Raw genomic sequence first — 72,089 nt, forward strand, 5'->3', positions numbered from 1 at the left:
CTTTTATACCATCATGCTGGGAGTCCAGTCCTCAGCATACTCGCATCTCCGGTAATTAAAACGAGTTACTCCATTCACATAAATATTAATAACAACATAAAGTACCCTACAAAATAAATGTGGATTTTGTAAATAAATCCAGTGGATTACTGATAATGATGTTTAACCTGTGGATGTTTTACTACTCAGTGCTGCAACACTGCCTTTACTATTTAGATTAATGTAAAATAGTTAAGCTACTTATAGAATCTAGCAATATACAACACCATTAGAAAGAAAACAGAGAAAATGAGGGTATTATCTCTTTTTACTTCTAGAAGATACACTATGTAATCAAAAATCAAGATGGGCCGAGAGCGTATGTCATTTTTCTAAACTGCAGAAAGGCTTGAGTTTATTTTATTTTATTTTTATTTATTTTTTTGAGACAAGGTTTCTCTGTCCCAGGACTAGCTCTTGTAGACCAGGATTAAAGGTGTGCGCCACCACCGCCCGGCTAAGGCTTGCGTTTTTACTAGCATCACACACATTGAAGAGTAAATAGGTAAATATTGTATCAAGTATTTGTTGTAGTTGACTGCAACAATTTGAATGATTTCTTTGGGGATATTAGATGGAGTGAAATGATTATAAATTTAAGGAGGAAAACTTAGCAACAGGAATTTGTTTACATCAGGACTACGTAAAAGTGTCCAACAATTATTTAACCCTAACATTTTGTGAATGAGAGTAAATGAGAATATGGCCATTATCAGGAAAGAATGATTTGACTTTTTATTTGAATCATCACTGTGTGACAAAAATTTATTATGAACATTTGGCATTGACTTTTGTGGGGAAATGAGCTAAATAGTTTTTATCTGCCTATCTTTACTCACAACACTAAGGCCGTCCTCATACATTCATTGCTTGAGTTTAGGATGAAGATGTGTGTGTTTATGTGTGTCGTGTGTGTGTGTGTGTGTGTGTGTGTGTGTGTGTGTGTGTGTGTGCATGTGCGAGCATGCACGCGTGTGGGTAAGGGGGTATTCATACAGAACAAAAGATACCTTATTAAATCCAGGAACCAGTACCTTTTAAAGCGGGGGAAAGGAGAAGGAAAGCAGATGAAATTGGAACCTAGCACTTTAAACAGCCTCTTTGCAAGTTCTAATTCATTCTGCAGTGCACTCACCGTTCTATCACAAAGCAGAGCTGAGAAAACAAACACACTAAGATTAATGAAACAGTGAGTGCAGTGTACAGGAAATGAATCCAAAATAAGTATTTTCCTTCATTACCATCCATTATCTGGAAAGGGTCATGATTTTTTTTTCTCAGATAAAAGGTACAAAGTAATAAAGAATAAAGTATTTCTTCAATACAGCAATATTTCTATGAATCAGATTCTCTATCTACCTATCATATATCTCTCTCTTTGTATCTTCTATCTCTTTCTCTATCATCTATCTATCTATCTATCTATCTATCTATCTATCTATCTATCTATCTATCAATCTATCTATCATCTATCTATCTTTCTTTCTATTTATCTATCATCTATCTATTTGTGTATCTATCTGTCTGTCTATCATCTATCTCTCTATCTTATATTTATTGATCTATCTATCTCTCTATCATCTATCTATCTATCTATCATCTATCTATCATCTATCTATCATCTATCTATCTATCTTTCTATTTATCTATCTATCATCTATCTATTTGTGTATCTATCTGTCTGTCTATCATCTATCTCTCTATCTTATATTTATTGATCTATCTATCTTTCTATCTATCATCTTTGTATCTCCCAATTTGAAGCACATTTCGCACATTCATTACTGAATTTCCTTCAGTTAGCAACAAACGAGGTGGTAGCTAAATAAAAACCATGTTGAAAAAGGAAAGAGATAGGGGAAGATTCTTCTCTTAGGCTTCATGAATTAGGTAAGTTTATATTGGTACTTTTCTGGGACAACTTATATTTATACTTGTTTCCTTCTTGTGTACTCAAAAATAAGAATTTCTAGTGTAAGAAAGCAAATATGCATCAGAAAATCCGACTTACTCAAATCCAGATCTAATCACATCATATTTAAAGAACTTAAAATATGGCCCTACTGTTCAGAATTTTTTTCAGGGAAAACGAATTATATTTTTCACTTAAAAGTCAAAACTGCCAATTTGATGGCCTTTATTGTTTAAATACCTTTGTATTTCCCCTATTTGGGGGAAGTCTAACAGAAGCCTTCCAAAGGATATGCAAGGTCTCTGTCACTGAATGATATCCCAGTCCCTTTAATTGAAAAAATTGCCCTCCACATTTTACCTTCCTTCACAATTTGCATACCTGAAGATGAGGAGACATCATTAAACTCTCCAGTAGGTCCTATTTACAGTTTTTAAACTGAATCCAAAAGAAAAGAAAATGTTAGATTCTGCTTTGGAGTATTTTGCTTTGGGCATCAAAATTTCAAAAAGATTCATAGGTATGATTGGTAAAGATGCTTACAAACACTTTTGTTGAAATGAATGGAAGCTGCCTTTAGAAGCTGTCAGACTGCCAATGAAAGAGGACCAATCACCCATGTTTACAGGCAGCCAGGGTCACATCCATTTAGCTCAGTTGTTGTGCTGTACTTTTCCCGTGGGCAAGCACTAAAGAGGTCTGTGTTCCTGTTGTTTTTTCTGCCTCCTTCTGAGGCTCCCCACCTGAGAACCTGTGGAAAAATTTCTTCATCTGCTCCTTGGTCACTGTTCGTGTCCCGTTTGCATATGGGGTAAGGGCTATTTTTCTTGATTATTATTTTCAAAATTTTAAATATAAAATTATTGTTTTGTAAAAAAAAATTTTATTTAACAGCGTGTCTTGTCTTTCTGTCAGTCTTATGCTGAATCTTATCTTCAATCTTGAAACATATTGCAGTTAGGACAGTGGCAAATTCTCTTGCATATTGCTAATAATTTTAATTCAGAGTTTAAGTCTCAAATTTAAAGATTTCACCTGACTTTAATTTCAATAAAATTGTGCTTTATTCAGATGACTGTGAAGATGAAGCTATTTTTACTCCAGTGCTTGTTTTGTGTGATGATTTGGGTCTGGGTGGCTGGGAAACAAAAGCGCAATTTCCATTTATAAATTTCTTTCATTCTCTCTCTCTCTCTCTCTCTCTCTCTCTCTCTCTCTCTCTCTCTCTCTCTCTCTCTCTCTCTCTCTCTCTCTCTTTCTCTGTTTTATTGAAGATAGATTCTTCTCTCATATATTATTTCCAGACCACAGTTAACCCTTCTTCCACTCTACCCAGGGGAGAGGGAATATATGGGGGCAGGGGCTGTGATTATTTCCCTACAATACTAGAGCCTAAGCTTATCTCTAGTACTGAAAAATAAATAATTCAATAAACAAACAAGAAGTAAATCATAAATAAGCAATGTTTTAAATTTAATTTTGAGACTTATTTCCCCTCTGCACAGTATTTGTAGGTAGCTATATATGGACGAGGAAAGTTATCTAACCATGAAGTAATTAAAAACACTATCTCAAAAATGTCCAGCAAGAGGTGGAAAGGCAATCACTGATTATTTTCAAAAGAAATAAAAATATTTCAAAAGGCCTACCCTTATAAATCCCATAAAGCTAATTCATAATGTTACCTCAATAAAGGAAGTTTATCAAACTTAAGTATATTACTCTGTAATTAAAAAACATTCAAAAATGTGAAAATTATACATACAAAATTTTTATAAAGGAATGCTCATATACTTGTCTTATGAAATGTTAAGAGAATCAGCAGTATAATGTCATTAGACATTCAGCTCTTTTGAAAGAATATCACACCCTAATATTAGTCCCTTGGTTCCAATTCAGAGAAGCCCAAGTGGGAAGATGAATTATTTGACTATAGCATGAGTCATTTGAACAAACCATATGTGCCTTAACTGTTCCTGTAAGAACGTGGATAAACTGTTTCCTGGAGTAATAGTAGACAACAAAGAACCATGGGAATAAAATATAGTTTGCCCTAAGTAATTCTATGGCTTTGGAGAAGGGACTTTACTTTTCAAAAAGTTATTGCCATCCTTTATAAAAAGGAAACTAAAACCAAATGACAATAACTAAAAAGCCTTAGAAGAAAAATGCAGAGCATGAAATTAGAATGCTAGCCAGTGGTAAAGCACTTACCTTGCATGGACAAAACTCTGGGTTTCCTCCTACATAAATCTTTTTAAAGAAATGATAAGAAGAAGAAATGCAAAACATGTTTGCTAGTCCACTCATTTTATCTAAATGTCAGTAGCCCCTTTGGAAGTGCTCTTGTTCTCACCTAACCTGTTACCAAGTGCTGCAGCTGGTGGCTATGGCTACATTTCAGAGTAGAGAATGCTATCTTTGTAATCTAACAAAATGAGCTAATTACTTACAAATTAAAATAGTCAGACATAGCTGTAGGTCTAGCCTTCAGCTCTACTTTAAAACGCCTTTAAAAAGGTGGCATAAAGTTAGTGGGATGAATTTTATGGTCCCATAATGATCTCTGAACACAGATTTTATTTTTTTTAAAAAGAGTATGCACAGATTTGATGTAGCAAGATAATGTTTATTCTCAGAATCAATGTAGCTGAAAGTTGTTTTTCAAATAATGGCTTTGAGCTGGAGTGAATGAGGAGTATGAAAAAACTGGTCCTTACCTCACTCTGTCATCTTATGGGTGAAGGAAAGAATATACCTGACTCGGATAAAGTATATGCTATTCACAACCAGCTAGACAGATCAACTTCCTTTCAAGTTGTTTCATTTGGATAACTCAGTGAACAACTCATACATGAAACATGCCTCTTCATATAATTTGATCCTGATTATGTATTAGTTTAGTGTACCTCTATGTTTTTCCTTCCTAACTCAAATAATGCAGTCATTGTAATTATGGTAGTAGAGGAAAAGACTCTACCAAAACATTAGAAATCCTGTTCTTGACACGACACATCCAAGATGCTCCATTCTACTTAGAGATGTTTCAGAAGTCACTAATAAGAGTCAAAAAGCTCCAAGTCACTGAATGTTTCAATTCTCTGATATTTTGTGGATAACAGAATATTGTTTTTCATATTTTACCAAATTTTCAATTCAGCTTCATATAAAATTTCAATTTGTCATATCCAGTCAAAGGAAAGACAAACAAGTTTGATTTATAGCTCTCCAAGATGTTGTTTTTTGCTCCTTTTGCTTAAGTGAGAATAATGTTATGAAGTAGCTTTAAATCAGTCATAAAAATTAGGTTTATAACATAATGTTCTGTCTAAGGTACAGCTCTATACTGTGAAATGTATAAAACAAATATAAAAATTGTGCTACCTACCATAGAAAAAGTACACATATCATAATTTTGTGAAAATTCCAAATCTCTTAGTCCTTATTTTACAGTATAACTTGTTTTGTGGTCTTTGAAGCAACTCAAATAGTACAGATATTATTGGGGTCAATGTCTCATGTAATATCAATATTTCAGTAAATCCTTTTGCTATAATTCTTGGTTTGTATTTTCCTATGTTGGTTTTAGTTCTTAGAAATGTCTAAACATTCATACATAATTACAACTTAGATAGTTTAGAAATAGACAGATAAATAATATATGACAAATAAATGATAGGTCAATAATAACCAGTTGATAGATAATATACAGAAGATAGATAGATGATAGACAGATAGATGAAAAGTACATTTGTGGTAAATTTTGTCCTTCATGCTGAGAATTTTATAGTTGAATTGTATCTTGCCTAGATTCATATATATATATATATATATATATATATATGCTTATATATGTATAGATAAAAGAACACATATATATATACATATATCTATAAAAGTTTGAATTTAAGATTATCCTGAATGTATAAATCCAGATACCTCTATATAAATTTCCTCATTATCATCATCAGAAGGGATTATAAAAACATGTTTCTATTGATATCAGAGAAGTACTTTACACTACAAGTTAGGAATAAGAATAATATCACAGTATAACACTGCTGGCATGATCTAGGTAATGGGTATAGACCAAGGTTTTCAAAGTCCTAATTTATTTTTCGCAAAATTATTTCAAATCTTCTAAAATGTGTGGTGGGGGAGCTGACCAATCCCTTTTTCTGAGGGGCGTGACCCCTCAAGGGCTCCAAATACCTTTAAAAGATCTGTCTTTGTTTGTTTTTACCCTCTTTGTTTCCCTGGGCTCCTCCTGCTGGAACCTTGGCTTTTGTAAGTTCCCTTTTCTTTCCTTTATTAAAGCTGAATATTATATATTAAAGCTAGTCTGGCTAATCATAATTGCCGATCAGCCACACCCCTTCATTTCCTTCAAAGGTGAAACCTACAAAAATTATTTGCCTCAACCATTTTTTATTTTCTACCAATGTGATATTTTGTTATAATACATATCTGAATTTAAGATGTTGTGTTGCAAGAAATTCAAATTTTGGGTTATTGGAAGGCAATTTGGTTACCATCATATTTCCAGATATCCAAAATGCTGTGGTTGGGGCTGGAGAGATGGCTCAGAGGTTAAGAGCATCGCCTGCTCTTCCAAAGGTCCTGAGTTCAATTCCCAGCAACCACATGGTGGTTCACAACCATCTGTAATGGGGTCTGGTGCCCTCTTCTGGCCTTCAGGCATGCACATACAGAAGATTGTATACATAATAAATAAATAAATATTTAAAAAAAGATTGTCCAAAACTCTGTGGTTTTCCTACATGTCCTCATTTTGAGAATCAGTTGGGCTGTGGATCATTATGTTCTGGGCAGAGGGAAAGGGATAATAGTGAATCACAGAATGATATTTTAGGCTTCTGGAAGAAATCGACATACAATTTCTGTGTGTACTTATGCAGTTATATGAAGTTTTCATTTGAAAACAAGGAAGTGAGATATGATACAATTTTATAATCTCAAAAATAAAAGAAGAATATTTAAAAGGGGAATATCATACCATAACCTACAACACTATATGTGTGAATAGCCACACATATAGATAATATGAACTGAAATATCTAATTTGTTTGGCTATGTAAACTTATTTAAATATGTCTACCCTAATATAGATATTTATATTATTTTAACATATGCATAGCACTTTTATATTTTATTTATTTATTTTTGACCTATATGTTTTTCTCCATTCCTCTCACTTCCTCCCCCTTTTCCTTCTACCCACTCCAATAATCCTCATGCTCCCAATTTACTCAGAAGAATTGTCTTTTTCCACTTTCCATGTAGATTGCATCCATGTATGTTTCTTTTGGGGTCCTCTCTGTTGTCTAGGTTCTCTGGGATTGGGAATTGTAGGCTGGTTTGTCTTTGCTTTAAGTCTAAAAGTCACCTATGAATGAGTACATATGATAGTTGTCTTTCTGGGTTAAAGTTACCTCACTCAATATGATGTTTTCTAGATACATCCATTTGCCTGCAAATTTCAAGATGTTATTATATTTTTCTGCTCTGTAGTACTCCATTGTATAAATGTACCATGTTTTCCTAATCCATTTTTTAGTCAAGGGGCATTTAGGTTGTTTCCAGGTTCTGGCTATGACAAATAAGGCTGATATGAACATAGTTGAGCACATGTTCTTGTGATTGATTATCCTTGATTGAGTATCCTTTGGGTACATACCCAAAAGTAATATTGCTGGATCTTTAGGTAGGTTGTTTTCTACTTTACTAAGAAATCTCCATTTTGATTTTCAGGTGACTATACCAATTTGCACTCCCACCAGCAATGGAAGAGAGTTCCTTTTACTCCACATCCTCTCCATCATAAGATTTCATCAGTGTTTTTGATCTTGGCCATTCTTTTTGTTTGTGGATTTTTTTGATTTGTTTAGTTTTTTGTTTTTTTTTTGTTTTCTCAAGACAGGGTTTCTCTGTTAACTCTTGTATACCAAGCTGGGCTTGAACTCAAAAAAATCATGCACCATGACAAAGTATGCTTCATCCCAGAGATTCAGGGATGGTTCAACATATAAAAATCTGTCAAAGTAATCTACCATATAAACAAACTGAAAAAAAAATCATCTCATTAGATCCCAAAAAAGCCTTCAACAAAATACAACATCTCTTCATGATAAAGGTCTTGGAGAAAACAGAAATACAAACAACATACCTGAACATAATAAAGGCAATATACAGCAAGCCAAAATCCAAGATTAAACTAAATGAAGAGAAACTCAAAGGGATTCCACTGAAATCAGAACAAGACAAGGTTATTCAATATCTCCATATTTATTCAATATAGTATTTGAGATTCTTGCTAGAGCAGTAAGACAACAAAAGGAAGTAAAATGGATACGAATCAGAAAATAAGTCAAACTCTCACTATTTGATGATATATGATAGTTTACATAAGTAACCCCAAAAATTCTATGATGAAACTTCTACAACTCATAACCACCTTCAGTAATGTAGCATGATACAATATTAATTCAAAAAATATTAGCCCTCCTTTATACAGATGACAAATGGACTGAGAAAGAAATCAGAGAAGCATCACCCTTCACAATAGCCACAAATAAGAAAAATATTATGGAGAAACTCTAACTAAACAAGTAGAAGATGTGTATGACAAGAACTTTAAATCTCTGAAGAAAGAAATTGAAGAAGATAACAGAAAAATGGAAAGATCTCCCATGCTCTTGGGTAGGTAAATTAACATAGTAAAAATGGCAGTCTTACCAAAAGCAATCTATAGTTTCAGTGCAATGCCCATCAAAATTGCAGCAAAATTTTTCACAGACCTTGAAAGAAAGCACCTATTATTTTATAAGAATGTATAATGAAATAAAGAATTTTTAGTCTGTCAGGGAACACTCATTTGTATATATGTAAATTATAATGAATTGTCTTATATGCTTATTATATTTTGCAGACTATATAAAATTACCCTTCAGGGCATCTAATTCTGGGAAAATGTCAAATAAGAAGATTCTTGCAGATCAATTCTTAGTGCAACTACTGCTAGTACAAATACTTTCTGTAACGTACTAAAAATTATTTGGAAAATTTTGCTGTCTTTGTTGCCACAATCAATAAGAAATAGAAGGTAATTTTAAACATGCATTTTATTGTTTACTTCTAAAGTTTAGTAAGATACTAGGCCTATTTTATTAATTAATGTCTCCTTTTAAAAGTTCTTTTACCTAAACTAATTTAAACTAAGAATTATGAGAAATATATACTATTGATTTCAAGCTCCTATTCTGAAGACTGAAGTCATAGTCTGTTTTTTTTTAGAAGTCTCAGTAGAAGGTAACTATAGTATATAGTATGTTTCTTTTTTACTGTAATATAGTAATAAAGAAGAGTCATTTTGAATTAAAATTTATTTAAAATCAATCTTAAAATCTGCTTCACAATTTGCCTTAGCTGGAATTTGAAGCATTATAATTATAATAATGTTCTCATCTGGTTAAAAATATCTGAAGATATAATATGTAAGGCTGATAGCAAAGGCGAGTATCTCACCACATTGACTTGATTGGGTTTTGTTCATTATTCACTTATAAACACCTAGTTTCTACCTTGTTCCACTTTAAGCTAAGCTTTTTAAAGTAACATATAAATCACTCCCTTCTAACAATTTTCTAGAGTCAGATGGGTATACAGAGAGTGGGAGGAGATGAAGGAGGTAAAACAGTGATCACAATAAAGTGTATGGAAAAATATAGTTGCAAGAGAAATAATTAAAATGAATTATTTCTCATATTTAAAATTCTTCAGCCACAGAAACATACTGACTCTTAACTCTGTCAATTTTTTTCTTTGAAAAATATCATACAAACAATCAGATTATCTTAGATCAAACTAATTTTTAAAGCCCCCCTCATCAACTCCACTACTTTTCCTCAGTTCCTTTTATCTTGTTCATATATTCTATATATCTTGTTCATATATTCTAGTTTGGTGTTCTGGGAGTGACTATCTTTTGGAACTATTCATTGTAGTCTCAGCAGTGTGTTCCTAACGGAAGACCATGACTCCCCCTTCTCCAGAATTGGGTACCTAATGGAAGACAACGAATCCCCTTCTCTAGAAATACTCAGTAGAATTAAGAGAGAGAGCCCTGACTGTCTGGTACAGTCCTAGCCTAGTGCAAGCCTGTGTAACTAACCAAACTTCTGTGAGCTAACGATTATTATGGCTGTGTTATGCCCAGAAACATTTCACAAACTTTCTCCTTATCTGCTGGTTATCTGTCTGTCACATTTTTTTCAGTCCCTTCTTCCATGATGATCACTAAACTTGTTGTACGACGGTTAAAGCACTCCTGGTAATATAACCAAAGGCCTCCATATCTTACTATAAAACACTGACATTTTTGTGTGCATTTCTGCCTTATTCTCAGTTATAAAATTGAATCAGCTTAGATGTTCACCAGCTGAAAGAAAAATAATGAAAATGTGGTATAGACATGGATTTTCTTCCTCAGTTATGAAAAAAAATGTAAAATCATGATTTTTTTGATAAATGGATTAAAGTAGAAAAATTATAAGGAGTGAGGGAATAAGGATGCTGAAAATGTAGTTCTGCATGTTCATTCTCATAGGGAGATCTTAGTTTTGAATCTTTAGATTTCAGCTGGAGTCTCATTCAAAATCCTGCAATTAGAAAGGAGCCTTTTTTTGTGGAGATACCAAAGAATGACTGTAACGTAGAAGATGGATAAAAGGACAGTAGAGGGGTGAAGGGGTGGAGAAACTTACCAGGAGGTGTTCGTAATAGAATTAGGGATACAAGCAGTTGAGGAAGGATTAACCAAAATGTATACGAGGAAAAAAAAAAAAACTATATCGAAACCTACTGTTTGGTAAGTCAATCAAAAAATGTTAAAAAAAATAAGAGTTGCAAGAAAGACACTGTTATCGATAGATAATGGTCTTCCTGGAAGCTGTGGCTATTTTTAAAAATTAGGTTTTCAGTAACAGATGTACCATATGTTAAATTCCTCTTTAAAAATTGCTGGTCTGGACCACTTCAGAAGTCATTCAGACAATACAGGGTCTTTCCATCCCTTGAGTTTATTATAGAACTAGACAAAAATAGACTTTGCTGAAGATACCCACACCCCAATTGCAAGATATAGAGAAAACAAGGCAGATCTGTGCTGATTCTGCCCTCGGGCTAACCTTGATAATGTCAGGAGGTCTTACAGAGTGGGCCACAGAAGCAAAAACACCACTTTTCTCATCAAGCTGGAACCTTATGATCAGCAATATCAGTCTACGATGTTAACTGTTTTCACTACTGCGTTACTGACACCTCTGTACTAGAGGTAACCAGCAGGTCTCTGATTACATTTGAAGCCCAATATTTAGCAGGAAATTCATGTGTGATACCTTAAACGATGTCATGGCTATGGAAATTTCAAGCCTAAGGAAAAATTGCTGTTTGTTTAGCTAAGCTGATATTTTACTAAATGACTATCTGAATATTGCATTTATATGCATTGGTAAATGCTATACTCCCCCATACTCCAAAACACTTTTTTTTTCTAAAATGAATAATGGCCAATTGTAAAGACATTAGTAATTGATAATATTAACAATTAGTTATAATTTTAGTGATCAGGTATCTTATTTTTTTTCACATGATGGTAAGGTATAAAAAGAAAAATTCGAACAGAATTTATAAAAGCTTCATTTATTTTGAGGTGCTGATGACATTAGCGTTTTCAAGGTTATTTTCCATGGAATTTAGGACTTAATACAAAGAGATCTAGTTTAAATAAAAACTACATTATGTCCTTGAGACATTTTAGTTTTTGATACAAACCATTTTTTGTCCGATGTTTTCTGAGACATGTGATAGATTAAAAAATATATAGGATTGTGGCTAAAACATAGACTGCTATTTTATCATTTGAAATTGACTTGAAAGTCTACAATTTTAATGAAAATTTCATGACGTTCTGAATTTTCATTCCTTTAAAATAGCCTTCATATTCTCAGAACTGCAAGGAAAGTACACTGAAACAGCAGTCCCTCAGAGTTTGTAGGTATGGCCAAGTCAGAGTTGTTTTGGTTGTCATGCTATATTTACAGAAAAGAAAATGTAGTTGTATCAAAGAGTTCCATAATAAAAAGCACTGGTAACTGGAACTGAAACCAGTAGGGAAAAAATATAAAAGATTGCACATGATTTTTGTCTGTACATGTGACTGCTCCCAAAATGTGCCTGTATCTTAAAGACTATCAGCTGATGGAGCTCCCACAACAAGAGAAAGAAAGAAAGAAAGAAAGAAAGAAAGAAAGAAAGAAAGAAAGAAAGAAAGAAAGAAAACAAAGAGCGTTAATAACTTGTTCTCCTGAAAAGAGCTATACTGGAAATGTGTTCTACTTCTACTTATGTTCTTCCAGGAGTTGAAGCAGTAAGATGATATTTCTTTAGATTTTCTCAAGTTTAGAAACACGAGACAAAATAATGGGTTTTCTTAATAAATTACATAGTCTTGGTTATTCTATTTTAGTTAGAGGAAATGGAGTGGCATAATTGCCTCATAACTCATTTTTTTGCAACTTTCTATTTTTACAGAGCAAACAGCAACCTCTATTGAGTTGTTTTAATGTGCATGGGTAACAACCTTAACAAAGTATTTTGCTCTCTCTAACATACCTGCTCATTAATATACTGCTTATACTACTTCATCAGCTTACTACTCCATCATCTATTCTATAATGGAATTAACTGATTGTAGTATAGAGAATGTGTGTGGGGGGGGGGGAGGGGAAGGCACATGTGTGTACACATGCACACATTTATTTAGGCTAATTTTAAGAAGTATGTACAACTGAAATTTACCAACTACCTTCTCATGATTTATAAGTGTTCCAGTGATAAAACAAAAACTCATGACCACAAAAAAAAATCTGTAAAGAAATTGTAAAGTGCATGAGAATGCAAAATAAAATCAAAATAATGAGAAACCTTAATGGTCATAATGTGTATTGAAAATAATACTATTTCTACATTTACTTCACAAGTATTAGAAAAATAAGGATGTTGTAACAACATATACATTGATATTTATAGATACTCTATTCTTCATTTTATAATATACAGAAGTCTGTTTAGATTACAAAAGCCATACATATGCACAGTTTTAAAAAATGAAAAAATGTACATAGATTTATTTGGGCATACATGAACTGGACCATGTGCAAATTTCTGATGTTTTTGCTTTTTATGCTCACTTTTTTACTCTCTTCCAAGTAGTCATGTATCAATGGCAGTTGCTATGTGACTTCATCACTTATGTGTGGAAATCTGTATTTGCTTGTTTCCTGTCTTTATATACCAAGAAATGTTATCTGTGTGAAGCATGAAAATTACCCAAATTTTACTGAGCTGTTTATATGAATTAATTACTTAAAAGAATATGTAGACAATGATTAAGTGAAGCATGCTGATATTATTGAGTGGTTTCTTCTAGTTAAAGACTACTTACAAATGAGTTTGTAGGAAAGTTTAGATAAAGTCAATATATCTTGAAGCAACATGATTATATGGAAATTCTAATTAAGTATAAACATAGTTAAGTTGGTACAATATGGTGATTTTTGTTCATCAATCAAGTCTCATATTTAAATATATGTAAAAATGAAAAAGGTGAGTAAAGGTTTAAGTAATATTTTATCAATGCTGCAGAAACACTGGAGTATAAAAAAGATAAGTAATAGTGAAAATGTTAAGAAAAACTCAATACAGTACTTTTAGTTTGGTAATGTCTATGAATATATAGTTTGAAAGAATAAAATTATAATGAAAATATAAACACTCATACACATTTACTAGCAACTACCTATAGAAATGAAATGGAAACTCAATATGTCATTGGGGCTTAAATATTAAAGTTTAGCAAAATTGGTCTATATTGTTTCTTTACTCTTATAAGAAAGCATAAATGCCTTTGAAAAATTCAGTATCAACTGCATTTAATCAAATATCAGGAAATACTTTACAAAGCATTGTAGAAATATCCTGCCTTTGAAGGTCACAAAGTCAAAAGCTGTAAATGATTAATACACCCCATAATAATATTTGTATTGGACAGCAGAAGAAGCTGGGAGCAGCACCATGCTAGCTTCAGGGACTTTTCTCTGAACTTCATCCAAATGCAATCTCTAGCTTGGGGGTTGAGAGTGTGCTTAATTACTCTGCTTGACCCTGTCATACAGAGTAAAGACATCAATCTACTCAACTCAGTTCTCATTTACAGGAAGTTACAGGTATTCTACACATTTTAAGCTAACAAAATGTCTACTACCATATCTTACAACAAACACTAACAAAAGTATATGATGTGGAAAACATGATAAGAACAATCCAGCATTTAAACCAACACGTTAAACTAGAAAATGTTACATTCTGACTCTAGAGAAGCAATGCACTGTAATATAAAGAAATATACAATGAAGAATCAGAAAATTTGAACTTGAATATAACATCTCTGTCACTGATTGTATAATTGGACAAACTATTGAAACCTTTCAAGTATTAGTTCTTAAAAAACAAAAACCAAAGACAAAAACAAGCAAACAAAATTCACAAACACTAGAAATAATCATAATTAAATCAAATTGGCATGTATCAACCAAGACATCTATAATATATTCAAATTTATTTTATGTCCAAGTATATATAAAAGATTGAGGCATTTTCTACCACATATATGTGGATAAATATTTTAAGATTTATAGTATTTTCTCCTTTTTATGAAGTTAATTTTTTCTAAAATTTTTTGCCTATATCAGGTGTCAAAGTGTATGCTATTCCCTGTTCTACTGGTACATATGCACACTTACTTTATATTGTTTCACTGGTAACCGTGAAAGAAAATTTCTGCCTTTATTGACAGATGAACCTAAGTAAATCAAGGTCAACAATAAGAAATTTATCCACAAAGAAGGATATTTTAGTTGGCTTTTGGGTTGTATTTCCCTGCCTAAAATTTACTTTCTACATAGATATTTCTTTGTACATAGGCAGCTTTTGGAGGTGCTAGCCTTAAGTATGGGTTAAAGTGATTATATTAGAGGTGAAGATCTTTAATTTAGGAAGACAAGAAAGTAGTGAACTTATATCTGTAGTGCCATTGATGCCTTCCACCTATCCTATCGTCTCTGGTCATCTAGAAGTGTTTATTTGATGGAGAAGTCAATAAAATGGAAATGGCCTGTTGTCTAAATAACCAGAGAAAGAAACCCTGTCTGCCAGTTCTAACAATTCTACTGGATTTATTTTCAGAGAAATAAATTTTATTTTTTAAATCACTGAAATTGTGGAGTTTATTAAGATATTACTTTAGCACATATACTACTATGTTGATTAGATAAGTCTAGCCTATGTAAACAGAATATTTATAACTGCCTATTGAAAAGCTTCTATACCCTGATAAGCCTCTCTGATGACACAACAAATTGAATTCAGACTAAATCAAACTAAATTAGAAAAGCCCTGGTTTAATGGATACAATGCTCCCGGATGTCACTCCAGGGCCTCAGAGAAGGGAAAATTGCATGTCTGTTTTCTGTGGGGGCAGCTTAAATACCTTGTGGGAGTGGGCTTGAGCATCTCTGGTAAAGGGTCATTGTTTGGAAGGCTAGATATAGCAGGGTTTGGAGAGAGATGGAGGAGTGGGCTTGGGATGGGCCTTCCACCAGAACATTCCAAACTCTTTGGCTATATAGATGCCAGATGATGGGGTGAAATTTCCATCAGAGTATCCAAAACTTGGTATATAGACACAGGTTCATGTCGGGCTGCTTCCTGTGGGCATGAGTGACCGTGAAATGGGGTTGAAGTCAGAGGGCTCACCCTCAGTAGGATGTGTGGGTGGAAAAGCAATCATTTAATTGCCATCCCGGAGACCTCAGGCATTTGTTTCTTCAGAAAACAGAAAAGTCAAGTTTCAATTATCCTTAATATGTGTCACTTGAACATGGTAGTACCAGCATGGATATCCCAGGAGCTTAGCTGGCAGCTGAACGGGTAGTGAGAATCCAAGTGTGAGGTCTAATTCATCAAGGCTTGAGAGACTAGGAACTAGCTGTTTGAGGAGTACTTTGTCCCCTGGGGAAAGCAGGAAGGCTCAGGGACAGTTGGATCTTTGGTGTGGGGCCAGAGAGATAGCTGTAGCATATGAATGGAGAAGAGAACTCAGAAAGGAGAGGTGGGATTGGTACCCAGTCAGTAGAGGAGTTTGGACCAGGAAGTGGTGCAGAGTTTGACCTATAAAGAACCATCTGTGGATAGGCCTTGGCACACATCTGGCAGGAGGAATGAATTTGTAAAATGTAGCTTAAAGATGGATGGGATCAAAGAGGTCTCTAAGAAATGGAACAAAGCTTTCAGGGTCTATATGCAAGGTCTGATGGATGTCTAAAATGATAGACAATGCCAGGTCCTGAGGAAGGATGAGTGGGAGGAGTATCTATCTTTGGTGCATGAGCTGGCTTTTTGGAGCCAATTCTCTATATTAGCTTCCCTTGCTAAGCTTTGATGTAGATGGGAGGGGCTTGATGGTATTCAACTCAATGTACCAGACTTTGTTGGCTCTCTATGGGAGGACTTACCTTTCTAAGGAGAAGGTGGGAGTTATTTGGAGAGGAGCAAGAGGAGGGGAGGGAGAGGTAACTATGACTGGTATGTAAAATGAATTAAAAAATTAAGAGAAAAAAGATTATATTTCAACCTTTACTTAACACACATTCTTTGTATAAATTACTGTACTTTTCCATAGTTGCCTACATACAGTTGTAGCTGATATGTAAGCTAAAGAGTGGAACTGCTTCTAAGCAAAATCTTATATCATAGTTTATCACTGATTTTAATACTTTAGATTTGGAAAGTTCTATTTTTCCTTTTAGAGCCCTACCTACCACTGAAAGGGTATCCACTGCAGACACTCAGAAAGAGTTTTCAGCACAAAGGAGATTTATTTACCCAAAGGGGCAAAGGGCAGGGAATAAGAAAAATAGACAGGAGATAGAGAACTAGAGACAAAGAGAATGGATCAGGGTAGAAGGAAAAAGGTAATTTGTCCTAGACAGAAAAAGGATTACCTCTGGATAGAGAGAAGACAGATGTGGCCCGTAGGAAAATGGTGGTTTATAAAGATAAAAGAGGAAATGCACGTTAAGGTATTGTGTTTAATTGAACATGTTAATTGGGTGAGCCAAAGGGCTTTTGCTTGACTGAACTCACTACTTTAATATCTAGACCTTAGTAGTCAGTCTCAGGAGAAGAAAGGTGCCAAATAAGGGAATAGACCATGATAGCTAGCTTAAGAATGTAATCTAATGGAGTCTACCGAGGCAGATGTTATGGAGAAGGGCAAGACCTGACCAATACATGTTTGTCAAGGTTCCGCTGTCCAGAATCCCTTCAATAACCATATATTGATTTGTGACAAGTCAACTTGTGAAGCACTTTGTGTGAGATTTCATAAACCTAGTTTTGTAGATTCTAGTAAAAAAAAAAACTACTTCTTGTTAACACAGCAGAGTAATGTGTAGCTTTTTGTTTTAAATAACTTGATGTTGTTTTAAGCAGTGGAAATGAAAGATATTGACTTATGTGTTAGTGCGTACTTGGAATCCCTGTGTTTGTTTTCACTGAGACTCCATGACTACCCATAAAGCTTAAGCTTAAACCAGGAGGTAGAGTTTGTGACTAGCTTGCCAGAACTAGCCATAGAGGTTTGGGAGGACCCAGGATACATACGGAGAGACATAGAAAACATTAGGGAAGAAGATTCACAGGTACTTTTGGATCACAGAATAAGAGAGAGAGGAGGTCACTGGTCACATCTCTGCTATTTTTCTAATCAAAAAGATTTTTCCCTAATATCAGACTCCCAAGTTCTATAACAATATAAGTAAATGCTTCATATCCCAGCTGCTCTGGAGACTTAGTCAGAAAGCTCAAGAGTTCAATATCACCCTGAGTGGTAACACTTTGAAATGATATACTAATTGCCCTACTCACTGTACACATATACCTAAATGTCACAATATGTCTCATAAATATGTATGTTTTATAAATATGTAATATTTAAAATATAAATATCTAATATTTAAAAAATTAAAATATAGTCTCTTTCACTTTTAATTCCTTATTCATTAAACCATCAAAAGCAATAACAAAATGTACGGCTATAGCATTATGTGATTACTGTACAAAATTCACATCTGAGTCTATGGCTTGAAAATTTCCAAATGTAGTACCTTTAAATCATTGAACTAGATCAATTTGCCTCCTGAGTTAGGAAATCGGCTGAGTCACTATGGTCTCTTCCAGAGTAACAAAATGTGCTGAGTCAGCTTTCTCTTTCTTCCCCGTGGAGGAAGTTCTTTGGGTAATGGTCTATCCTGTCTCTTTAAGAGACAAGCCCTGCCCATCCCCCCCACCATTGAGGCAGGCTGATCTTCCTGCCTGCAGCGGAGTCTCTTCCCTTTCCATCTTTCTCTAACAGGCAGCTTCTTCCTCTCTCCCATCTCCCTATTTCTCCCCTTCCCCTCTGCCTCTCTCTCTCTGCTCTTTTCCCTTCTCCCTGTGTCTGTGTCCCCCATCTCCCCCTTTCCTTTTCCCTCCATAACCCACCAAATAAATATCCAACTTCACTCTGTATGGTGTGCCTATCTGTTTGTCTCTCACCCACAGGAGATGCAGCTCCTGGTGGGAAAGGCTGCTTCATCTTGTTCTCTCACCCACCATGTGGCTCCCTGACTAATTGCCCTGCCTAAGACCTGCTGGCCCTCTTGGCCTGTGGGACACTCGGAGGCTCCCTGCATGGTGCCCACTGCCTGCTGGTGCAGTGGCTGCTGTTCCTCCTGGGACTGGCTGTCCTTCTGAGGACCCGCTGCCCACTGCCACCACTCAGGGGCCTGCGCCATTCAATTTAAACCATTGACACTTTGTAACATTTAGAGTGTGTGTGGAAGGTGAAAGAGAACAGAGGTTATAGTTGCCCCTTGTCAAATCAGTCTCAAGATTAAGTAAAAAGAAGATGGTGATTCCGCTCCTCTAGCTTTTTATTATTTTTATTCAATTGAAGCTTCAGAAAGCCAGCTAAGCCATTTCTACCAAAGACATTTGTGTATAAGGTCAACACAGGTGGAGATTGAATAGTGAGTAAAAGTTTGTTTCTGGTTGCCAAGAATAGCCATCTCATTTCCAGAAATCATTGTGCAGAACAGGAATATCAGCAGCAAGGTGTGGTAGGAATGGCACAAAGCAGTAAGAGGAAGTCATAGTACATTGGAGCCTAATGGGCAGGGCCTCACTCCCACTAGATATTACATTTGCTCAATCCTTGCCCATTTTCACATACCTTGTTTTAGTGTCTTAGGTGGTCAAAGTCCCATCTGTACAGGATAGCAAATTTTGATTCTAGTATACATTTTAGCATTTAAACTCTTCAATGTGATATCTTCAGCAGAATTGTGTCTCCTCTTGAGTTTTATTAGAATAGATTCAAATTTAAACAGAAAACTTCTAATATCTTCTAGCACTTTATGTGTATGTTTTGATTCCTCTGTCTCCCATGATCAAGATACTATGTTCTATGTTTATCATAGTAACAATTAAAGAGCTTATTTGCAATAATACATAATGCAATATATATATATATTATATATAATTAGATAGATAGATAGATAGATAGATAGATAGATAGATAGATAGATAGAGTCAATGTGTTTATAAAATAAAAAAAAAACTTATAGAACATGGTCCTATACTACAGCCTGGAAAGGAGTCTAGTCGCTGGAGCAAGAGAGAGAGAGCAGAGGGCTACCACTGCTTTTTAAAGAGAAAGAGACCACACCCCAGTGGGCTGGTATCTCAATGGTTATTGGCTGAAGGAGTGGAAGGAGCTCCCGCAGCATTGCAGTGGTGCTTAAGGGAGAATCTGATAGTCCTTCAAGGGATATTTAGGTGTGAATGGCCATATCTTTTGTTTTTATTACATTCTAATTAATTAATTAATATCCAACCATATAAAATATTTTTCAAATTATTGAGCATACTTTAGTGTAATTGAAATTCTATGGAAATACCATCTTCAAAGTATATGTGTTTTAATGAACCAAGCTTTTAAAGATAATTTGATACCTGGCAATTGTATTTTCTCTGTGTTTGTATGCTTTTATGCATTCATGTGCAACTAATGCTTGAATTATATTATTAACTACATACCATAAAAATATAAAATCAGAAGAAATGTAGTTTGAAGAATTCTTTATAATTTAATTAAGTCACTTTTAAAATTGAGTAAAATAAAATTGTGAATTGAATGCTATGATTGCACTTTTATTTTATTTAAAAGTGATATTTACGATGTGAAAATATTTTCTTAAATTTAATACATGTAATGAATCACATCTCAATATTTATGAACTCCATTACATTACATTACAGCTTTTAACAAAGATCCCAGCTGTTGCAAAGAGCGTTAGAGATTTGATCTTCATAAGTGAAGTTAAACCTTAAATTAGATATTTGTAGATATGTTGATGCAACGTTTATGTGTATGTGTGTACTAGAGTGTGTGTGTATGTATGAATGTCTGAGTATGTGTGTGTGTGCATGTATTTGTGTTTTTGTGTGTATTTACATGTGTGTGTGTGTGCATGTGTTTGTGTGTGTGTAGAAAACTGTATGTGTAGAAAACTGCATGTGTGTGTGTGTATAGGTTTGAAAGAGACACTGGCAGACTATGTTGGATGAACCTGTCACATAATAAAAGATATGCTTTCAATTAAGAATAAAAATTATAACTTAGAAGGTGTTTAAGAATTTAAATTAATTAACTTTGATTGGAGTGTATTATTACTGTCAAATTTAAATAAATCTCAGTTCCATTTCAATATTTCAAATCAGAATTCAACCCAAGAAATAATAGTTGCTGCCTATGGCTAATACTGAAAGTATTATAAAAAGTTCTCATTTTATATTTCACATCTTTTTTTATATCAGTGTGTTTAGATGTGCTGTTTCTGATTGAGCATGTGGTTGGTATTCATTATTGAATTATTTTCTACTGCTGACAAAAGACATACCTTTATTTAAGATAAAACCTATTCTTTCGCCATTTCTTTTCATCTTGAAAAGAAAACTTCTGGAAGCACCTCTCTTGAAAATATTATTTTGAGGTGCTGAGGGAAATATTAAAAATATGAAGTAGAAACTTCTTATTCATTTGTTAATCTGTATAACTAATAGTACAGAATTTCAAAGGTGGTCATAAAATTTGTTTCCATTTTAAATATTATTAGTGACTTCTGTGTTTCATTAACTCCTATTATCACTTAAGATGAGTATGAAATTTATTCATTTGAAAACAGTATAAAACTTCTAATTAAATTTGATGATGTAAATATTACAATGAAAATGTATATGATGTAAATAATATGATAATGAGACAGAATTGTTATAGGTTACTGGGAGAGTATGCAAACAGGTCTGTAAATATACTGGTATATGCCAATTGATATATCAATATGTGCATGTTTATATACAATAATAAAAGTTACATATATATATACATATATGCTTCATATTTGTTGTAAGGATGGTAGGGTAGAATTGATACACTTGGATTTCCTAATTTATCCTTTCATTCTTCTCTCCTAATTGTACATCTTGTAGCACCTGTAAATCCTAGATGACTCTTCCACATCAATCAAACAGAAATGTATAAAATATATATTAAGGTAGGGTTTTCAAATTATGGGTCAGAATTACATAGTGAGAGATCACTATACTCTTTAATGTAGTTCCTGAGTAAAAATATTTCAGCAAGAACAATTGCCTATGAAATAATAAAGTACAGCTTGATCAGGAAGCCAAAAAAAAGAATAATTGCCTAGTTCTTGTTTCTAGAGAAAGTTGTAAGTGCAGAGTCAGCTTTCACTCTTACTGATAATTACAGTTATGGGATAAAGGAGAAGGTAAATTTTGAAAGAAATGTAAAAATAGGTTGTGTATATGTATAATATAGCCTAAATAAGGGTTTTCTAGGTTAAATGGCTGAAATTAGACTGAGATATGCCATACTTACTGGAAGATCATGAGGAAATATAACAAAATCAGCTAAAAGTTTAACTACATTTTGCACCTGAAAGATTCTAGTTTTCTAAGATGTGAAATGAGAAGATATTGTCCTCAGAACAATTAAACTTTGGAAAATTGAATCACTGAATCCCCAAGTACTGCCTTTATAAAAAAAAAAAAAAAAAAAAAAAAAAAAAAAAAAAAAAAAAAAAAAACCTCTTATGGTCTTTAAAAATATATAAGCTGTCTGGATTAAAAATTCTCCAGTTTTGGTTTTAAAAGGAATGTTTTGGTAATTCTCTCTGATTATTGAGAGGTAATATCTTGCCACTAAGATGGTAGCAAATAATATGAACTATTTCACTTGTAAAGGAAATTGAGTGGATAAGCTGAGACTGAGTAGATCCCAGAAGCCAGCTACCTGAGAGGACATACAAAGTCAACATCTATGTTTGCTTTGTTACTAAGAGAGTCATTCTAAATAGAAGGCAGGGCAAGCTCTTGAGAATTATACCCCCCAAAATAAACAAGCAAACAAAAAAAATTATTCTTTCTCTCTTTCTCTCCCTCTTTCTCTCTGAGAAGATATTTCTTTTGAACTATCTTATTTTGACATTTAGTAGATTTCCATTTGGTAATGTGAAACACTGTATGGTTAAAATGTCCTGGCAATAAACCTGGAGAAGTTTTTCTTTGAGATCTGCATTAGTTTTAGGCACAAAATACAGCTGTGAATGCCTATGAATAATGATATTTCCGATCAACATATGTTTTTTTTCTCTTTTTTTCTCATTTTTTATTAAAGATTTCCATCTCCTCCCCTCCTCCCCCTTCCCTCCCCTCTCTTCCACCCATACTCCCACTCCACCCCTCTCCAAAGACAAAGAGCCATCAGGGTTCCCTTCACTATGTTAAGACCAAGGTCCTCCCAGCTCCCCCTAAGTCCAGGAAGGTGAGCAACCAAACTGACAAGGCTCACAGTGAGCCCGTCCATGCTGTAGAGTTCATGTTCATTGCCATTGTCCTTGGTTTCTCAGTCCTCCTCCACTGTCAGCCACATTCAGAGAGTCCGGTTTGGTCCCCTGTTCCATCAGTCCCATTCCGACTGGACTTGGTGGTTAGATCTGTCCCACCGTCTCAATGGGTAAAAGCACTCCTCGCGGTCCTGGCTTCCTTGCTCATGATCTCCCTCCTTTTGCTCCTCATCAGGACCTTCAGACATGTAATCTTTCCTAATGGTCCATACCTACCTCAAATCTATTTCAAATTATCTTTTTTATTGATGATTTTTTAATTTGTTAGATTTTAAAAATAAATACCAATCTAAATTTCCACTCCTCCCCTCTTTCCATTCCCTCCACACACCATCCCACTTCACTCCCATCTAATCCTAAGAGAGGGTAAGGCACTTTGTTTGTGGAAGGTCCAAAGTCCTTCCTACTACATCTAGGATGAGCAAGGTATACATACAAAAAGAATAGGACCCCAAAAAGCCACTACATTCAGTAGAGATAAATCCCAGTGCCACTGCCAATGGCCCCAACTGTCAACCACATTCAGAGGGACTAGTTTGGTCCTATGTGTGTTCCTTCCCAGTCTAGCTGGTGTTGTTGAGCTCCCATTAACTCAGATAAACTTTTTTAGTGGATGAACCCTTCATGGTTTTGACTTCTTTGCTCATATTCTCATTCCTTCCACTCTTCAACTGGACCTTGGGAACTCAGTCCGGTTCTCTGATACGGGTCTGTGCCTCTGTTTCCACCTGTTGTTAGACAAAGATTCTAAGGTGATATTTAAGATAATCATCAGTCTGACTACAGGGCAAGGCCAGTTCAGGCACCCTCTCCTCTATTGCTTAGGGTCTTAGCTGGGGTCATCCTTGTGGATTCCTGGGCATTTTTCTAGAGCCTAGTTTCTTGCTAACCCCATAATGGCTCCCTCAATCAAGATATTTCTTTCCTTGTTCTCATATCTGTCCTTCCTCAATCTCAAAAATTCCATTCCCTCAAATTATCCTCAATCCTCCCCTTTTTCCTTTCTCTTCCACTTCTCTCCCTCCTTCTACCTCCCCTACCCCTATGCTCCCAATTTTATCAGGTGATCTTGTCTGTTTCCAATTTCCAGGCGGGTCTATATATGTTTTTCTTTTGGTTAGCCTTATTACTTAGCTTCTCTAGGATCATAAACTATAGGCCCAATATCCTTTGTTTATAGCTAGTATCCACTTATAAGTTAGTCCATACCATATTCATCTTTTTGGGTCTGGGTTACCTCACTCAGGGTAGTGTTTTCTATTTCCATCCATTTGCATGCAAAATTCAAGATGTCATTTTTTTAAAAAAACTACTAAGTTAGTACTCTAATGTGTAAATGTGCTTCAATTTCTTTATCCATTCTTCAGATGAGGTGCATCTAGGTTGTTTCCAGGTTTTGGCTATTGCAAATAATACTGCTATGAACATAGTTGAACAAATCAGGAAATACATTCTTTTCTTTCTTTCTTTCTTTCTTTCTTTCTTTCTTTCTTTCTTTCTTTCTTTCTTTCTTTTTCTTTTTCTTTCTCAATGGAGATGACCTTCAGAGAAACAACTTAAAATTCCTCTGGATAGAGGAAGTGATTATTGGCTCTGATTCAAGTCACAAGAGGCACATTTACCAAAGGAACTATGAAGTATTAACTTCCAGCTTTCCCACCCTCCCATCAAAGTCATAGAGTCAAAGAGCATTTCTACTTGCTGTGAGACTTTGAGGTGCTTTGGATTGATTCCTCTCAAGGAAACAGAGAACACAAAACTGAAAAGTTCCCAAAGTAGTGTTAAAAATACATTTAGCCCAAAATGTTTACAAGAATTTATGAAGCAATCAAAATGTGTCAAAACGTGTTAGTGAGTTAGAATTGTGAAACAGGACAGAGAAAACAACCCAGATATTTTTCTTACTGTGATATATTTCCTTTTCCTTTGTTGGGACAGGCACATGTGCCTTTTTCTAAGTACTGCCATTTTGACTTCTATTTTACCTGTAGGACAAAACCAAGTTCACATTCCCAAATCCTAGGGGAGCTGGGGCCTCTTTAATAGCTAACTAACCTCCTCCTTAAACAATAGAAATAAAGTTATGCATCTTTATCTCTCTAAATGCATTATGGCTGTTCCTCATAATAAAAAGAAGAAACGAATCTAATAGGTTCAACAGAAAAGTTTACATTTTGTGTTGGTTATCAATGATGGAACATGGAAAGAAACCCCCTAATCTTTGAATCCTGATTGGCGAAAACAAATGTAACTTGGCACAGATGTTTGTGGGGTTTGTCCATAAATACTCCCAGGGATGAATGTTCAGGGAGTGAATTTAGTCTGTCCTGTGCTACCCAAGTCTCTACTGTAGTCCCTGACTGGTCAGTTTCTGTAGCACTGCCCAGTAGTAAATCTTGCTTTGCAGAACCTTTTGTGTCTGCTCTGATTGATTTGGAGCTTTGGACCCACAACATATTTTCTTTTCTTTTTTCTTTTCTTTTGTTTGTTTCTTTTTGAGACAGGTTTTTTTTCCACATCCTGTGTCCTAGAATTTACTCTGTAGACCAGGCTGGCCTCAAACTCACCGGGATCTGCTTGCCTCTGCCTCCCAAATGCTGAGATTAAAGGCGTGCAGCACCACCGCCTGACTTCTAACGTTTTCTTAGACATCTGCTTGTCTTCCTTATTTATCTACCACAGACACTTGTTCCTCCCTTAGTTAATGATAACTAGTCAGGAAGTATGGTGGAACATGCTGTATGGTTGTAGGGTCAGGAGTTAGTATCTACTGTGCGGTGGTGTTACATATCCTTAATCCCAAAACTTGTGAAGAAGAGGCAAATAGATTTCTATAAAGTTTAAGCACAGCCTGGTCTACAGAGTGACCTTCAATACAGATAGCCACAGAAAAACAGGATCTCAAAAAAAAAAAAAAAAGCAATCGAAACCAAACAAAAGGCTAATACTACTCTCTGTCTACTTTGGGGGTAGTCTGTACTGTATAACAAAGAATCAACCAAATAATCATATACCAGGTATGATTATTACTGACAAATATGTCCTTTATTTTTATTGGAGCCAGGTAAACACATCATTATCTGATATTTTAATTTATAAATATTTAGGGGGTCAGATTACATGGCATAGTATAAAAATATAGGAATGCAGGTTTAAATTCAGAAAAAAGCAATTATTAATAAAGTATAAATAATAGCATAATACATTTTGAATCATACACACATTCTGTGTTTGTACACACAATATTATTTTAAGTCAGGTTCTTGAATTAACTATTTAGCCAGTACTAGCCCTTAACTCTGATACTCCTCCTCAGCCTCCAGAGTTTGGTAATTTCAGGGGTGAGATGCCATGCTCTTGCATGTAATTTTAAAAAGCTATAGCAGTGGATATGTACAAATATTCAATTTTTCCCGCTACTTTGTTTTATACTCTTGGTTAAACTCATGTTTAGATTATTGATTTGTGAGTATTACTATGAATTGATCGTCTATAGCATGAATCTAACTAGCATGTTTGTTTTCTCATTAATCTTGTTGGTCATTATATCATTTACTGTTCATTATAGCAAGAGACAAATTGCACAAATGCTTAATATTGTTAGTTCAGCTTGGTTGCCTTCTTTAGAGACACTAATTCTACAGAGCAGTTGGGCAAAAATCAATGTCTTATGCACCATTTATATTAAATTATGCTTGTTATGCAATTGAATCAACACTTCATAGAGTTTTCTCAAGTTAATTGATCAACTCCTACAAAACAAATTAATATGATACATCAAACTTATGGAATTGTTGTCCAGAAAGTACATAATAAGCACCATCACTAAAAGAAAATCAGTATTCCACGTGGAATACTGAATTCTCAACCCTACTAAAATTGCTAGATAAAAATAACAGCATAGATAATGTAAACATCAGCTTAAGGAAAAACTTTTCTAGACCAATTGAAGTTTATGTCATGTAATGTAACTGTATGGCTGAAGCATTTGTCATGTGTTTGGATTTTTTTCTTATCTCATTCTTTATAAATTGAAAAAAAAACAGAGTTTGAAAAGTCATGACACAGGGTATTGATTTATTTAATAGTATAAATGGAGTAATTATAATAGCCTTCATTGTAACATTAAATATTAGTAAATATTTTGTAAACAAGATTCCAAACTTTCCTAAATCAACTGCATATTCATATTGCTGAAATATACTTCTATGAGAATATAATAAAATTATGCTCCACAGGGTTAGGTATTGGTCCATGTGAAAATCATTCTCATTTCATTAGCATTCATAAATATGGATTTTTATAAGAAAATATATGATTTTATATATATATATATCACAGAAAATTAATGTGCTAAATTTTATCCAGTGTTTATTTCATAAATATTTCCATGACTTGATGCATAAAGAATGCTCTATGTCGTATTGATTCAATTGTATAACAAACATATTTTAGCATATTTGAGACAGTCAAGGAAAAACCTATATATGTAAATCAACATTTCCAGAATAACATATGCAAAGTTAAGAATATATGTTAAATCCCATTTACTACACATGACTAAAAAGCATATAATCTTCTTTAGAATGTTTTTCATTGTCTAAGTTCAGTGTAAAAAAAAATCTAGGTATGCTTCAAGCCACAAGAAAAATAAGAAAATCATAAAATTCTTGGCCTGTCATTAGCATTCAGCTAGTTGTATGATATCTCACTGAGATAATATCCACAGTGTTTGAAGGGAAACACACCTGATTACTTTTGCAATGTCTTTCACAAACAATAAGAGGTACTACTTTGAAAAAAAAATCCTATTAACCTACATTTACACATGACCGCGAATGCCTTGCACAGTGACCACAGGGAAATTTGACTTCTTCAGGCACAGTTCTTACTTCCAAGCACATTCTTACCTGTAGAACAGAATTTTACCACTGACAAAAAAAAATTGTGATTAAATAGCACATGTAGGGAATAAAGATAGATTTATTTAGGCAAAGAATGTCCTGTATCTGTTCTGGTGAACTAATTTTTCTTCCATCTAAAATGATTTTATTCGTGTATAAATGTCTGTGGATTAGCATCTATGCTACATGGAGGCCAGAAGAAGAATTTGGATTTCCTGAACCTAGAGTTACAGACAGCTATATGTAAGCCACCAGACATGTGTGATGGGAACCAAATCTGCTTCTCTGGAAGGAGAAGAAGCACTCTTAGTGGCTTAACAATCTCTCTAGCTCCTGATCTAAGACAGATTACAGGAAATTAGTATGGAGTATCTTTTGGGTTTATGCCCCAGAAGGAGGTTGCTGAATCTTCAGATAGGCAGACTGTCAGTTTTCCGAGAACCAACCTAGTTAAATTGCAAAGTGACTGTACAAGTTTGCACTCCCAACAATGAGGAAGTGTTCTCCATGTTTCATACCCTCACCAGCATAAACTTCTACTTGTGTTTTTGATCTTTGTCTTTCTGAAAAGTGTAAGATGGAATCTCAAAGTCTATTTGATTTTCATTTCCCTTATGGCTAAGGGTGGTGAACATTGGTATCAGAATTTCTTCACCATATGAGATTCATTTCTTGAGAATTATTTATTTACATATTTATCCCATTTTAAATGAATTGTTTGGTTTGTTTATGTCTAGCGTCTTAACTTTTTAATATATATATTTTAAATTGGCTTTCATCTTTCCCCATTCTATAGGTTGCCATTTTGCTCTATTAATGGTGTTGTTTTATAGAAGTTTTTCAGTCACATTAAGTCAGGTTTATTAAGTGTCCATATAGTGCCTGTACAATTGGCGTTCTGGTCAGGAAGCTGTCTCCTGTGCTGAGGCTCTCAAGGCTTTTCCCACTTTCTCTTCCATTAGGTGCAGTGTATCTAGTTTTATGTCAAGGTCTTTGATACAATTAGACTTGAGTTATGTGCAGAGTGATCAGTATGGGTTTATTTGCATTTTACTACATGCTGACATCCAGTTCAAATAGCACCATTTGTTGAAGAAATGTTCTTTTATCTATTATATGTTCCTGGCTTCTTTATTGAAAATCAGGTGTCCAAAGGTATGTGAATTTACATCTACATTTTTATTCAATTTCATTTATCAACCTTTCTATTTTTACACCAATATTATGAAGATTTTATTACTATATCTCTGTACTACAGCTTGAAATCAGGGGGTGGATATCTTTAAAAGTTCTTTTACTGTGTAGGATTGTTTTAGTTATTCTTTTTGTTTTGCTTTGTTTTTCCATAGGAAGCTGAGTATTGCTATTTCTAATTCTGTAAAGAATTGTATTGGGATTTTGATGGGAGATGAACTGAATCTGTAGATTGCTTTTGATAAAGTGGTCATTTTAACTATGTTAATACTACTGAGCCATGAGAATGAGAGCTTTTTCATGATCTGGTATCTTCCTCAGTGTTTTTCTCTTCAAAGATTTGAAGTTCTTACCATATAAACCTTTCACTTGCTTGGTTAGAGTTACCCCAAAATATTTTATATTGTTTGTAGCTATAGAGAAGGGTGTCATTTCCCTAATTTCTCTTTCCACTCATTTATCATTTGTTTTTCAGAGGACTACTATTTTGTGTGTGTGTGTGTGTGTGTGTGTGTGTGTTCATTTTTTACCCAGCCACTTCACTAATGGTGTTTATCAGCTGTAGGAGTTGGCTGATAGAATTTTTTGGATCACTTACGTAATACTACCTTATCATCTGAAAAACATCATGATGTTTGGCTCCTTCCTATGCCGTTCATATTCACTTGATCTACTTTAGTTGTCACATTGCTCTAGCTAGAACTTCAATAACTATATTGAAGAGAAATGGAGAGAGTGGACAGTCATGTCTTGTCCCTAATTTTAGCAGAACTGCTTTATCTTCATCTAACTTGATGTTGGCTATCAGATTGCTATGTATTGTCTTTTTTTTTTTTTTTTCGTTTTTCGAGACAGGGTTTCTCTGTGGCTTTGGAGCCTGTCCTGGAACTAGCTCTTGTAGACCAGGCTGGTCTCGAACTCACAGAGATCCGCTTGCCTCTGCCTCCCGAGTGCTGGGATTAAAGGCGTGCGCCACCACCGCCCGGCCTGTATTGTCTTTTTTATGTTTAGGTATTTTCCTTGTATCTCTGATCTCTCCAAGACGTTTATCATGAAGTGGTGTTGGATTCTGTCAAAGACTTTTACAGTACCTAATGAGATGACCACATGGATTTTTTTCTTTTACTTTGTTTATATTGTGGATTACATTGACAGTTATTTGCCTGAATCTCTGGAATGAAGTCTACATGACCATAGTGGATGATTTTTTGTTGGATTTTTTATTTGTTTTGTGAGCATTTTATTGTGTATTTTTGCATCGATGCTCATGAACTGTTGTCTATCCTAGCAAAAGGATTTTTGCTCAAATATGTTCATAGCTCCTTTGTTCAGAAAATGAAAACAACTAGATGTCTCTCAACCAAAGAGTGAATGAATAAAATGTGACACATTTTCACAACGGAACATTACTCAACTGTTAAAAAAATTACTTCATGAAATTTGCAGGCAAATGGATAAAACTAGAAAAAATATCCTGAGTTAGGTAACACAGATCCAGAAAGACAAGCATGATATGTTCTCACTTACAAGTGAATATTAGCTTTAAAGTAAAAGATATTCATGCAACAATCCACAGACCCAGGGACAAGGAGGGCTCAGGGAGGAATTCATGGATCTCCCTGGGCAGGGAAAATGAATTGTATTTCATGGATAGATTCGAGGCAGGTTGAGATGGAAACAAGAGGGATCAGGTTTGGTGAAGGAATGGACAAGAGTACTGGAAGAGATGCTTAGAATTGAGGAGGTAGAAACCTAGTGCAAAGGAAACTCTTTTAATCTATAAGGATGACCCTAGCTAAGACTTTTAGTAATGGGGGATACGAAGCTTTTCAGGCCATCTTCTGTAATTAGGCAAGTCCTTCGGTGGAGGGCATCCATAGAGACGCAAAAACTTCAACCTACAATTTGTGATGACTGCAATATATGCTAGTATAAAAGTGGTACAGTGTTTTTGGAAGTGACCAACTTGAGACCCATGCCACAAGAGGGAGCCCACACCTGACACTGACAGTGCCTGAAGAAACAGAAACCAGAGTCTAGATAACCTAGAGACCTAGAATAAAATTCAACACAACTGGCAAAATTAAAAAAAAAGTCAATAAAATGATTCCTAATGATATTCTGCTTTACGTGTAGACTGGATCCCAGCAAAATCATCACCAGAGAAGCTTCATTTACCAACAGATGGGAGCAGAAGCAGAGACCCACAGCCAAACGTTAGGTGGAGTTCCCGAATCCAGCAGAAGTGGGAGAGAAAAGACCTATAGATGACAGAGAAGGTAAGGACATCTGGAGAACACTGCCCACAGAATGAATTGATCAGTGCTCACAGACACTGGAGCAACAATCTGGGAGCCTGTATGAATCTGAGCTAGGTTCTTTGCATACATGTTGTTTTTTTTTAGCTTGCTGTTGTTGTGGGAATGCCTAACAGTGGGAGTCGTTCTGCCTCTGACTCTTTTGCATGTTTTGGGAACCTTTTTTTTCCTACTGAGTTACCATATCCATTCTTTTTTTTGTTTGTTTGTTTGTTTGTTTGTTTTTTGTTTTTTCGAGACAGGGTTTCCCTGTAGTTTCTAGAGCCTGTCCTGGAACTAGCTCTTTTAGACCAGGCTGGGCTCGAACTCAGAAATCTGCCTGCCTCTGCCTCCCGAGTGCTGGGATTAAAGGCGTGCGCCACCACCGAATATAAGTGTATGTGCACAGTCTTAATTGTTGCCTATTATGCCATATTTGGTTGATACCCCCCAGAAGCCTGCTCTTTTCTGAAGGGAAACATAAGAATGTATTTGGGGGACATGGAAGGCAGGGGAGAATGGAGAAAATAGGAGAGAAGGCAAATTTCTGTCAAGATGTAATGTATAAGAGAAGAGCAAAATAAATTAAAACACACACACAAACACACACACACAAACACACACACACAAACACACACACACAAACACACACACACAAACACACACACAAAGAAATTAGGAAGGTTAATATGAAAAAACTTTTCGTAAGGCTGGGGAAAGTTAGAAATACATTCCCATCTCTTGATAAGAAACATTTCTTCAAAATTATGTACTTTTATTTCTTTTATTTGGAAATTTTATAAAATCCCACAACATGAAACTTCTAATAACATAGATAGTAGTTATTGGACAAAATATTTTAGTATGCCAATTTTAAAAACTGAGATCAAAGTACTTTGTTGTAATAAATTTATATTCTGTATTGTTTAATACATGTCTGGAAATAAAACTGAATAAAAATGGTGCCTTTAGAATTATTTTACATGTTCAATGTAAATGTTTTGTGTGTTTTAAAGATATACTTTGATTAGATGATAATTATAAGATAGAATACACTGAACACATAAATAATAAATGTCAAATGCTACTTCTAGGGGGTCTGTGGTTTATATATATTTTAAAAAACCGAAAAAAACAACTCTATATATGTAAAATTATAGTTAGTAACTGATGAAATTAAACTATGTTATCATTACAAAAACTTTAACCAAACTCATTAGTATAAAAATATGCTACATTAATAATTTCTATAATTTTTGTTTTAAAATATTGATATCATTGAAAAAATTACAAGATTGGATAATTTTCTCAAATGTTTCATTTACAAAAACCTAAAATTTATTTCAAGTGTTCAAATTATTATGATATTTCACTTTCTTGGTAATCATGGTCAATGACATTGGATTTATTGAAATTGTAAGATGCAAGAATAAATTATATCTTTCAGACCCTAGTGTATATTATCCTTATACTAGCCTAACCATTACAATTAATTTAATTAAATGTGCTAAAACTATTTTCCCTTTAATTATTAGTTTAAATACAAAGTGAGAATTTCTTTATAGATACCTAAGGTCATCTAAATCTTAATGATCTCAAAAGTGTTAGTATTAGAAATGGCATTGGCTTTTATTTTTTACATTTCTATGGATACTTTTTATTTACATTTTATGCTTGCTCAAAGACTTTATTGTCTTTATTTCAGGTCTCTCAATTTATTATTTTTAGTTTACAAAAGTAAAATGGAATTTATAAAATTATTTTACTTTGGTCAATTCTACTTTCCCTCCCCCAATATTAGGCAATTTCTCCTCCTTCTGTTTTCTCAAAGGAAAAATAAATATTTCTACTGTGTGTGTGCATGTGGTGTATGTGTGTGTGTGTGTGTGTGTGTTGTGTGTGCATGTGGTGTGTGTGTGTATGGTGTACGTGTGTGAATGTGGCATGTGTGTGTGTGCATGTGGCGTGTGTGTGTGTGTGTGTGCATATTAATTACATGGTGTCATTTTATGTACGTGATTCCACACAGTGCGGTTGAGCACATGCCATATAGAGGGTGTGAAGGTCAGTAGAGAACCGTGGGAACCTGATCTCATCTTGTATTGTGTTTGAGGGAACTCATCATGATTTCTGTCACCGTGTCACAGGGTGGGTGACCTGTACCTTCTGGGAATTCTTCTGTCTCCTCTCATCACACGGTAGTAATATTAGGTTTGAAGATGCATGCTACTGGGCCTCACATTGTGGGGATTCCCAGTCACTTATGTCCTCCAGTTTATACGCTAAGCCCTGCTACCCAGAGAGCCATCTTCTTCAGCTTTTTAGATTGCATTGATAAAGTGACAGGAAGCTGCCTATTTATCCTAGGATAGAATTTGATTTTTTTGTTTAGGATAGCAGTTTTAAAGTTTGAAAACACTGACTTGAAAAAGTAATGAATTTTTACTTTCATTATAATGGAGTTTGGGATAAAAGGAACTCTTGTGGAAAATATGGCTACACTTAGTTGACAAAAATTGTCTAGAACTGTGTTACAAGAGAACTAATTTGCAAATCTGCAAAGAAAGTTGGAAAATAAAGGCTTTTTGTCAGATAAAATCAGAGTAATTTCTCCATGTAATCGGATAATAGGTTTTGGATAGATCACTCAGTGAGTAAAAGATACAAATGAAATATGGACCTTGGTGAGGAAAGTTATAGATTTGACTAAAGCTGTGATGCAGTTTATATAAGTATTTGTCTTCAATTCTACTGTGCTCTCAATTTTGCTCAACATATAGAATATATTAAGGTTATTTTAGGCCATAATCTCATTTTTTTAATTCTTTATTTTTTTTATAAAAAATTTCCATCTCCTCCCCTCCTCCTCCCCCTTCCCGCCCCTCCCTTCTACCCACACCCCCACTCTCTCCCTCTCCAAGCCAAAGAGCCATCAGGGTTCTTATGAAACTAAAGGTACATCGGGATGAGGCTGTTTCTTCCCAGTTAGCCATACTTTAACTTAGGATTGATTTCTGTGGATAATTAAGTCTGAGAGAAAAGTTAATCTTTTATTTTATCACTTACTCACATTTGTTATTTTGGAAAATTGCTTGAATAAAGTCACATTAATGGCTATATATTGTTTCTGAAGAAATTATCTTACATAATGAATACATTGATCATGTCACATACTAGATTTTAAATAACCACTACCTCTTCCCACCCACTGAATCTCCATCCCTTATGGTCTATATTGGACCTTTAAAATCTTTCCTTCCACAAATTAGGAAGATTCCATGAAAATGAGAAATATTTCACAGCAAAAAGTACTGTCTCAAACAGTATAAAGAAATTTCAATAGTAAATTAAATTTAATATAAAACTAATGCCTGTAGTTTGGTTTGTTATGAAGTCTGGGAAGGCAACTGAGGGAATCTCTTCAATTCAAAAGTGAGAAAACCTTGTTTGACAGTTCTTTTCATTATCCCTCCAACATTTGTACTCTTAGTTTCAACTATTCTCCAAGCAACATTTTTCTGAGTATGAGTTTATTCTCTTGAAACTTCCAATTACTAAATACCTACCAAGATAACTATCAAATGATAATTTAGTTGACAGCATATTTTTAACCATAAGAAAAAAAATTTAGTTTAAAGTATGTTAAAAATGTTACACATGGATATACTTACCTACTGGTCTCTTAACTTTAATCTTTGTGTATTCCTAATTTTAGTTCATAAATTCATATCCCTTGTTTAAATTTCATGTACATTAAAATTCTTCTCAACATATTTAAACTTATGGAAAACATTTTAAAATGCTTTTTACAAAATCTAGAAAACGGAATTTAAGTATATGCATTATACATTGAACAGAAAAATAAAGCTAAAAGTATTATGGATGTCTTTATTTTAATCTGATCATAATGAGAAAATAGGTAAGTTTACAACAAAAATAAATGTAATTGAATTTTCTAATAAATACCGTTTAATAAAGATAAAAATTATTAATAATTAGCTAGATAGTTAGCACACTGTGAACAATTAGATTATTTATTTAGAATAGTGTATCATATTTAGGAAAAAATATGCCTACTTTTGAGTTAAGCCTATCACGGTATATCAGTCAAGGAGCACAAAGCAAGCATTCTGAAATGAGTATTTTCATATATTTATATGTATTGATTTTTTTAACTCAAAATACTTTGAAAATTGCCTCATATTATTCACAACTTTCTCAGTTACACTTTAGAACTCTTTGGCTTAATTTATTTTTATTTGTCATCAATACAGTATGCAGGTTGTCTTAGAGATATTTCTTAAACTACACTTACTAGTCCAATGTCAAGTATAATTTTAATTAATATAATACTGTTTACAATATATCAGTCCTTAGCAATAACTTCCCAAGATTTCATAAATAATTTTTTTGCTCCCACTATTCAATTCTTTAAAAAATCTGCTGCCTTATGTCGTTTTCTGTTGCTGATTCCATCTAGTATTTTCACCTAAATCATGAAGTCTTTACAGTCTGAAGCAAGTTCTTTTCCCTGAGGTTTATATAAGAATGTTTAATATTCTAGGTGGTCTGAATAGTTATACAATCAAAAAGAAAATCATAACATGAAACCATGATAACAGAAGCTCGTAGAATACATACTATTTATATAGTTGTGGAAAGTCAGAAAATAAAAGAGCAATTTCTATTGCTTAAGTCAATTTCCATCTCACTTTTAATATTTGGGATTATAATATAATTATAACATGTCTGCCTTCTGTCTCCTCCTTTTAAACTCTTCCATATATCTTTCCCCTTCATGCTTTGCTTCAAATTCATGGCCTCTTTTTGACATCAACTTTTATTCTTTGAGTTTACTTTATACATAAAGAACGGAGTTTATGAACTCAAAACAAATGAATTGAAACATGGAATCCAAAAGCACATCAAGTGTGTATTTTTACTTAGTTTGGTTTACTTGAGCGATACCATGTGAAGTTACATCTGCCATTAGCTAGATAAGATGACTGCTTTTCACATGGAAGGCCAGCATGGTGAGTTTTGATTTGGCATCACATGTGAATTGATATGATTTTCTGCAGATGTATTGAATTAAAAATGCTACGGCAGTTCTAAGAAGTTCCTGTTCCTGCGTTATCTTTATCTGGACATAAAGATGTCCAGAGTTGAAATATTAGTATCTTTCCTTCTACAAATCAGAGAAGTTCAATGACAATGAGAAATACTTCACATATAAAATATGATTTTATAATATTTCCTATGCATTCCAAAAATTGAGTCTTTTTCAATAAAATACATCCTGTCTTAGTTGCCTATAGTAAGAATTTACATGACTTTGGATAACTTTTAAATCTGTGTTTCCATTTTTCATATCTACACTCATAAAAATTACTTGCCAAACCATTTCAGTTAGTATTTCTACTGCTGTGATAGAATATCATGGCCAAAAGAAACCTGAGGGGAAAGGAGTTACTAAATCTTACACTTTTATATCAATGATTGTCATTGAGGGATGTCAGGGCCAGAACTTGAAGAGGAAACCTGAAGGCAGAAACTGAAGCTGAACCCATGGGAGAGTACTCCCTACTGACTTGCTCCTACTGCTTGGATTAGCCTGCTTTCTTAAACAAATCAGAGCTACCTGCCCAGGCAAAACAACCCATATCAATTCAACATAAAAAACACATCACTATGCAACTACAACCTTTCATTTCTCATTTTCCCCAAGATGGTACGTTATTATTTTTTTTATTTTTTATTTATTTTTTATTTTTTGTTTTTTATATTTAAAAATTTCCATCTCCTTCCCTCCTCCTACCCCCTCCCTCCGCTCCTCCTCCCCCTTCCCTCTCCTCCTTCTCCCCCTTCCCTCCCCTTCCCTCCACCCATACCTCCCCTCCCTCCCTCTCTTGGTACGTTATTATTAACATCACATTATAAAATGCCCCATCCTTAAAAGTCCTGTGGTCTTTAAAATTTCAAATACCTTAAAACTTCATCCCTTTTAAAATATCTAAACTCTAAAAGTTCAAAACCTCTCTAAAATTCCAAACATCTATAAAATATTCAACCTTTCTAGAATTACAAAGTTGATCTAAAATTTCTATGCCTTGCAACTATATGCTTCTGTAAAATGAAAGATAAGTTGCATACTGTTTTCTCTAAGTCAGCAACCTGAAAGAAAGAACTGAAGCAGGGGCCATGGAGGAATGTTGTGTATTGGCTTGTTCAGTACATACCTTTATTGAGCAACTCAGAACCACTATTTTGCATTAATCATCAATCAAGAATTGTACTACATACTTGACTGTATGCAATCCAAATGGAAACATTTTATCAGTTGAAGTTACTCTTCCCTGACAACTCTAGCTGTGTCAAATTTACAAAACACTAGCCAGTCTATCATATTTTATTTCTTTTATCTTCTTAATATAGAAGGCCACAAGTTTCCTTCATATCTTTTATATATTGTGACAAAAATGTGAATTCAAGTATATTTTTCTGAGTTATTGCCATACCAATGTGTTTAATTTCCTCATGTGTCTACATAGAAGATCATTTGAACATTTTGTATAATGTACTTTAAGCTGTGCAAAAATGTCTCTTTCCATTCTTCATGATTTCACTTATTGATTTTTTATTCTAAACTATAATTTTTATTGGTTGAGCAATCTTCCAAGGTTAACTGTTCTAACATTTTATTATCTGCCTCAGAATGAAGCATAAAATGGGTATAGTATCTTGCCTTTCTGAAGTTTGCATTTCCAGTCTTTCTATTAAATAGGGTAAGAGCTTCTCAGAATCATGATTCTTTTGAAGGGTCTTGCGAAAACTAATTTAGAATCTCCCAGACCTAATTGTCTGCCCATTCTCTTCTTTCCTATACCATTCTTTTCCTATAATATTTCTTTTCTTATTCCCTTCTCTTCTACATATATCATGAATATGTAGAATTACATATTAGATTCCTTCTGTCTTTCTCCTTTATTTTCTCAAGCTCTCTTCTCATTGTCCCTATCTTTCTTCCTCCCTCCATGTGTTTGTGTGTGTGTGTGTGTGTGTGTGTGTATGTGTGAAATGCATACATGTGTACATCTATGTGAATGCACAAAGCTTACAAGAGGTTTCCAGGTATCCTACTCGTGTTAGTCTCTTACTTTTTCTCTTGAGACAAGAGCACAAAACGAACCTGGAACTTGCCAAATATTCATTTCGACTGGCTGACTAGCAAGCTAAAGTCACCATTCGGCACTGCTGGCTGTACCTTGTATGCCTACGGGGAGTCCAACTCAAAGGTCTCAAGGTTGCTCATCAAGTTACCAAGTTCTTTAAATGTTGAGGCATCGCCTCAGCGCTATTATACAGTTCTGACATTTTAATTTCATTCCAAGTGATTCTCGCTTTTTCCTGACATTGGAGATGATACACAATCACTAACTTTACAATGAAAGTAATTCATTTTCCTCATTTTCAATAAAGTAAAGAGGACCACCATTTGTTATTTGTTTGCTTTCTTTTACTTTTGTCTTCTGGCTAGAACCTCCAAACCCTTGCTATAATTTCATTGGCTACAAGCTGTACCACTTACAGCACTGATTAGGAATTCCCGCCATTATTTTTCCATGCTTTTCACGTTTTATAGATGTGTTAATCTCACATACTGTTTGTGTGAAGTAATTTTGAAATACTTTCTTACCTGAAAATTATTCTACCTTCATTTTGTAGAATACTTGCTGCTGAAATTAAATATTTTTCTATTTGTTGTCTCTTCTCTTTCTTCTTTCTTTCTTTCGTTCTTTCTTTCTTTCTTCTTTTTGAGTACTTAAATTTTAACTTATAAGAGAGTGTCTTCTATTTTACTACAAAATATATCTTCTTGCATTTTTCTAGTTCTTTATTTTCTATTTGTTGATAATCAATAAAATTGATGTGATACATAGACATTTCTCTTGATTATCTTAATATGTGCAAAATTTATTTACTCACTGAACTTGTATTATTGAATGCCAAGTTGATTGTTTTTTAGGGCATCATAAACAATTTTTTTCTGTAATGATACAACTAATGAGACTTCTGAACTCATTTCAACTTCTTGAAGGCTCTTCCTTTCATCATATGTTCAAGGCCTTTTGGGGTTTATATAAATCCTCTTTAAGTATTACTTTTCTCTCTAAATAGTGATTTTATGGAAAATTAAAACCTGAGGAATTTTTAAAGAATATTTAAAAATGATAATTTATGGGCTTTTAGTTGCTTCGTGTAGACTTCTTCAACCATTTTTCAAACATAGGTTTATTTCTTATGAGCTCCTCTACACACTGAACATCAGTTGGGGGGTGTTCATGGAGAGATAGGAATGGAATAGTGAAAGGAGTCTGTTGGAAACGGATGGGTTCCATGTATTGTGAGCAGGAATTAATCTTATCCATGGTAAAAAATCAATAATGGCATTGCATTCAGTGTTGAAAGGCTTGCACAATAGTGATCACTTTGTAATACTGATGTGCTACCTAGAAGGTTGCCAGATATGGTATTGAAAAGGTGGGCTGTGCAGGGTCATGTCACAATCAGAATCATTCCTTACATGTGCAGCAATGTAATTTGGATTGAACTTTATGCTTGATCATAAGCAGATTCTTCTCAATATTTTAAAATAAAAACATATGTAAAACAAATGTATTTATGGACAAAATAAATAATTCACATACCCTCAAGTTCCCACTATATAGGTTTTCAAAACACAGATTCAAAGATATTGCTATGCATTCTTTATGAGTGGAGAAGAATGAGAATTAAAAGGTAAGTTAAAGAGAGTAAAATTAAGATGATTAAATAAATATGTTCAATAATTAGATATTAAAAGAAATGATAAGTCCATGTCAAAACAGAAGAATCTGTCTTTTGTTAGGTTGCACTATAAGGGAGAGGAGGATAGGTTACATACTGCTTGGGTGTGAGCATGTGGGAAGGAGAATGATTGCATTCAGATGACAGCTTTCTGTATTTGACACTTGACTCTCCCTGGACCAAGCGGCACAGACAAGACTTCCATTTATGCAGAAGGTTCCCTTTGGTACTGCATTGCCTGTTCACTTGTGTGCTTTTCTGATCATTTTAACAATAAGTTCAGAACTAGCTGATAGCTTCTATAGCTGCGAGTAAGGATCAGGGCAACAGGGACAGGAGCTTTGCAGAGGATTAGAAACTTCCCTCCATTTTGGACTCTTTCTTTGTTATTTTGACATTTGGTGTTGCAAGACTAGAATCTGCAAGGTCTTGCTTCCTCACAAATTCTTAGCAGTTTCCATTTCTGCCTTGTCTCTGGTAACATAGTTGATCACCTTCAATTTCTGTGTTGTAGAAATGTACACATTCTGCTACCACTTGATGACCTATGCTGCCTATCAACCATTCCCCATTGCTGTCATTTCTTTATATTATTCCAGTGAGTATTAATTTCAGGAAGAATTGAAAAGGAGATGGGAGGCAGACACTTTTATCCTGTCCTTTGGAATTCAAATTTAATTTTTTGTTAGCTCCATTTGCAAATTATATAGTTCTAATAAGACATCTCATCTTTCATTTCCTTGACTTCCTTTTGTCCCCACTCCCAATAAAACTGACAACATATTGCCTCTTGTGTTGCTTTTCTTCTGCACATTGCACTAATACTTGCAATATTTTGTGAGTTCTGACATAACCTAACAAAGTAGCCCTATATTAGCCACAGATACCTCTTCCTTTGCCTTCATTCCAAAAGAAAAAAGTGAGTTTGGCAGCAGTTTATAGATGTTTGGGTTAATTTCTTGCCCTTTCTGTGCATATAATATCTGTTTTACACAATAAATTGTTCAATTAAATGACTCATAGTACTTAGAACTACCCAGAATGCTCCTTAAAATTGATTCATATAACTATTTACATATTTTGATTAATAACTTTTAAGATAGTGCAAACATTGTTGGCAACTAGATATTTACTTAGAACCTGCCATGGTTTGGGTAAGATAATCTTCAATTTTCTGCATTAGTTTTTGAAATACTAAAGTAATGTGGGATATATTCATTGACCCCATTCATTCAGGGCTCAAGTGTTTTGTGGAAGATTCGAGGAGCAAAGAAACAGTGTTTTCTTTCTCCAGCCAGGTCATGGTGGACCCATTTCTCTTCACCCTCCGGTCCTTACTGTTGCTTATAAAAGAATAATCCAGAGGCTTGATTGCTGTGGGAACACATTCTGCTCCTTCAGCCAATAGCCTTAAAAATACCAGCCCAATGTGGGGCTCTGTCTCTATCTCCATCCATCGCCAGGTGAAGGTTAAGGCTCACAGTGAACCCGTCCATGCTGTAGAGTTCACATTCATTGCCGTTGTCCTTGGTTTCTCAGTCCTCCTCCACCGTCAGCCGCATTCAGAGAGCCCGGTTTGGTCCCCTGTTCCATCAGTCCCATTCCAACTGGACTTGGTGGTCTCCCGTTAGATCTGTTCACCCACTGAGACGGCAGGACAGAACTAATGGGAGACCACCAAGTCCGCTTGGAATGGGACTGATGGAACATGCGACCAAATTGGACTCTCTGAAAGTGGCTGATGGTGGAGGCTGACCGAGGAGCCAAAGACAATGGCGATGGGCTTGGTCTCTACGACATGTACGGGCTCTGTGTGAGCCTTGTCAGTTTGGTTGCTCACCTTCCTGGACCTGGAGGGAGTTGGGAGGACCTTGGACTCAGCATAGTGTAGAGAACCCTGATGGCTCTTTGGCCTGGAGAGGGAGGGAGTGGGGGTATGGGTGGAGGGGAGGACATGGCAATTTTTAATAAAAAATAAATAAACTGGAAAAAAAATACCAACCCACTGGGGCATCATCTTAAAGATCAGCAGGAACCAGGCACTTGCTCTCTTGCTTCCGGCTCCCATTCTGGCTGCTAGACTATTTCCTGTTTGCGATGAGAGGACTGTTGTTTGGAATGGTGATCTGTAAGTTTTCCCCTTAAATAAATAACCCTTAATAATATAAAAATAATAATAAAATTATTAATATTTCTGAACTGGTGTGGGATTATTTTGCAAATTCATGTGGCACCTAGCATTTGGGTTTAGAACCCCAGTTTCTGCTACCTGCCGCCAGCCTAGCTCAGCATGAGCTTTCCCTCAGCAGGCCGCAGCCTGTGTTTGGAGCCAGCAGTTTAATAAAGAATCTTGCATAGTGGCTTTTCTATGGGTCAGGTGCAGTTCTTTTCTCTTTACATACCTCAGATTAGTCAAGTACCATGCACCCTACCATTTGCCTCGCACCAGGGCACACTGCAGACATTTCGGTAAAACGTGGGCTTCCCCCAATCTGAGCCAGCTGTTCTGCAGCATTCTAATGATTTGTTTGCATTTGCCTATTCCATTGCTCTAGACATCCACAGAGCACACAGTCTGTGATTTATCTTTTAGCATGTTGCTCTAAATTCAGATTTCAGACCAGCCACAGGTGAATTTTCGTGCAGCACTACACCCAGCTAGATTAGTTTTGTATGTGCCCTGCAAGACCTGTATGATGTCCCTTCTACATCACTATTTTTGATTCTGGCAATTAGCCTTGTCCTCAATATTTTTTTTCTTTAAAATATAGTTTGACAATAGAGCAAGGAATGAGGCATTTTTAGAAATGGTACAGTCTTTTCAGATTGAAAGCACATTTCTCAGGAAACAGGTTGAAAATCTGAAGAAGGATGTGGAAATTTAACTAACAAAACTCAGCCAATTGAGATACTTTTGTAAATGGTACAGACTGATAGTAATTTATTTAAAGGAAGATTCAGCACTCTAGAGAAGGAAACAGCTGATTTGGCACATAAAACCCAATCAATGACAGTGGGTGCTGAAACATTATTTGAGAGTATTTGCAATGTTGAATGTGTTAATCGTACTCTGTCAAAAGGGTATGACAGATTGATTGATAGAATGTCTCTCCAGGAAGGTAATATGCATGTTATAAATATTATGTCCAAGGATGAGACATTATCTTTTCTGGACAGACTTCATACCTTGGAATCCTCAATGAGGGCATTAAATCAGAACACTGGGCAGAAGATCCAGACATTACAAAAGGCAGTGGCAAACAGATTTGAAAAGATTGAGGAAGTTATCGAATTTGATGGCCAGGAACAAAATCCAAAAAGGCAAAATTTGACCTCTTCTGTATGTAAAAAATCTCTGCGATAGCTTCCCCAGAGTTCTACCTGCCTTTCCAGTAATAACATCCGAAAAAGTATCTAGCTCCAAGTACCCTAAGGTTGTCAAGGAATATAGATGGGAGCCCATATGTATGACTGATCTAAAAAAAATTAAACAAGCAATTGTGGCTTATGGACTACATTCGTCTTTTGTTAGGGAAATGGTCAAAACAAGGGCGTTTAATAGCAAAGCCACTCCTCAAGTTTGTTTGGGCTCAGTTAATCTCAGCAGTCCTAGAAAATGGACTACAGTTGTTCTGGAGGTGCTTTTTAAAGAGGAAGCAAGAATTTTAGAGCAACAAGAAAAAGCAAAGGACATGAGATTTCCCTAGATCAAATTCTAGACAAAAGACTTTATTCTGATCCTCAGGATCAAGCTCTTTATGATGATCACACCTTGACCCTATGTATCACAGTAGCTTTAAAGGTTTGGTAAAGGATTCAGAAAGTACGAAAGAGAATTGAATCATATCTCAGGGTCAGAGAGAACCTTTTAGTGACTTTTCGCAAAGACTAACTAGGACTGTACAAATAGGGGTAATTGACCCAGAAGCTAGATGTATAATAATTGAATCTTTGGCTTATGAGAATGGCAACATGGAGTGAAAACAGATCCGCTAGGCCTTCAAAGATCAGATCAGCACCCATGGATGAATGGGTCTTGCATACAATGAATATTGAGACACTTGAATATGGTACTGAAGCATGGGTAGGAGAAGTAATTTCCAATGGTAAGAGATGGCATCAGAATACCAGATGTTTTAATTGTGGTAGAATGGGACATCTGAGAAGAGACTGTAGACAATGGATTCCTAGGAATAATGTCTCCTATGGGAATAGCAGGAATAGGAGGACTCAGACTTCAAGTATATGTAGGAGGTGTGGCAAAGGTTGACATTTGACCAATAAATGTAAGTCAACAGAAGATAGAGAAGGCAATCCCATACCATCAGGAAACAGCATGGAGGCCCCCATGATGAATGTGGTCCAGTCATTCCCAGTTACTGTGGAGAATGTGTCTCGCCAGAAAAATTTAAAAATCCAATGCCTGCTGTAAAAAGCAATACTGGTCTGAATGATGGGTTAAATGTAGAGGATGAGTCAAAAACTCCATTAGGAAGGAGGAAACATATTTTGGCAGACTTCTATAAATGATCAAAGACCAAAGCTAAGAGCTTGCATATATGGCATTTTTATTGAAGGCTTATTAGACAGAGGTGTGGATGTAAGTATCATTACTTCAGAATCGTGGCATCCAAATTGGCCTATTCATGAGGTAGATGTTCAGTTCCTGGGAATTGGAACCCTATATGGGTAAAGCAAAACATGGGTGTGTTGAATGTACAGGACCAGAAGGGCAAATAAGCAGACTAAGGCCATATAGGCAATATTGCAGTGAATTTGTGGGGTCATGACCTATCGCAGCAATGAAATACCCAGATTAACGTTCCTGCAGTTCCAAAAACTTATGTTTCTGAGGAAAATATTAGAAGATATTACAGACAGTAGACACCAGCCATTCAGGCTGTACAAGAACACAAAGCAATTGATAAACCCTCAGAGGTACCAACAGCACTACCTTTAAAATGGTTAAGTAAGAAACCAATATGGGTTAAGCAGTGGCCTCTAGCTGAAAAAAAGTTGCAGGCTTTAGAACAGCTGGAACAAGAGCTACTAGATGCTCGACATATAGAAGAATCTACCAGCCCTTGGAATTTTCCTATATTTGTTGTTAAAAAGAAATTTGGAAAATGGAGAATGGTGACAGACTTAAGGACTATCAACAAGGTTATTCAACCTATGGGCCCTCTACAATCTGAAAATTTTAAATAAATTACATTGGTATTGTTTTTGTATATTGTTACAAGTTCAAATTATATTTATTACTTTTTTACATTATTTGTACATATATACAAAGTTCTTTTGTCAGATTGTATATATACATGTTTCTACCTCTGTTTAGGAAATTTTGAATATTGATACAACTTTTAGGGTATATTTTCATATTATTATAGGAAAATAGTTATTCATGTTTGTTGTACATATAGTTAGATCAATTAGATTCATTAGATACATAGAGATTGTACTCTGTCTAGATAGGTATTCTTCAACCACTTCAAGGATCGGTGGAACATGGCATTTAAGTAACTTAGAATGCTGTTGACATGAGACATGATTGCTTCTGAGAGCACCAATGTATTCCTGAGAGAATGTTGAGCACCGAAGACACTCCACTTGAAGCTTGTTGTTTTTCTTGGCTAAACTGGCCTTTTGGCAAAAAACTCACCATGCCTCAACCACTGACAAGTTACATAGTATCTGGAAATGGGTAAGCAGGTGTAGTAGTGAGGCGGTGGGCCGTGTCCCATCACCTAGGTAGCTTTATAGCCGAAATAATCACATGGAAACTGTATTCTTTTAAACACTGCCCGACCCATTAGTTTCAGCCTCTTATTGGCTAATTCTCACATCTTGCTTTAACCCATATTTAGTAATCTATGTAGCACCATGAGGTGGTAGCTTACCGAGAAGATCCTAACCTGCATCTGTCTCGGAGAGGAGAGTCATGGCGACTGACTGAGGCATCTGCCTAACTCTGCTTTCTTTCTCCATCAATTCTGTTCTGTCTACTTTGCCTACCTAATTTTCTGTCCTATTAAAGGGCCAAGGCAATTTCTTTATTAAGCAATGAAAGTAACACATAGACAGATTACCCTCCTCCATCAAGCAGGACTGTCAAATCTTGCCAAGACAGGGTGAAACGGTTTTGAAAAATTCCCTGCCTCTGAAAATTGTCAATTACACTAGGCCTTAGCCAAAGTTGGTTGCTTCAGCATTTCAAAATGAGACTTTGGGTGATTGCTCAGGTAGCTAATTGTCTCCATCATATACTGCTCACTTTGGAAGCTACTTGTTTGTACATCCTGACTCCTCAAGTAATATCTCTTTTCTCAGGCCTTTGATGGGGTTGAAGATTAGATAGTCATAGTTACTGTACTCGTATGATCTAGCTAAGCCATATCCTATACAAGACATAAACTCCATTGGATAGAATGTTTATTAAAACATTTAACATATGTTCCTTGCTTAATGTTGTTTATGCTGGTTGTAATTCTAATTATACTTGATATCTGTTTCTAGTGTATATAGTTTTTGTATTGGGTTTGGAACACTCTTATTTAAACAAAAAGGGGAGGTACTGCGGGAGCACATTCTTCTCCTTCAGCCAATAGCTTTTAAGATATGAGCCCACTGCGCCATGGTCTCTTATATTTTAAAAAGCAGCAGGAACTGGGCACTCGCTCTCTTGCTTCTGGTTGCTAGACTATTTCCTGTTTGCAATGAGAAGACTGTTGTTTGGGACAGTGATCTGTAATTTTTCCCCTTAAATAAATAACCCTTTTTATTATCAATTTGATTATTTTATTTTTGAACTGGTGTGGGATTGTTTTGTGTTTTCACTTGATTATAGTTTTAATAATTAAAATTATTTGGCAGATTGCTTAGGCTTATTACTGACTATTTCTTATATATAAATTAACCCATTTTTAATAACCTATCACCAGGTGACTTCATGGTGCTACCTGTTTTATAGTACACCTTGTAGTTCTGGTGGCTTGCTGACATCTCTGAGACTCTGCCTTTTTTCTCCCAGTATTTCTGCTTGAATTTCTCACCTAATTATATTCTGCTCTGCCACATTCCAAAGAAGCTTTATTCATCAACCAATGAAAGCAACACATATTCACAGTTGCATACAAGGACATGCCATCATTTGGCATGGATATAGATGTTAAAAAGCTTTTTGAAGATTCTAAACACAAAGGAACAGAGTCAAACTGGGCCTTCTAATGTCTCATGCCAGCCATGGCACAGAGATGCATTTCCTGACAACTGTCTGAGTAAAGGATGCCTTCCCTCAACCGCCATGGGTTGATCTTCATGGCTCATTCTCACAGTCTTTTATACAGGTGCAGAAAAGAGGATCCCAGCTGCTTCTGCCTGTGAGTTGGAGCACACAGTTGTGTGCTGGACAGCACAACAGTCTTCTAGACATAGCAGGACAGATGCACCTATGAACTTAAAGAAACTGTAGCCATTTCAACAACCTCAAGTACTTCACAAGCTCAAGTCATATGTGATCACACTGTTAAGGGGATAGTAGACACAACCTCCCATCCTTAACCAAGGAGATATCTTCAAATGACATCCACTTGCTTAGGAAAAATAAGTTTCCTCCAACAGACTCTCACAGGGCATATTAACCACCTTTATGGGTAGGCCCCACATCCAGCGGCAGTTGGTCAACACCAAATGAACTCAATGGTGTTTGTTAGTAAACATTTTCCACGTATTACTCTTTGGTTGGGCTTTTTACTTTCTAATTGGCATTTTGCTTGTATATTGTTTTATATTTTGTATTTTTATTGATTTTGATATTCTTTTATAGTGTACCTTTACGTCTCTGATTATATTTCTTGTAAATTTTTTCTTCTTTTTATGATTTATTTATTTTTTTGCTTGCCTGTTTATTTTCTAAAGAGAAATAAAAAGAAAGGGCTTGGAGTTGAATAGGTTGGAAGAATCTGGGAAGATTTAGAGGAGGGTAAACTGTTGTCAGAGTATGTTTCATGCTTTTCTTCAATAAGGACACACAAAAAAATAATTTTGTATAATTTTTTATTTGATATATATATATATATATATATATATATATATATATATATATATGTGTATTTTGCCTTCATGTTTGTGTGAGGGTGTCAGATATTCTGGCATGGAAGTGGCCAATAGTGGGTGTTGGGAACTGAGCCTGGGACTGGAAGAGCAGCCAGTGCTCTTAACCACTGATATATCGGTCCAGACACTAAACATTAAAATTTAAAGTTCAGTTTATTATTATTCCTTGGTCAGTAATTCTACAAGTCTCCAAAGGAAGAATGATCATCTTGAGATACATATTATTTTAGACTTTGCTTAAGTGACAGTTCAGGACTTTCTCATTCTTTTTTCCTCTTCTTTCATTTTACTCTGCAAGACTGAAGGATAATATATCACTCTAAAAAATGTGCTGCTATAAGTTTTCTTATGTGTCAAATATTTCAGAATTGACAAAGCCTACTGGGAGCCCTTGTTGATCAATATTTCTATACACACACGCTTTTGAAAAATAATGCATAATATTTAATACAGTAAATATCAGTTTCCACTTTCAGTTTTTTCTCCTCTGGATTATCAGGAGTACACATACTTATATTAATAAAAAAGTATAAACTTTCTGAATATTATATAGAACTTTCTAAAAGCGTAGTTTCTGATGGATAATTTTAAGAAGCATCTTCTTATGGTAAATTATGCATTAATGAGTGACATAGTTATTCTTGACATTGATATACAGCCCTTCTTTATTTTTACTTTATTTTAAAAATTAAATTCACCATCATGCTGTCCATAGATAAATGCCTTTGGTTTCTCTTCTCATAATACTCATCATTATAGCTGCTCAACTACATATACTTCTGCCTAACAAATATTTGTGCTTCATTTGGTCATTTGGGAGACTTTCTTATTCTTCCCTTTTGTCTTCCTTTCTCTCTCTCTCTCTCTCTCTCTCTCTCTCTCTCTCTCTCTCTCTCTTTCTCTCTCTGCCTTTAATATTTTATGAGCTTGGTAAGTTTAATATTTTAAGCTCAATAAGTTTGTAAGATTCACAAATGAGAAAACTATTTTTTTGGAGGAAGGCTGAGATAGCGGCAAGAAATTTCATTTTATCACTGAGATGCATAGCAAGATATTAAAATTACACTAATCCTCAAATTCACTTGGGAAACATTGCAGGAATCATTGGACAATACAGATGAGATAATCATAAAATAGACCACCTTGAAAACTACAACCACACTGAGGTGCTACCACATAGTATGAATACTATCCGACATTATTAAGAGAAAAAGTTGGGTTGTGGGGAACAGTTTCTAATGGTTCACATTAAAGAAACAGACCATTGTAATTTCTTCAATTATTCTCTAGAAAGTTTAATATTTTTTACTTGAAAAAAAACATAAGAATTATTCAATTACTGGAAAAGTTCTTGATGTAAAGAAAAACTTACTGGATCCATTTGTTTTAGCAAGCAAAGAATCAATGAAATGGCATGTTTATATCCTTTAAAAATGTATTTTGTAATGTTTGCTTTGTTATCATTTATGTAGAAATATATTGATTTCAGATATGAAAATTACTTTTCAGAAAATTCATTTAAAATAATTTATATTAGAGCCTCTGAAAAATTAAATCCTACATTTTTTGCATATCAAATAATTCCATCAAATGTACTTATATGGTAGATGAAATAACAGCAATAAATACCCATTATAACCCTTGTTGATAGTTAAACATTAATCATCATGAAACATTGCATAGATGTATTGTATGTGTCAATATTAAAGACAGTTATTTTTAATCTCTTTAAATAGCATCTAAATCACAGACAGGAAATATTTCTAGTCCGGATTCTCTTCTGCTGAATTTCAAGAAATATTCATAATATTTTGGCGAGAATTCTCTTACTGTAGTATGCCTAATAGTCAACATTAATTGCTCAGGATTTTATACAATAAATCATTTTTGATATCCCCATTTCAAAGCTGGGTATTGCTGGGTAATTTTGTTTATGGTAAATTCCATAAGCCTATGCCATTTAACATGACTATGTTTCCTGTTTTCCTTGTATCCTCACCCTGGCACATGGGGCAACGGCTCCATGTGAAGTGCTCGAAGCTAAGCCTTTCTCTTCGAGAACTGAAAACATTCTGGGTTTACAGAAATAAAACCAGACTCTAGTGCTTTCATATATTCTAAGTCTCAAATTTATGTTCTTAAAAAGCAAAGATTAGCAGGAGCAGAAAAGAGGGACTCTTGTCTGAGATTCCTTCAGAAAAGTGCTTGCCGCCGGGCGGTGGTGGCGCACGCCTTTAATCCCAGCACTCGGGAGGCAGAGGCAGGCGGATCTCTGAGTTCGAGGCCAGCCTGGTCTACAAGAGCTAGTTCCAGGACAGGCTCTAGAAACTACAGGGAAACCCTGTCTCTAAAAACCAAAAAAAAAAAAAAAAAAAAAAAAAAAGAAAAGTGCTTGCCGCACATGCGTGTAGACATGTGTTCTGATCCAAACACTGCCTTAACTGTGTGGTGACAGAGTAAACACAGCAGTCCCTGGACCCTGTGGTAAACACATGTGATTATATGGTGACCTAAAATTTCAGTGGGGGGCAGTGTTCCTAATTATAATGTAGAGAAGTAACTATGGAATTAATCCACGTGTCAACCTCTGGCTTTTACATGTGTGTAAAATGCTCATACACATAAAAACAGGTGCACAGAAAATTACAATGCACACACAACCAGGGGATCTTTGTTTAATATTTAATGGTTAGTGCCCCCATTTGTGACTAATGAATCATCAATTAAGTATAAAACAAAGGCATCTGGGAAGCTTTAGAAAAAAACGTTTTCAAGGTTTTATGCCTGGTGTCTTAGTACTTACAGTGCAATATTTTGCACTTATAACAAAGCAATTGTGAAGCCATTTAAATTGCACCATATTTACATAATGGCACCCCCAGTAATGTGAAATCTGTTTGTAGTGAAATTCATTTTTATTCACAAAGTGTTTCCGGAATGTGCTTTTGGGTAAATTATACTTTTTGAGAAAATATTATGATTACCTTTTAAGATTTCATTTTCATTTCAAAGTAGCTTCATCCATGTACAAGCAGAATATACTTGTATAGGAAAATCACAAAAGTAACAATTTTAAGTTACAGAGACATCTTTCACATTCTTACTTCTGTACATTTAACCATGGACAATAAGCTTTTATCCTAGGCCTCCAAAGCTAAAAATAAAAGCAAGGGTTGCCAATTTCAACATATCTTGCTATTTGGAGTTTTTTGTGGGAAAGTCCATCTAATATGCTATCAAAAACAGAGTTTAGCATAAAATTAACACCTGTATAAGCAAATGTATAGAAAACATCCATAAAGGACATGCGTCAAATGTAACAGCAACTGTCATGAGGGTGAAGAGAACATTTATTTTTTTTAACCATCTTTTTGGTAATGTTTTTCAGATTTTATTTGTGATAATTTTTAATTTTAAATAATTAAACTATAAAAGCATATTAACATATGCATTTAATGGAGTCTGATTTCTGAGGCTTAGATATTTATAAAAGAAGCACAGTGATTGAGGGGAAGAGTCAGTAGTCTGACATTTTTAGTCTATTCAGATTACAGTCAGCACCTTCTATAATAGCAAGGAATCTATGTTTACTATGTTTACTATGTAGTATCAACCAGTTACTCCGTGTACATAGTACTTTTTTTAAAGCACTTTTTTCCCTAGTGGATTGTGTTTGTTCAGTTTTATCTGATCATTGTTTCCCTCCCAGGCTTGGTCTTTTCCAGAAGCATTATTGTATTTCCAAGTTTCTGAAGCACACTTCCCATTTTCTCTTAGAGTTTTTCAGAATATTGGACTGTTTTGTAGTATTGTGTGAAGGCAGAGATGTTCATTCATTTCCTGCCTACCCAGACTTGAATAATCATCTGGAAACTATACTAATTATATCACTGTTTAACCAAAGACTCAGGCATATTTCAAGCTATCTCTTACAACGTGAATTACCCATTTCTATTAATATGTGTATCTGTATGAGGTTATGGACTACCAGTAAGTTTGCAGCAGCAGCTTTCTCCTTTGGCAGCTACATGGCATCTCTCTGAGTCTGCCTACTCTCTATGTATCTTTTCAAGCCTGACTATATTCTATTCTTCCATAGGCCAAAACAACTTTACTCATTAACTAATAAGAGCAGCACATATACAGAAGGACATCCCACACCATCTCCCCTTTTCTGTCTAAATAAAATGTAAGGTTTTAACTTTACCATAATAAAATTTAATAATACAAAACAGGTATCATGCAAGAATTACACTTATAATATTTAGTATCCTTGTATCTGGAAAGTTTCATATCTAATTTATCTTTTATCATAACTAAGGAAAACTATAACTATCTGTCTTCAACTCTTCAAAGACTCCAAAAGGATATAATATTACCTAAGTAAACAGGAAGTGCATTGTAAGCAACTTCCAAAGTTCTAGAAATGTTAGAGACATCTTGTTGCCTGGACAGTCACCCAAAGTTCCTTTTAACATTGGGGCATCCATCTTCGTCCTACCGGCCCATAGTATCTACCAGATGTTTTTCATGAAGCAGAAAATTTGAAAGACTATTTCATCTATTTTAGCAATTTGCCAGTCACTTTCTTCTATATTCTGCAGAATGTCTGGCAGACTTTTATAAAACAGGAACCATGAAGGGATGTCACTTTCTTTAGGCATGTTCAGAAATCATTTTTCTGTGGGTCCTTCCTGCATGTCCAGATCACACAGAATACCATCAATCAGTCCAGGCCAGGCAAGAGTACCTTATAGCCCAAATGGCTAGCTATGTCACATTGAAGGCAAATTTCCTAATGAGTTTCTTCAATTCCCATCAACCTCTCTGAAGTAATTGGTACTGCCAGAAACAGATACATCTCACTATTGTGTAAAGTCTACGTTTTTAAACCTTTTAAATGAAATATTCTGTTGGTCTTTGAACTGTTGAAGGTTATCTAACAGAAATATATCTCTATATTTCTAGAAAACCTAACTCACATGACTAAAGGTTTGACTATTATAACTGACTATCTATTAATCCATAATTTTAAATTATGCATTACATATTTAAATGAACTACATAATCATAATACTTTTAAAAAGGGAGGAAATATACATATAACAAAAAGCAGTTAAATTTCTATTAATAAAACAATATCTATACCAATGTAAAGTATTAATCTATGTATATCATATCCCTCCCCCTTTTTAAAAGAGATTGACTGTGACCATTAACAAGCTATACATATCCCCTTTTAAATGAAAGCAAACATTTATAAGCAATCATTTTTGGGAATTTGGGCATAGTTTTCACTAAATTGCTTCCTGATGCTTGTTGGGAGAAGTATTTGTAGGGTTCATGGAGACCTTTTAGGGATTTTGTTCTAACAAACCACATTAGCCTGTAAGGAATCCACAGGGTTTTATCTTCTGTGGAAACAAAAATAGAACCTCCTTTCTAAAGCAACATATTCTTAGACCCAAATTTTGAAGTCAAGATATGTTGGTTTAATTTAGTAGGCCACAAGAATAAAATATCTTTATGTAGTCCAAAACTTTGAAGAAAACACAACAATGTTCATAATCCGTACTGTTTGTATACATGCAATTGTTTACTAGTGATATGCTTTTAAGAACATTTTTGACATTCTCATTTTATGTAGAGTTCATATTTTTTTCCAGAAAACATGGAACATTTGTACTTAATGATGAAACTCATTTTTCTCATTTACTGGAGTTGTGCCACAAAATTCCAAACAAGCCTCTAGTATTTTTTGAATAAATTATCACTGCTTTTTTCATTAAATATTATATTGTTTCATTAAAAATTATATTTCATAAAATGTTATATTTGTTTCATTAAATATTATACTTGCTCTGTGTCTTATTATTCTTGTTTATAATTTTCAATATTAACAAAAAAGAGCAGAAATATGAATGCTTATGAGCCCTTTTTTCAAAAAGTGGTACCAATAAATATCAGGGATGGAGATAAAATTCATCAGCAGAAAAGACTTTACATGACTGTAGGTGTTTCAAGCTATGGACCAGAAGAATCATCTTTTTTCCCTCTTTTTAATAATCTATTTTATTTTATTTTGTGTGTGTTTGTCCTTTTTTTCCTCATTTTTTTATTAAAAATTTCCATCTCCTCCCCTCCTTCGCCCCCTTCCCACCCCTCCCCTCCACCCATACCCCCACTCCCTCCCTCTCCAGGCCAAAGAGCCATCAGGGTTCCCTTCACCATGTTAAGTCCAAGGTCCTCTGTTTTCATTTAAACACCAATCCCAGTTCCCACTCCCTCCTCTCCTCCCATTCCCTCCACCTACTCTCCTACCCTCCATACACACTTCAGAGGGGGTAAGGCACATTGCTTTGGGAAGGGTCTAAGGTCCTCACTACTATGCCTTGGCTGAACAAGGCATCCATCAAAAGAAAATAGGCTCCCCAAAAGCCAGTAAAAGCAGTGCCATTGCCAATGGCCCTGCAGTCTTTTCCAGTCATACAAGTGTCACCCACTTTCAAAGGGACGAGTGTGGACTTATGCTACTTCCATCCTTGTCTGGCTGGAGTTGTTGAGGCTCCATTAATCAGGTAAACTGTTTCCATGGGTATCCCGACCAATCCTACCAAAAGCAATCTATAGATTCAATGCAATCCCCATCAAAATCTCAACACAATTTTTCACAGACCTTGAAAGAACAACACTCAACTTCATATGGAAAAACGGAAAACACAGGGTAGTGCAAACACTTCTGTACAACAAATGATCTTTGTGATGCATTATCCTCTCTGATATCAAGCACTATTATAGAGCTACAGTAATGAAAACAGCTTGGTATTGGAATAAAAACAGACAGATTGACCATTGGAATCGAATCAAAGACCAGGATATTAATTCACACACTTATGAACACCTGATTTTTGACAAAGAGGCTAAAATTATACAATGGAAAAAAGAAAGCATCTTCAACAAATGGTGCTGGCATAACTGGATGTAAACATATAGAAGAAAGAAAATTAATCCATATCTATCTCCATGGACCTCTTCTTTCTTTTACTGAGCCTTTGGTCATTCAGGAAACAAAGTTAAGACTCTCCTGACAGCATCACACATCATGATTAATATTAGGAAGGATACTTGTAAAACAATTTTAGAAATTTTTCAGAAACCATTGCATTAAGCTGAATGCATGCATTTCATTCAGCTTAGACATATGTACCCCACATATCTAAGCATATAACGTTACTTTACAGTGATAATCGACTATGCTCAGTCACATCTTTGTTAATTTAGGGTAATAGAATGTTGTCCATATCCTGACAAAATTCATGGTTTCACTATGAATATTTAAACATACAGCAATAGAACTAGTACTCCCTAATAAAATTAGAATTTTTTTAACATTTGTATTTGAAATTTCCAAAACCATTTTTTTGTTCTTTTTAAACAGTCATTTCTAAATTAATTCAGCAGAACATTTTTGGTGTCACTTTAAATGATAAAATTTGTAGTCTATGGCAAAAGGGAATTTTATAATAATCTCTTTATGCATAAAATATGCCAAATATAGTTACTTTCATGTGGATTTATGTCAAACAATTCTTGAGGAGAATTTTAGCACAGTATCTTAATCTATTTTCTAGCTTCATCTTTAATTGGTCAAATTTTCAGTAGAAATTTTGAATCTACTTAGTCTCTTTATACTTTCTATAATGCTTTTCTATATTACTTTCAATTTGTAGGCCATGACTCCCATAAGGGTTACATTTCAGATATCCTCCATATTAAATATTTACATTGCAATACTTAACAGTAGTAACAAAATTGGAGTTATAAAGTTGGAATGAAATATTTTATGGTTGCGAGTTACCAAAGCATGATGAACTGAATTAAAGGTTTGCAGCATTAGGAAGGTTGAGCATCATCACTACTGTGATGATACTTACTATTATTTTATAGTTTTTACCTTATTTGCCATCTTTAATTTATGTGGTCAAGTCATTAGCAAGTAGAAAACACTGTTGTATGGAATATTTTTACTTTATAAAGATAGTTTCATATAAATAGAATGTGGACTATTTCTGGTTAATTTCTTTCACATAAAATAATAATTTGAAAATCCATTAAAAATGCCACACTTCTTTGTGGGATGTACTATGTTTTTAATTTGAGTCAATCAGATTTTCGCCTTTTTTTCTGTAACAGTGCTTTAAATACATCAATTGCAATATTTATATAATGTGTAGAATATAATATTTCAGTTAATTTTTGTTTGTCTCACATACTGTTAAATACAGAAAGTAATGGAAGATAAATATAAAAAGGACAAGACTTGGCACATGTCTTTCTGATTATGGCAACTGACTGGCAGCAAGGAATGCCGAGCCAAGAATACTTCTAAATCTACAGCTGCTCAGCTTCTCTCATTGTCTTCCTTTCAATAAGTGGCTAGATTTGTTATTTCTTTTCTCATTTCTAAAAGTATACAGTTAATATAGTCTCAATCAATGCAAACATTAGGATGTGTAAAGTCCTAAAACTCTGAATCGAGGAATTTGAAATAAAATACACTGTGTAAGAATCTAATTCTTAGAGATTTGGACTAAACCTAATTTCACTTGCAAGTTTTAAACTAAGTCCTATTTTAATTTAGCCCAGAAAAAAGTACCCTGTAAGCTGCCAAGATTTACATATTTAATTCTCTTGCCTTATATTACAGTGATAAAATCAGTTTGAAAATGCAGAAGGAAAAGGCCCAAGGAAAACATTAAGATTCAAAGAAAATTAAACTGTGTGTTTTGTGTCCACAATTGACTATAAACTCTGAGAACTGAGCTCCTGTGTTAGGGATTCTCTAGACAGAAAATGACACCATGAGAAAGTAGACTCACATAGTCAGGGAGTGCAACCAGGATGGTTATCTAAATCTTACATGCAATGGAGAAACAGTTTCTTTCTATTGTTTTACCCCGACAATCTGCATATGTTTTGTCATATTTAATAATGCTGATTTTACCTAATTTTTATGTGTAGTCATAATTACAATAGTTTCTCTTTTTACTCCCCACTGTATAAGCAATTGTACCATTTGTTTCCACTCTCTTACATCTCCATAAACAACATAAAAAATAAAGCATAGGGTCCTATTACATGAAGACATCTGAAAAGATAATAAGAGCTAAAATCTAGTATAAAGGACATTGAATACAATAATAAACAATTTTTCCTAAAACAGTACTGTTTCATTGGAAGGAATGTTAGAATGAAATACCTCAAATATTTACCACCATTTCCTCAAAATGTGCACTTTGCTTTCAGTGTCTTACCAGTTTTATTGATTATTGACACCCTATACATCAATATTACAGAAGTCACAGAACCCAGAACTATACATTTATTAAAAATCTTATCTTAGAATTCTGTGATTAGTTTTAATTAATTATCTACATGTTAGTGTTTGGAGTGAATACACTTATAAACTCTGTTTTGTTTAGCTTTTTTTTTTTTTTTACTACAAAGATGATCATCATAGCTTACAACAACCCTTAAAATCTGTCAACAGTCTGTTAGGCAGTTTTTAGGGTTTTTTATTTTAAAAATTTACTTTTTATTTTACATACCAACCCCAGTTCCCCCTCCCTCTTCTCCCTTCACCCTTCTTCTCCCATCTCAATTCTCTATCACTCCTCAGAAGGGATAAGGTCTTTCTTGGGGAGTCAATGAGGCCCAGCATACTAACTTGAGGCAGGACCAAGCACCTACCAACATATAAAGGCTGAGCAAAGTATCCCACCATAGGAAATGGGTTCCAAAAAGTCAGTTCATACACCTAGGATATGTCTTGGTGTCACTGCCAGAGCCCCCCCCCCCACTTCAACAGATCAAGCCACATAACTGTCACCCACATTCAGAGGGTCTAGTTTGGTCCCACCCAGGTTCCCTGCCTTCAGTACTTAATTTATAATCTCCCACTAGCTTGGTCATCTGTCTCTGGGGTTTTCCCATCTTGGTCTTGATTCCCCTTGTTCATATGATCCCTCCACCCTATCTTCAAAGGAATTCCTGGAACTCAGCCCAGTATTTTGATGTGGGTCAGCACATCTGCTTCCATCAGTTACTGGATGTAGGTTCTATGATGACAATTAGTCACTAACCTGACTAAAAGGGAAGGCCCTTTCAGACATCCTCTCCACTCCTGCTAGGAGTCTTAAGTGAGGTCATCCTTGTGGATTCCTGAAAATTTCTCTAACACCAGATTACTCCTTAACCTCATAATGGCTCCCTCTATCAAGATATCTATTTTATTGCTCTCCCCCTCTACCATTCTCCCAATTTAGTCTTCTTGTTCCTTCATGTTCCCATCCCCCATTCCCCACCCCTTCTTTTCTTCACTCTTCCACCTCGTTCCCACTTTACCCAGGACATCTTAACTATTTTCCTTCCTGGGGCCCCCATGTGTGTCCCTCTCAGTAACCCTCTTTTTACCTAGCATCTCTGGTTTTGTGGATTGTAGCTTGGTTATCTTTGCATTACATCTACTATTTACTTATGCATAAATGCATACTGTGTTTGTCTTTCTGGATCTGGGTTAACTCACTCAGGATGTTTTTTTCATGTTCCATCCATTTGCCTGCAAATTTTAAGATGTCGTTTTTCTTTTATCAGTGAGTAATACTACATTGTGGAAATGTACCACATTTTTTTTTATCCATTCTTTGCTTGTTGGTCATCTAGGTTGTTTCCATGTTCTGGCTATTACACATAATGCCGCTATGAACATAGTTGAGCAACTTTCCTTGTAGGATGATTGTGAAACCTTTGGGAAATGACACAGTCAATAAGACAAATGGTAGCCTACTGAATGGGAAGAGATCTTCACCAAGCCCATATCTGACAGATGGCTGATCTTCAATATACATAAAGAACTCAGGAAACTAGACACCCAAATATCAACTATTCCAATTAAAAATGAGATACAGATCTAAACACAGAATTCTCAACAGAAGAAAACACTTACATGGTCACAAGACATATAGAGAATTTCCCAACATCCTTAGCCATCAGGGAAATGCAAATCAAAATGTCTCTGAGATAGCATCTTCTACATATCAGAATAGCTAAGATGATGACAGCTTATGCTGGAGAGGATGTGGAGTAGGAGGAGCACTCATCCTCTGCTAGTGGGAGGCAAATGTATGCAGCAACTTTGGAACTCAGTATGCAGTTTCAGAAAATCAATCTGGAAATTTGGAAGTCAATCTACCTGAAGACCCGCAATACCACACTTGGGCATATAGAAACTTTATAGTTAAAGGCTGTTAGATCCCAGTCGAGGAGAAAAATGGTTTTAATTTGGATACCTTTCTATGGAACAGATTACTTTTTGTGCTTCTTTTAAGTACACACACACACACACACACACACACACACACTAATCAAAATAGAACCACAAATTTAAAACTGAGATCACAAGAAAACAATGTAAATTTCCTAAGTAAAATTAATGCTAGCAAATTAAACAACCCACTTGCTGATCCTTTAATTTTAAGAACATAATTAATAAGAAGTATTTGTTTAGTTTCTATTGATGCGTTTGAAAACTTCCCTAGTACTTTTATTCTGAATCTAGGGGTTTTTTTCCCATGATTTCTTTCCTGTTTTCCTCTTTTGGCTCTATCTAAAAACTTGTTTTCTTTCCTTTTTCAACCTTTTTGATTACTTAAAAAATCTGAGAGTTACATATTGGAATAACGTAAGACAAATTATAAGCTTATATCATGTTAAAATTGGCAGATTTGTAATGATTCTAAATTTGTTTTGATGTTTGATAATACAAAAGCTATGTTCTCTTTTATAAAGTACTATTATATCTCTTAACAAGTGAATGATTTGATACAAAAAGGTTTACATGTAGCTATGCTATAGATTGAATTTGCCTTATAGTACTCAAGGTAAGCACTTTGGATATAATTTCTAAATGTGATCAACAGCTATGTCGTAGTAGGGAAATGAGAATGTTCATATAGGTGCTGGAATGTAAAGTAACAAAGCTTCTGCAAAGTCTCGTGCTTCACTCATCAAAAGATAAATGTTTTGCACTGTAGAGCTCACAGAGAAAGTCAGCTTCTTCTGAGACAAAGACCCTGGCCACCTCTGCTCTCTGCACTGGTGCCTTGCACAATTCCTGTCTGCACTCTACGTGCTACGATACAGTTCACGAGCTTCGGGCAAGAGCTGGAGGTTGAAACATACACACACACACACACACACACACACACACACACACACACAAACACACACAGACCGAGACAGAGATATGGACCTCGATGTCACTGGTAAGAAGCCCTTTATTCAATAGCACCATGGAGGCTTAAAAACATAACAATCAAGTGGGCCAACAGGTGATAATCTTATCCTCTGATCCTCAAGGCCAAGGCAACATGTGCTCGTGAAGCAGAGCTGGTAAACCACTTTGACACAGCTTTCAGTAACTCAAATCAGAAGGAAAGTAAAGATCTCTAACAGGGAAGAGCAGCTGGAGGCCAGGATTCCAAATGGTCCCAACACACTAGCATCTTGTTACTTTTCCAATTCACAGCACTGCTTCCCTCAACTTTCCTATTTCCTACTTGGATGTCTGTTTCTCATTCCGTTCTTTAGAGTACTTCAGTACCTCCTTTCCTTCTGAGATGTAATTTGTCTCCCATGTTTCCCTATTAATCTGTTCACAGCAGAACAGCCCTGCACCTCATTCTCTGAAAGCATCCAGATATTGCCCTCTGTGTAAATAGAAGACCTAAAGCAAAATTGTCAAAATCAGTGATTACTTTTTCACATATTTAAACTTTAAGACATCACTTAATAGAATATAGCCATCTTGCTTGGCAACACTTTTATTAATTCATTTAAATACAAATTATTCAAACTATTCAAAATGAGAGTGAGAAGAAAATATATATGTCAGAATAAGACTTTAATAAGGTAAACTGGGCTTGATTCCAGAATATGTTGCTTGCCAGCTGCTTGATTGTGGACAATTTATTAAATATCTGGTTATCAGTGTATCTTCAATTAAGAGAATGTATTCTACCCAGTCATTATAGGAAGACCCACAATATTGGCAATAATATCCCTAAAGCAGTAATCAAAAGTAGTTTAAACATAATTCATACTTGATAGCAAGCAGAAATCATAACTATAATTCATTATTATTTTGATACTATACGTATGAATTTCTGTTTTCATACAGGTAAATAATAATCAAAAATAATTCCTGCCTATTTATGAAACAAGCATTCAAGCTCATTTTTTAAACCTTCTAAAATTCATTTTGAAGACACCAGCCGCTATTCTTATTTTATGACTTAATATGCATATATTGTATTGCGATCACATTTATACTACTTTCCCTTTCCATTTCTCCTCTAGTCTTTCCAGTTCTTTTCAACTTCTATTTACTCTATCACCCTTTCTTTATCTACATGTCTTTTCTCTCTCTCTTTTTTTTCAACGCTAGTTTCTTTAGTAAGCACCACTTCTCTATGTTTTTATTGTTATGGTTATGCCATATCCATAAGACAGGATTTTATAGTGTTACACTTCATCTTCCATCACTCATAATTTTCCTCTTGTCTCTTCCATGGTTCTTTATTGGCCTTGGATGAGATGATATAGATGTCTCATTTAGCGATGAGCATTCAAAGTCATTATTCTCATTAATTTGATCAGTTGTTGTGTTAGGGTTTCTATTGATGTGAAAAGACACCATGACCATGGCAACTGTTATAAAGAAAAAAAACATTTAATTGGAATGATTGCTTACATTTTCCATGATTTCGTCAATTATCATCAATGGTGTTACATGGTAGCATGCAGGAAGATGTTGTGCTGGAGAGGTAGCTGGGATTCCTAAATCTTGACAGGCATACAAGAGGAGGTGGTCTGAGAAACTGGAAGGTACCTTAAACATATGTGAGACCTCAAAGCCCACCTCCGTAGTGACATTCTCCCTTCAACAAGACCACTTCTACTCCAACAAGGCCACATCTACTTGGAGTGTCACTTCATTTGGGGGACATTTTCTTCGAAACTACAACAGTTGTGAATCTGTGTTATCTGTCTTCCTCTTCTAGACGCTTCTCTGATCCAGAATGATAGCAGCAATTGTGTATGAGTATAAACATAAGTTGTTTGATATTTGAAAAAAAATATTAGTAGTGCATAAGACCTTTTATCATTACATCCATTGGCTCTTAATACAGATTATATAGCACTATGTCTATATCCACACATAGTGAATGGACCTCAAATTGAACTGCAAAGTGGATGGTTATCACCAAAACAATTTTGTCACTATTGTATCAGTGGGTACATTTTTGCCTGACAGGCAGCACTATGAACTCTTATTGATAGGAACAATGATGACAATTCAGTTCCATTTTGATTTTTCGGTGTCCACTGTTGAAAATGTATGGTATATTCAGCAATAGAATTTTACCATTAGCTTTGTTAAGTAACCCAGTGCAATAATAATAGCCTGTATGTCTTTCAGAGCTTCTGAGGCATCCCCGGCCAACAACACACACTTGTGAATGAGACTTATTTTTAAGAAAAAGATGATTTTGAAATGATCTTAATAGATCCATACAGGGATGCTTAAACTCTTTTACTATTGTTTTAATTTATTTCACCATAAATCTCCATATGTTTTATTTATATATTCTTAGTTTTGCCCACCCTCTTAACAATGTTCACCTTTCCCCTATTAACTATTCCATTTATGATAAAACACCCCCAACCTAATTTCCTCCCCTATCTACTTTAATATCATGTAGGTTTTGAATCTCCACTTATACTCTAAGAACTCTGTCTCCAACCACTCGTGCTAATTTTTTTTTCTTCCTGGCCTCTAAAAGTACTTGTTGTAAATTAAAACTCAGAAATTTATGAACTTAAAAGCTAGGAACTGAGGACATCTACTAACCCAAAGCTGATGAAAATATCAGATCAATATTACCGTAACAGTGTTCCTAACATAAAAAGATGATAGATGAAGCTTCAATAAACTCAAAAAAAGAAGTTAGTGAAATAAATACACAATCTTTCATGTTACCAAAGTGCAAATCACACATGGCCAAAATAGTTGCATGAATGAGTGACTTTTTTTGTTTTATTTAAAAATATTTAGTTCTAGTGCTTAAATTAGTTAACTTAAAATATAATCTGAGTGAAAGTAATTTCTTTTCTTGCACATTGTTTTTCTTTGTGATTCTTTGGTCTGATTTGTTTGATATATTTTTATAAGAGAATAATTCTATTAAATGTATAGAAACTAATACTATAAAATGAGAGTTACATAGCTGTTTAATACTGACAAATTGATATATTTGAATTTTTTTTTCAAGAAAAAGATTTATAAATATGTGAAAGGATACTTAAATTATTTTAGTTTCATTTGCTCTACTTTGTCAAAGTTCCTTTGGTAAAAGTTTTTGCGTATGTATGAGTAGAATATTCACATTTTTAGTTTTTAAAATGGCTAATTCTTAAATCAATACTCTGGACTATGTAGAGAATCAAAATATTAAATCATAAAAGTATTTGATATGCTTGTGTAAACATTGTTTATATTACCTTGAATTTAGAAAATGAAGTTAAGAGTTCTCTGTGGTTTGCCACAGCATCACTAGAATTAGGAAGAACAATAAAATTCTTCCATTTTGGTTATGATTGAATACCCAGCGCACTGGATGTCTCTTAGATTTGCTCCTCAGGTAACCCATTTACACAGTCATATTAGACATAATTTGTAGTTTTAGTAATAAGTTGCTAATCAGTTTGTAACTATCATGTTCATTTTACAATCTCTGATTTTGTTTTGAAAGCAAATTTATAAAAGCAAAATCCCTTATTTTGCATGTGCTAATTACAAATATATTAACTTAAAACATAAACTCAATATTTAGTGTCTATGGCAAATTAGGAAAAGATAATAATTTTAATTAGCTATGTTTGATTCTTACTGAGATAGATTTAACAGTCCTTTTGAATCTCTTTGAAAAAGTTGGTAATGAACATCTTTGTATATTGTGTTGACCTCTGCTTTAACTACACAGTCTTGATTTGTTTTTAATGCATTCCCAGATACGACCTTTATGATTAATATCTTTTGCTATGTTATCTCTGTTGCTAATGAAAAATATTGGGTGTTCCTTTAACATCATAGAATGCAAACGCAGATGAAAAAATTTCACAGGTGAACTCCTTATGAACACTTCTAATTGCTTAGGAACAGTGTTTGAAAATCTCAAGTAATTTGCCATTATTATAATGAATAGCATAAACTGTAATTTTTCATAGTAATTAACTTGTGTCAGCACCATTATTTTTCATTAATTATAAATGAGAAAGAATGAAAGAACACCCACAGGAACAGATGTGCAGAATTGTCTCTTAGGTTTTGTGCTAGAGATTTTTTTTCTCTTTGCCCAGCGTACTATTGTGCATGAACTATGAAGCTCAGAAAAGAGGCAAGTAGAGGCCCCTGCTTTTCACAAGAGGGAATGTGTAGTATTCAATTGGGGTTGTTTCTTATAACACCTACTGTTTTATTGAAAGAAGAAAAATATCACCAGCTTGAAAGATAAAACCCATTCCAAATTTAGCAATTGCGGCTCGGATAATTTCTGTGAATATGTTTTGAGAGTTGTGTACCCTACTTAGAAGGGAAAAGTTACTCTATACTTTTAGCAAGTTCCAAGTTTATATTTATGTTAAGTTTTATTTAATTAACACCAAATCAATGAAAGAGAGAAGGAAACAATATCAGATTGTGAGAGTTTCCTGCGCACTAAACAAGAGATGTAATTAAGATGGCTCAATAAGTTGCTGCCATTGCTGTTGTGCTAGGTAAGAGTTTTGATGTTATTTTCAGCAGGAAAAAAATGCAAAGTACTCATGGATCCCCCTGAGTCAAACATATAATACCTGAGCTGCTGTTTCCACCTTTGGAAACTCCAGCAACCTACAATCGGAAGTCTTAAAATCAACAACCGGGAATTAGTTGTGACTTTATAGTTAACCTGATTAGTAGCAACTTTTCGATATATTTTGTGTACTTGGATCTCTACAAATTTTGTCCAAGACATTCTGGACAATGTGTTTCTATGCAGAAAAAAAGGAGAAAAAAAACTTTCACTTTTTTCCCAGGGTGAGTACTTTAAGGTTATTCAGAGGATGTCTGTTGGAAAAAAAGAAAATTGAGATCATATACACTCAGAGGATTTGGCAAGTTTATCCAAATCTTACTGTTATTTCTTTCAAAATGTTTAAAGTGAAAAAAAAAACAGCTTTTATGTTTAGTCTGGAAGTCCTACACCCAGTATTCCCATTGCCTACTGATGCAGCTGATTTTTCCCTGAAGTACCTCTCAGTCTTAAAAGTGGGGGGACACAACTCTTTTCTGTTATTACAGTTCCTCAATTCCCAAAGAATCATGAGTGATGTTTGCAGTAGTTTAAATCAAGGGAAATGACTTTTTACTTTAAGACAACTGCATGTCAGCTATTTATCCTCAGTTTATTAATCCCTCTGCAGTCATCCCATATATCAAATTTGCTTCTCTCCACTACTTCTGATGGAAGCATGTTTGCCTCTGATGTTAGAAAATAAATAAATAAAATTGAAAACTCAAATACAATCATAAGGATATCTTCTTTTCTAAAATGATTTAACCAAAATTACTACTAATTTACGTATAAGAAATAATTACCAATATGTAACAGTAGAACAAATATTACATTTAAGATTCAGTTTTTATCATCGATTGCTTGCATTTATGATTACCATGAATGCAAGTATAAAATGATCAGCAACACATGACTGAGCTGAATAGCATACCTAGGACTCAAGAACGATTTACCAGAATTCTTTCAACAGGCCATGTTTTGATCTTTTTCCACAATTTAATCTATGAGTAACAATTTAAAAGAATAAAGCTCTATATTTGCGTAGATTACTTAGACAGGTATCATCTGTCCTCTTTTCCTTATGCTGTTTCTCACAAGAAGCCAGTGGTTCAGCTGTTTAAGACCAAATGATTTTTGTCACTGGTCCAGAGGCCAACTATCTTAAGACAAGATGTTTGTGTACCTGTTTCCTTCTGTGATTATGAAGATAACCTTCTTTCTTCTTTAGGTTTCTGGGAGCCTGTGCTGGGTTCAGGGATTCCTTGACTTACAGCTGCATCACTCGAGGCTCTCCCTTCTTCCTATGTGTTCTTTGTTTACTCTGCCCTAAATCACCTTCAATATTCAGTTCAGATCCTTAAGAATGAACCTAGGCTCACGTGGATAATCCAAGGTACTTCAAAAGATCACCAGTTAAACTGCATTTGTAAAGAACCCTTTCCTGATGAGAGCGCCCTCTGGTTCTAGGGAGCTAGATTGTTCTTATTTACTTACACATTTCAATTATGAACACTTCGTCACCTCCACTAGCCATAAATTATATCCTTTAGTCTGATACAATTTTCAATATGAAGGCTATATTTACAATAAATGTCATCGCACTTCCCATTGAGTATATCTTGTTTGTCATTTGATTCCTACTCATCCCCCCCTTTCTGGACTCCTGATTGTTGCCTATCCCAGGGTGCTTGCTCTTGTGTTTCCCATTAACCGTAATATATTTCTGCAAAAACGCTTCGCGAGTACATTAGTCTACATTGCCAAATATTTCCAAAGTTCACACATCCTTAGTGGCACGGCAATTATAAATGTAAATCTTCATTTTTGGTATCTCTCTTTATATATTAATTTTATTCATTCCACTTAATATCTTTCAGTTCACAATAATACATAATACGCTATAAAAACTTCTGCATTGATATGTCTTTTCCTTGACATCAAGGAGATTTAGGTATATATGTGTATGTGTGTGTGTGTGTGTGTGTGTGTGTCCTCTGAAGTACCTTAGGTGGTAGCTATTATATATTTATATTGCAATAGCTTTTCAAGTCATGTTAAATCACTTTTAATTAAGTAGATATCATGTCATTAGTTGTTCTTCATTTTTTTGGTATTCTTTCACAATTTTTTCCAATGGCAAGGAGGAATTAGAAATATTAATTGGTAAAGATATCACTAATTCTGTGTACTACAACTAGCTTAAATGAAATAACACTTAGCTTAAATGTGTATGTCTTAATTTATTATTAACATGTACAACAGCATGCTTAAATACATGTAAACAGAGAATTAGAACAATTAAGTTTACTCAATGCAGTCCTGAAGGAGTAGACTTATTTTAAACACACTTAATCTGTAAAAAATAATAACTGCTGAAAATCTTATTGTTGATGTAACTGATTAGAATTACTATGCAACATGCCAAAAATTTTGAAGTATTTCATTTGTTGATTTCTGACTAGAATGATTAGGGTCCAGTGATCACATGTAATCTAGTGAAGGAATTAAAGTGGAATTGTTTCCCAGCTTGTGTTTAAGGTGATCTTTGGTTTATTTTCTTCAAACAAAATATTTAATGATTCTAAAGTAAAAAGTAATATTATATATTGAGGGGCTTACATGATGTTTTCATATATGTACATGATAAAGCAATAAAATCACTTAACATAAATTATATTATCATTAATATGTGGTGCTTGAAATCACTCCCATTTCTACTCTGAAATATATAACACAAATATTTACTAATCACAATAGTCAATGTGCAGTATGATTGATATTCAAATTTGTTACTCAGTTATTTCAAATTGATTTCTAATGGACCGTTTCCATTTGAAAATATTAGAGAATGAAAATACATGTAATATATCTCATCAAATTAAACATAGTTCAGAAAAACCCTGCCTTGTAGTGTCAACCTCTGACTGCCAGGCTGATGGTAGCTGTGGTGTCCACTGTAGTTCTGCATTGCACAAAGGTCGTCGTGTGGTCCAATGTATAGCACATTGGCTTTCTAGTGACAACATGGGTCTTCACCACATGCAATGTCATGATCAAAATTCAACATACATTTTCAACTGAAAGAATTCAATTGAAAAATTCCAAAGTAGACCAGTTTAATTAGGGACCAACTTTGACATATCAAAGTCGCATACTGAGACCAATATTCAGAGTCAAAAAAAAAAACAAAAAACAAACAAAAAAAAAAAACAAAAAAAAAAAAAACATGTGCATCCAGAATGGAGAAATTCTGAGCATATTTGGATAAAATATCTTTATTTCTTAAGTAAATTATTTCTAATTATCAGGATAATTTTTTCAGACTTAGGTTGTGGGTTTTTCATGGGACTTTTGTAGTACATGATCTTCTCTGTTGAACAATATTAGATTGGTGGCCATTTTAGCACTCTAAATTGATTTTCTTTAAAGAAATGCTTTTGTAATACTATTCTGGGAAGAAAATCACTGATAAGATTTCATTTATAAAAGAATAAAATTTCATTTATAATGGAAATTAGGTCATTTTAAAAGCCAACTTGTAATTGAAATAGACTCTGTTTCACTACTAGTCAACAGACTTCAAATAGGATTGAGTTCAAAATTGTGTTTTCCATCATCTGGTTGTCATTCTCATGTGGTGTCCTGTCTTAATGATAGCTGATTATTTTTCCAAAGAAATCAGTAATGAGAATTTTAGAGTTACTTTTAATGACGTGAAACAAAGAGTACTCTGCCATTTAAGCATTTAAAATAATTTAGTATTTAAAATAGTCTCATAAGGACTGGTTAGATGACTTATCAGGTAAAGATACATGCTACAAAACCAGAAGATAAGACCTTGAATCTAAGAATCCACATAAGAGTAGAAGGAGAAAAGTGATCCCAAACTTGTGTTATGATATCCCTATTAATGCTTTGACCTGGGTACTATACCCCAACACTATAAAACACACACACACACACACACGCACACACAGACAGTGGGGAGAGAGCGTCTTGAAAATAGATATATGCACATAAACTAATGATCAATAAAAGAAATTTTGAAATGAATAAAATGTAACTTTGTTATACAATATTATAACTTTAAAAAAAGAGAGGACTATAAGCCACATGGGACAGCTCCTTCTCCAGCCAAGTCCCATGCTTATGAAGATGTAAAAGTCACAAACAGAAATGCTGTCCTTTTACTCTGTTTTTGCTTCAGTATTTTTGTATTGCTAATTCATGACCTTCGAGTTTAGGGTAGATCTATTTAATTTTCTTTTGTAATACTGTATTTTTCTCAGGATATTAACAGATTTTTTTTGAGAAATTGTGAACTCTTAGTTCTATCCAGAGAGTCATTTCTCCAAAATGTGCAAATTAAATCCACACACTTATTATTAGGGGAATGCTTGCAAAGAAACTTCACAGAAATAATTCAGCAGTTTATTTCAAAGTCCATTGTTTTGTGGATACTTCATTACAAATTTCTGCTTTTTATTTTGTCTAAAACCTTAAACAAAATAACGAATTTGCTTAAAGTATTACACATCTTAGAACACCAAAGCCACAGTCCCTTCCTTCAAAGGATGAAAGTGAAAATAGATTCTCTCACGTAGTACCACTGGTTTCGATGTGGATCTGTTGAAACAGCCTATATAAATGTAATACTTCAGAACCAGAATCTTTTCAGTCTTAATGGTATAGTTTATTTTATGATTTTAAATGTTTTGTCTTAAATATTTTCAACTATGATTTTTCACTTCAGTTTTTATAAAAAAAAAAAAAAAGGAGAGGAATCAGATACCTTTACTACCAAATCTGTTACAGGAGTAAACTTTTTCTTGATTTAGATTTCTAGAATTTGCTTTTACTTTTCAAATTATATCACACACATACATATGCATATATTCCCTAATGTTAAAAAGAAAATTTGGCTATAAAATTTTAGTCATGTAATCATTTAGGGGTGATATGTTTGATTAGGTTTATCTTTGCTAGCCGCAAATTTTCATTACTCTAGGTTTTATTCAATTTCAAAGTAATTCTTTAGTGGTTTTAATTATATATAATATATTTTAGGTTTGTTTTTATTACTTTATATTTATTTTTTGTTTATTAAATCTTGAAGTTTATATTAGAATTCCAATACTCCTGGGGATAGTATTATCCCAGAGTATACATTAAACTATTCCTTAAATATTTATGTATAGTAAAGACATTTAAAATGTTAAGAATTTAACACACACACTTAATTTTCAGACAAATATGCCTCCATTTTAGTTGTTCATGGGAGTCCAAGGAAACCCCATTTCCATGATATTGTAATTGTTTTGGGTTGCATACCACCAAACAAATCTAAGTTCCTATTGCAGAAAAGATTATCCATAATGTTTTAGCAGAGTTCATTTGAAGCTGAATTGATCTGAATGATCTCTGGACCAGAGAGAAACTTCATCCTGACTTATAGAGTAATTACTTTATAGTCATTTTCTCAACACTTGCGCAAATACAGATGGTTTTGATGCTTATAGAATTAACTAAAATTTTCTTTCCTAATCATTTACTCTAATTTCTAAATCCACCATTTTACTCTATGGCAGATGGGGATGTTAAAGATTTAGATGTATGTTAAAGGGTTAAGTTATATGTTTCTCATCAAAGAATTTCATAACATAGATGCCATTATTTATATTAGCCAATTAAATGCAATTTTTAGACAATTCTGTGTCTCACATTAGTGTCTATACTCATTATTTTTCTGAACTTTTTATGGGATATCACAAGCATATTGGTAGCTATAAAATTTAAAGAACAAAATGATATTTTACGTGCTCACTTTGGCAGCACATATACTAAAATTGGAACGATACAGAGAAGATTAGATTGGCCCCTGCGCAAGGATGACATGCAAATTCGTGAAGCGTTCCATATTTTTAAGAATTGAGTAAATCCGTAAATGATATCCTAGGAAACCAAGAAAAAACAATCAAACAGATAATGGAAACAGTGCAAGACTTGAAAACTGAAATGGAGGCAAGGAAGAAAACACAACCCCGAGGGCCAGCTGGATATGGAAAAATTTATGTAAATGAACAGAGACTACAGAAACAAGCATAACCAATAGAATACAAGAAATAGAAGAAAGAATCTCAGATTCTGAAGATACCATAGAGAAAATAAACACACTGATCAAAGAAAACAGCAAATCCAACAAATTCTCATCACAAAACATTCAGGAAATCTGGGACACAATAAAAAGACAAAACCTAAGAATAATAGGTGTAGAAGAAGGAGAATTACAGCTCAATGGTCCAGAAAATATATTTAATAAAATTATAGAAGAAAACTTCCCAAACCTAAAGAAAGATATTCCTATTAAGGTTCAAGAAGCTCACAGAACACCAAATAGACTGGATCAAAAAAAATCATCCCCTCGCCATATTATAATCAAAACACAAAACATACAGAATAAAGAAAGAATATTAAGAGCTGCAAAGGAAAAAGGTCAAGTAACATATAAAGGTAAACCTATCAGACTAACACCTGACTTCTCTATGGAAACCATGAAAGCCAGAAGGTCCTGGATAGATGTTTTGCAGAAACTAAGAGACCATGGATGCAAGCCCAGATTACTATACCCAGACAAGCTTTCATTCACTATAAATGGAAAA

The 72,089-nt window shown here is 34.5% G+C and overlaps 1 non-coding gene across 1 annotated transcript; it reads left to right on the forward strand.

The window, feature by feature from the left end:
• Positions 1-71,246: 71,246 nt before the first annotated feature.
• LOC119822114 lies at positions 71,247-71,353 on the forward strand. The gene has a single exon (XR_005286706.1). It is a non-coding gene; the product is annotated as a U6 spliceosomal RNA (small nuclear RNA).
• Positions 71,354-72,089: the final 736 nt, after the last annotated feature.

Source organism: Arvicola amphibius, chromosome 8, assembly GCF_903992535.2.
Source record: "Arvicola amphibius chromosome 8, mArvAmp1.2, whole genome shotgun sequence".
NCBI lineage: Eukaryota > Metazoa > Chordata > Mammalia > Rodentia > Cricetidae > Arvicola > Arvicola amphibius.